Below are 72,089 nucleotides of genomic sequence, written 5' to 3'. Positions count from 1 at the left end.
AGGCGTCTGGGTCTGCGAATGAACCCACGACCTCCTGTATACCAGGCAAGGTAGTTAACATCTCCTAGCCACCGTGATGATGATGAGAGAGAGAGACACGCAGACTCCAAATACACAGCAGGCGTCAGGGTCGGGATCGAATCCACGACCTCCTGTACACCAGGCGAGGTAGTTAACATCTTCTAGCCTTCGTGATGATGATGTGATAGAGAGACGCAGACTCCAAATACACAGCAGGCGTCAGGCTCGGGATCGAACCCACCACCTCCTGTACACCAGGCGAGGTAGTTAACATCTCAAAGCTACAGCTCTCCTAAATCGGGCAGATGCGAGCAACGTGCATCCATCATCCTTCCACTGTTACTAAAAGCGCCGCTCGTAATTATTTCGTGCGAGTAAAAACAAGAATAATTTTCCGAAACACATTTTTTGTTATTGGTAATGATTTAATTCAGCCCCGTTCAATTATATAAATTTGTTTTTTTCTTTACAGAGGGTCCCCCCGGCTTTAATTCCAACCCCCCCCCCCCCCCCAATGCTTTCCCACCTCCATCAGAGTACTGCGGGATAAGCTGGCGAGAGCTGTTTTCTTTCCCGACGTGTTTCGCCGCGGTGGCTACGCGTGTGGCCTCGTTACGAACAGCGGCGGGCCACAATCCTCCATCTCCTCGGGTTTCACTCGTTTAGAAAAGCCCCGTCAAGACGCCGCCAAGGTCATTCGCCGACGGTCCGACTATAAATAAACACACACGTGGAAGAAAATGGAAGAAAGTGAGAGAAATCACGCTTTGTCTTCTTGGTTCTTTCGGTAAAGTCACATAGAATGGAAACAAAAAAAAAACATAATAAAATAATTCTCACGACGTTTCGGCCACAACGTAAGCAGCCGTCATCAGGTGAAGAACAGGTCTGTCGGAAAGACAGCGTCTGAATTCTCCCCGACAGACCTGTTCTTCACCTGAGGACGGCTGCTTGCGTTGTGGCCGAAACGTCGTGAGAATTATTTTATTATGTTTTATTTTATTATTTTTATTGTTTCCATTCTACGCGACTTTACCGAAAGAACCAAGAAGATGAATCCGTGCAGTCACGAAAGCTTTGAATCGAAAAATCACGCTTTGCCAAGTTTGCAAGGCGAGTCTCGGGCTTTGTTGCGTCGTGCACGAGGAAACAGCGGCTTCTTCGAACGCTGGGGAGCCGGACAAGCCCCTCTCTCTCTCTGCACCAGCGTGGACGGCACCCTCCTCGTGGTGTTCACCTGCTGAAGCGCTCGCTCGTCACCGTGGCGTGCGCGATGACCACCACAACCACCACCACCACCACGTGACTTTTCTTTCGTGTTGTGCGTGGTGCTTTCAGCACCACAGCACGTGGATTTGTAACGATATGTAACGTTTGTTTTCTTTCGTTTGATGGTGACTGGTTTTCATATTGAAATCGCCTCCGGTGCTTTTGCTGCTGGCGGCAATAAAAGTTGTTTAAAAGTCAAAGTCTCCTCTCTCTCCTCTCTCGTTGTCTGTTTGTCTCTCTGAGCGTGATGACCGCGTGAGCCGCTTGCCGTTAGATTATGAGGGTGTCATCGTCATCGACATCGTCGTCGTCATCATCGTCGTCATCATCATCATCATCGTCGTCATCATCGTCGTCATCATCATCATCATCGTCATGATCGTCGTTATTGTCGTTATCGTCATTATCGTCATCATCGTCGTCGTCATCATCGTCATCATCGTCGTCATCATCATCATCGTCATCATCGTCGTCATCATCATCGTCATCATCGTCGTCATGATCGTCGTCATCATCATCATCGTCATGATCATCATCGTCACGATCATCGTTATCGTCATCATCGTCATCGTCGTCATCGTCGTCATCATCGTCATTATCGTCATCATCATCATCGCCATCAACGTCATCGTCGTCACAATCGTGGGGGCCACAACAGACTTCTATCACGTGGTGATGGCAGCGGCGTCTACACGAGGGAAGAAAGTGCGCTAGGAAGCCAGCAGACACAGAGACTGAGCGAGGCGAACTCGTCTAGAGGTGAACTGGTCTGCAGGTGAACTGGTGTACAGGTGAACTGGTGTACAGGTGAACTTATTTACAGGTGAACTGGTGTACAGGTGAACTGGTGTACAGGTGAACTGGTTTCGATTTAAAGCTTTCGTGACTGCAGGGATTCATCTTCTTGGTTCTTTCGGTAAAGTCACGTAGAAGGGAAGTAATAAAATAATAAAAATAAAAATAAAACATAATAATAAACATTGTTTTATTATGTTTTATTTTTATTATTTTATTACTTCCCTTCTACGTGACTTTACCGAAAGAACCAAGAAGAGGTGAACTGGTGTGCAGGTGAATTGGTCTGCAGGTAAACGTCATTTTCCCCGCCTGCTACGTAGGAGGCAGTGGGTTCGATGCCGGACCCTGGCGATGCCCGCTGTGCGGTGTTTGAAGTCCGCGTGTTTCTCTCTTTCCACGAGTCAACATCAACGCGCGTTTCGAGTGCTTAGGCTGCTGCAACGAATTTTCCCCGTGATGACGATGGAGCCACTTGGAGCCTTTGCAATGGCCCGGTCGCTTCTGTGATAAAGAGATTCATAGCAGCCTTACCTGGTAAAAAAAATATATAATAAAATATTTAAAAATAGTAAGGAGTCGTTTCTCTATTCTTAGTTTTTTTTCGGTAAAGTCACGTAGGTAAAACATTTAAATTAATTAAAGTAAAATAAAATAAAAATCACGACATTTCGGAGGCTTGATTTTTATTTTATTTTACTTTTAGTCGCTTCTCTGCCTTCCACGTATCTCGTCTCATTTCGGATACATCCCCCCCGCTCTCCCTCTCCCCCTCCAACACCTCCCCCCCACCCCTCTTCCTCCCCCACAAAGATTCAATTTATTTTAATGATGTGTCCAGAGCTAGGACCGTTTCAATCAACTGGCCAAGTTCCACGACGAAAAGTTAACAGCGCGGTGAATGTTATGAGCTCAGTCGGATCACCGCCCCCCCCCCCCAACCCACCCGTGTCCTCCCGTGCCATGCGCGTTCATGAGCAAACACCGCCGTGGAGCGAATGCATTTATCCATCAGATGAACCATTGTTTCTAGATTTGAAGCTTTCGTGACTGCGAGGATTCATATTCTTAGGTGTTTTCGGTAAAGTCACGTAGGTAAAACATTTAAATTAATAAAAGTAAAATAAAATTAAAATCACGACGTTTTGCCTCCGAAACGTCGTGATTTTTATTTTATTTTACTTTTATTAATTTCAATGTTTTACCTACGTGACTTTACCGAAAAAACCTAAGAATATGAACCATTGTTCCAGTACGTTCATGTGAGTGCACGCGCGTGTGTGTGTTGTGTGTTGAACGTACAGGACCTGGCCACCCGGGTTCGATTCCCGCTCACGGCCAAGACCCATTGACGATTATTTGCAAGCGCCCCTGGGCCTCCTGAACCCCACCCAATTTTCCCTCGGCATCAGGAGGAGTTGGAGGGGGGGGGAGTGATGATGCCAACCCCGGATGATGAGATTCTCGCTTGCCACCTTCATCAGCTACGTGAGACCAGGTCATTGTGGGGCCCAGATGGACACTCACCGCAGCGGTGGATGAACGGCAGCCGATTCCGTGGGGCCATTGATCTGATTTGGTCCACTCCTTATTGTGACAATTCGGTCACAGTTCCTATGACCTGCACTGTTTCATTGCTTTTATGGCTTTATTTTGGTGATTTCGAAAAGTTTTTTGGTTTGGCCATGTTTGTTTGTTGTAGTACAGAGTTAGACTGATGGCCTTAATCTAAGTTGTCTTGTGGTTGTTGTTGTTTGACTTGCATCCCACTGGGATATTTGCACAAGGTTGGTATACGGTGATTTTTCTGCAACATTTTGCTGTCTTTTCTTTGATTTTCTGTTTGCACATAGTCACTATAAGATGTTTTCTTGTTCATGTTTTTGTTTTTGTTTGTTGCGGTTGCACCCGATTCAAGAACCGAATGGCTCACAGGGCTATACCTAATAAATAAACTTTGAACTCCTTCCAATTTGCTCCAGCCCAGATGCCTGGGTCCGTGACTCGATCGGGTCATCGGAGTGACCCGGTGAGATGTCTCTATCCCCAGGGGCCGCTTTAGCCGGAACCTTGGGACAGGAGGTCATCGAGCGCGTCTGACAAATGCAAAGATGTCCCGTGTAGCCTTTAACGGGCTGTTGGGGCAAGTGCTGTTAGCGAGCACCTATGAAGGCCGGCACGGCACACGAGGGGGTGGGTGGCCAGTAACCACGCCCGGCCGCCTTTGTCTCCGCAGTGGCGATGTTTACACACCGCACCGGGTACTCATTTGAGGCTGAGTCGACCGAGGGGAGGCCCAGGAAAGGTTTAGATAATCGTCACTTGGTGTTGGCCGTGCAGCGGGAATCGAACTGGGGTCGCCAGGTTCATTTCGCAGCGCGCTAACCGCTACACTACCGCTCCTACACACAGACACACACACAGACATACACACAGACACATACACACAGAGACATACACACAGACACATACACACATACACACACAGACACATACACACAGACACATACACACACAGACACATACACACACAGACACACACACAGACATATACACACAGACACATACACGCACAGACACATACACACAGACACATACACACACAGACACATACACACAGACACATACACACAGACACATACACTCACAGACACATACACTCAGAGACACATACACACATACACACACACACACTGACACATACACACATACACATACACACACAGACACATACACACACATACACACACAGACACACACATACACACACAGACACATACACACATACACACACAGACACATACACACAAACACACAAACCGCACCGGCAATGCGGTTCCATGAAACCCAAAATCGTTCGCTGCAACAATTACTCCCAATTATGAATAACCCTAATAGGCGCTAGTAGCAGCAATAATAATATTAGTAGTAGTAGTAGTTAGCAGTTCTTGTAATGACTGCATCGGTAAGTGGGCCACTCGGCTAAAGACGGAGGGGTGATGATCGCCTGTGGTGAGTGTGACATTGCCACAAAGTCCTCGCCCCCACGTCCCACCCCTCAACTCCGCGGTTTCGCAGTCAAAAAAATAAAAACGGAGCCCGCGGGTTCTTAAATTGCACCATTAAAACAATTTGGAACAAAAATTTCACGGCAATTAACCCACGTGGCCACGACTCCCACGCAAGTCTGTTGGAAAAAAAAAAGAATTTTTTTAATTAGTTTTTTTTTCTCTCTAACCCACCCCTCCTCCTCCCCCTCCTCCTCCTTTCGCCCCCCCCCCGAACCCCCCTTCACTCAATCTACCCCCCCCCCCCACACACACACACCACCCGCTCAATGCTTTTTAGTTTAATTGCAAGGCTACACGCACAGCAATCCAGCCACTCATAATAGGCTGTCACACACTCCTCAAACTCCAGCGAATGTCAAAAAAATGAAAATGTTCCCATTGAGAGGGAGGGAGGGAGGGATGGGAGGGAGGGAGTTAAATAATTAGACACAGACTGTTGAGTTTATTAATCGATTTATCATCGATTTGCCGCGCAGACAATCAACACCCATTGCTGCCACTGCATTGGATATGTGTTGCTGATGTTGTTGATGATGATGCTGTTGTTTTGTTGATGTTGTTGTTGATGTTGTGTTGATGTGGTTGCTGATGTTGATCCTGTTGCTATTGTTGATGATGATGATTTCAATTTAAAGCTTTCGTGACTGCAGGGATTCATCTTCTTGGTTCTTTCGGTAAAGTCACGTAGAATGGAAATAATTAAATAATAAAAATAAAACATAATAAAATCATTCTCACGACGTTTCGGCCACAACGCAAGACAGCGTCTGAATGCAGACCTGGTCTTCACATGAGGACGGCTGCTTGCGTTGTGGCCGAAACGTCGTGAGAATTATTTTATTATGTTTTATTTTTATAATTTTATTACTTCCCTTCTACGTGACTTTACCGAAAGAACAAATAAGATGATGATGATGTTGTTGATGATGCTGTTGATGTTGTTGCTGTTGTTGATGATGATGCTGTTGATGTTGTTGCTGATGATGATGCTGTTGTTGCTGTTGTTGGTGATGATGCTGTTGTTGTTGTTGATGATGATGCTGTTGATGTTGTTGCTATTGTTGATGATGGATGCCCAGAAGCGGTTCAGAAAATCGTCACCGGTGTTAGCCGTGAGCGGAAATCGAACCCCGGCTGCCGGGTTCGTTGCGTAGCGCAGCGCGCTATCCGCTACACTACCACACCACACGTGTACATACACACGTGTACACATACACACACACGTGTACATACACACGTGTATACATACACGTATATACACACACACAGACACACGTGTACTCACCCACCCACACACGTGTACACACACACACGTGTACACACACACACGCACACGTGTACACACACGTGTACACACACGTGTACACACCCACCCACACACGTGTACACACACACACGTTTACACACCCACCCACGCACGTGTACACACACGTGTACACACCCACCCACGCACGTGTACACACACACACGTGTACACACACACGCACACTCACCACAAGCTGTGGCCGTCTAATTAACGCGGCGAGATTTCGTTGAGAAACGACCTCGAAATTTAATGACCGCACAGACCCAGATGAAACTCCGCTACCTGAGGCCCGCCATTGGGCACTCTGCTCTCAGACACACGAGCACAAAGACAAAGGTCCTCCTCCTGCCCCCTCCCTCGTATAGCCTTCACAGGCTGTCGGGTCAAGTGCTGTTAACGAGTAGCACCCATGAACGAGCAGCACCTAAATTTCGATTTAAAGCTTTCGTGACTGCAGGGATTCATATTCTTGGTTCTTTCGGTAAATTTCGATTTAAAGCTTTCGTGACTGCAGGGATTCACATTCTTGGTTTTTTCGGTAAAGTCACGTAGAATGAAAATAATAAAATAATAAAATAAACGTAATAAAATAAATTCTCACGACGTTTCGGCCACAACACAAGCAGCCGTCCTCAGGTGGAGAACAGGTCTGTCGAGAAGACAGAGTCTTTTGGTAAAGTCACGTTAGAAGGGAAATAATAAATAATAAAAATATAAAACAATAACATGCTCACGACGTTTCGACTGCAACACAAGCAATCATCATCAGGTGTGAAATCCACTGCAAGAATTTTTTTTTAAAAAGTGGCGTTTTATTTTCTTAACGTCAGCACCACGGACAGCGATTTGGCAGTTGGTCGGATGGACGAATCCTTCTATATTCTTAGTTCTTTCGGTAAAGTCACGAAGAAGGGAAATAATAAAATAACAAAAATATAAAACAATAAAATTCTCACGATGTTTCGACTGCAACACAAGCAATCATCATCGGGTGTGAATTTCACAGCAATAATTTTTGAAAAAAAATGGCGTTTTTTTTCTTACCGTCAGCCCCACGGACAGCGATTTGCCAGTTGGTCGGATGAACGAGTCCATCTATGTTCGGAAAAGAGGAGGGGAGAGAGGGAAATGGAATGCGGTAGTAGCACCTACAGTATGAACGAGTAGCACCTATGCACCTATGAAGGTCGGCACGTGGCCAGCACCACGCACGGCTGGACCGCCTCTTGTCTCCATCCGCCAGCCTTGATTTGCTTTTGTTGAACGCACCGCACCGAGCGCTCATTTTAAGGCTGAGCCGACCTAGGAGAGGAGGCCCTAAGGCACGTTCGGATATTCGCCACTGACGGCGGCCCTTATATCCAAGGTCAACACCGATCGCCCTCCTGCCTAATGAAATCAGTGGTTATCCTTTGGATGAAACTCTACTCCGCCATAGAAATGTGGACATTCCACAAGGAAATCACTCCCCGTGCTGATAACCCCACAGCCACCCCCCCCCCCCCACACACACACCAAACACAATATAAACCAGGCAACGTTTCGGGCGATGATGCTTCTGCAGAGCACACGAATAGCGAGGCCAGGAGGGAGAGAGAGACCGAGTGGACGCCGTTTAGCGTTTGGAGCGCGGTGAGAATGAACATTTTGACAACAGCGTTTTGTGATGAACAGTCTTTTGGAATCGGCACTCGAATAGTTAGTTCCACGATAGACACGGCGGTCGTTTTGGTTCAACACGCAGCCTTTCAGCGACCAATAATCATCCACAACGGAGGCGCTGATGCCGATGCTGGTCATAAATGATCGGCGAAGCGTCACGGATTCTCGAATTTGTTAGATTTTGTCGTGGGTTTTACCCTCCCAACACACCACCGCTGTGTGTGTGCTGTGTGCTGTGCCAGTAACGAATTGGTGCGCACGTGTTTTGTGCACGTGACGAACCCCTTACTAATTGGCTGTGTCGGGTGGCGGCGGGTTTAACGACACATTTATACATCTTGATTTGAAGTTTTCGTGACTGCAGGAGTTCATACTAGTTTTTTTCTATATTTATATATGTACGCGATCTAACCCAAAAACGCTCCATTATGGACATGAATAGCTATTTCGTAACAGATCAAAAACTTCAGTAACAATTGTACAAATGTATGAAGACTAAATCAATTCATTTGTGTTATTATTAAAAGTGTCACCTTTTTATAAATGTTGCTGGCACTGCGTTCTGGGATTACATTTTGTGAGCTAACACGAAAAAAACAATCATATGTATCAACCACAATACAGGTCTTTGTTTGGGTTAGATCGCGTAAAAAATATGAATGTGTCGTTAAACCCGCCACCACCCGGCACAGCCAATTAGTAAGGTTTGAATGTGGAAATCCCACCGGGAATTTCATGTTGTAAATGTTGTGGCGTTGATCTCCATCACAGCGGTGTTGCTCTACCGGTAACGAATTGGCACGTTCTGTTTACGTGACAACCGTTTGAAAATTGGCTGTGGTGGGTGGTGTGGCTGGTTGAACGACGCGTTTATATTTTTACGCGATCTAACCCAAACAAAAACTGTATCATGGATGATATTGGTCGCGAAAGCCTAGGCGTTAAACTGACATGTATCAACAATAACCCTCTGTGTGTGGCCTTAAAAGAGAACAAAAATAAAACAGGCAACGTTTCGGATAACGGCCCTTCTTTGTAGCACACGAATATGTTTGAATTTGGATTATTTAAAATTGTTCATTGTGCTCAAACACAGGGGCGTCATCATCAGCATCATCACCGCCACAATCACGTTCTTCATCTCACGATAATTACCCATTCCACCGCTCGCTCTGAGCATTACTGAAACTAAAATATTCTTTTAAATCGGTACCAGGTAAGGCCCCATTGAACTACACAGCTCTTTGTTGGAAGCTAGCTGACCCTAAACAAATAAATTATCAGAGCTGTCACTCCCTTATCAGTGCCCTTACCTTGTTAGAGACCAATTCACACCCTATTGGTCACCCCGTGTCCCTTATAAATCTCAACGTTCATCCTACGAAGTACAATCACAAGGGAGAAACGCAATTAGAGTTGTATTTTTTTTGCCCGTATAGAAACGTCTGTACGCTGCATTGACCTGAACACTTAATTTCCTTGTACAAGAATACGGGTACACCGTACGGGGTTGACAGGCATGAATGATAGCTCAACGAAGTGGCTTATAAATGGAACATTTATAGCAGCCGAATAACTGTAACAGCGTGAGATATCGAATCTAAATGTGGAGAGGAAAAAACGAGAGGACCCGGAGAAAAATCCACGCGACTACGGGGAGAGGGAGAGAGACACGCGAACTGCAAATATACAGCAGCAGGCGTCAGGGTCGGGATCGAACCAACGACCTCCTGGATACCAGGCGAGGTAGTTAACATCTCCTAGCCACCGTGATGATGATGAGAGAGAAACACACGCAGACTCCAAATATACAGCAGCAGGCGTCAGGGTCGGGATCGAACCCACGACCTCCTGTATACCAGGCGAGGTAGTTAACATCTCCTAGCCACCGTGATGATTGATGGAAGAGAGACACGCAAACTCCAAATATACAGCAGCAGGCGTTAGGGTCGGGATCGAACCCACGACCTCCTGTATACCAGGCGAGGTAGTTAACATCTCCTAGCCACCGTGATGATGATGAGAGAGAAACACACGCAGACTCCAAATATACAGAAGGCGGTCAGGCTTGGCATCGAACCCACGACCTCCTGTATACCAGGCGAGGTAGTTAACATCTCCTAGCCACCGTGATGATGATGAGAGAGAGAGAGACACGCAAACTCCAAATACACAGCAGTAGGCGTCAGGGTCGGGATCGAACCCACGTCCTCCTGTACACCAGGCGAGGTAGTTAACAATTTCACCACGGCCTATTCCACTCACGAACGAAAGCCCTCCCATCCCACCCCCCGCTGGGTCTATCCCCTCTCCCCACTCACCACCCCCCACCACCACCACCCCCCCCACCATACTTCTTCCTCTACGCTCCAACTCCACCGGCAGTGTCGCCGCCGTTTCGTCTGTCACTTTCTTCCCGCTCGCTCCCTCGAGAGCGAGCGAGCGAGACTTCCTGCATTTTTGGCCTCGGCTTGGTCGGATCGATAGGCAGTTACAATTACTCGGTGTGTCCCGTGCACCACCCACCCCTCCTCGCTTAGCTCGCTCGGCAGAGATCAATACGTGGCCCCCGTAACCCCCCCCCCCGCCCCCCACAGGGCCGTCAGTTACTCCTTGGAGAACCTCCCAGAACGATAGCTACAGAGGGGCGCAGAGGGAGGCTATCAGAGTCATAACTCAACCTGGGTCACCCGCGGATAGCCCCCACCCCTCCCCCCCCGCTCCTCCCCCCACCCCCCGCCCCTCCGCCCATCTACCCCCCCGCCCCGCACCTTCCCCCTGCCCCCCCCCGACCCCCGCCCCTCCACCCCCCGCCCTCCGCCCCCACCACCATTGTCAGCACGATTCTCAAGCAATTCGCGTCCAACGCAACCGGTTGCACGCAACTCTGTCGTCTCTCCAACTTGGGAGCGGTGGCGCAGCGGTTAGCGCGCTGGAGCGACGGACACCCCGGAGGAACCCCCCCCCCCCCCCTCCGCCTCCGAGGAACCGATCCCGGGTCTTAAACCCCTAGGTCGACTCGGCCTCAAATGAGTCGCATTGCGCGGTGCGTGAAAATTGACGGGCGTGTTGTTGGCCAGCCACCCACCTCTTTCTCGCGTGCCGTGCCGGCCTTCATAGGTGCCACTCGCTGGCAGTCTGTTAGCAACTAAATGGAGACGAGTTGCGTGCAACTCGGTCGCACACGTGGACGTCTCCGCCGCAACCGGTTGCTCGCAGTGGATTTGTAGCGACGCGTTTCATCGCCGCACGTGACAATCGCACACAAAGACAAAGATCCCCCTCCCCTCCCCCCAACGCGTATAGCCTTAACAGACTGTTGGGGCAAGTGCTTGTGAGTGGCGAGCAGCACTTACGAAGGCCGGAAAGGCACACGAAGGTGGGGGGGGGGGTTGTGTGGTCAGCACCACGTCCAGTCGCCTTTATCTCCCGAGAGGTGATGATTATTACACCACGCAACAGCTATTAATATGGAGGCTGAGTGGACCTAGGGGAAGCCCACGACCGGTTCAGATGTTCATAACCAATGTTGGTGGTCGGATCGCCGGATTAAGTAGAGCGGCGCGCTAATCATTGCGCCACCGCTCCTCATTGTATAGATGTAGTGGGTTCGAATTAGGTGCACACACAAACAGCTTGGAGGCAACACTATTTATTAGGGCCGACACAGTAGTGACGTCCTATGTCACTACATAGACACATAGACACACCAGGAAAATAGCATGTATTTATTTGGGTGGCATACATATTTATTGTTTACAGACACACGCGCACACACACGCGCGTAAACACGCGTGCACTGCGGGCTATGTCATCATTGCAATCCTCATAACAGAATTATCTAAAGGGGGAAGGTCTTTGAAGCTGTCTCTTTGAAAGAAAAAAAAACCCCAACGCATTAAAGTTCCTTCCCATCGCCCCACAGCCACTGCTCTGCGTGCCAATTGCAACGCTTGTCCAATCCACAAAGCTCTCGACTCATTAGCATGCATGGATCACGAGCAATATGCAGCAGCAGCAGCATCTTCATCATCATGATCGCGCGATTGCAAATTGAGGGCAGCACCCGTGGTGCATCATGGGATTGTTAAACAGGGCAGCACCAGTGGTGCATCATGGGATTGTTAAACAGGGCAGCACCAGTGGTGCATCATGGGATTGTTAAACAGGGCAGCACCAGTGGTGCATCATGGGATTGTTAAACAGGGCAGCACCAGTGGTGCATCATGGGATTGTTAAACAGGGCAGCACCAGTGGTGCATCATGGGATTGTTAAACAGGGCAGCACCAGTGGTGCATCATGGGATTGTTAAACAGGGCAGCACCAGTGGTGCATCATGGGATTGTTAAACAGGGCAGCACCAGTGATGCATCATGGGATTGCTAAACAGGGCAGCACTAGTGATGCATCATGGGATTGTTAAACAGGGCAGCACTAGTGATGCATCATGGGATTGTTAAACAGCGCAGCTGCAGTGATGCATCATGGGACTTTGAAACAGGGCAGCACCAGTGATGCATCATGGGATTGTTAAACAGGGCAGCTGCAGTGATGCATCATGGGATTGTTAAACAGGGCAGCACCAGTGATGCATCATGGGATTGTTAAACAGGGCAGCACCAGTGATGCATCATGGGATTGTTAAACAGGGCAGCACCAGTGGTGCATCATGGGATTGTTAAACAGGGCAGCAGCAGTGATGCATCATGGGATTGTTGAACAGGGCAGCACTAGTGATGCATCATGGGATTGTTGAGCAGGGCACACACAAAGGGACACACAGACACTCACACACTCCTACTCCCCCCCCTCTCCATCTCTCACTCATTCTCTCACTTCTCTCACTCCATCCCTCACTCATTCCTTCCCTCCATATCTCACTAATTGCCTCACTCATTCCCTCATTCATTCTCTCACTCATTCCCTTACTGCCTAACTCCCTCCCCTCCCCTCCTTCGAATGGCACGCTCGATTCTGACTTGTAACGGGTCCCTGGGGGTCATCAGCCCGTGGTGTCTGGACCCTTCACCCCACCCACACACACACAACCCCCCACAGCCCCTCCCCTCCCGCACCCCGCCCCCCCTCGTCTCAATTCATCATCTCCGCTGAACGCCGCCTGATACCGGGAAATCCATCGCGACAACTCCCCAGAGGGGCGCGACTTCGTTTGACATCAAAAGTTGTATGGGAGGGGTGGGGGTGGGGGGAGGGGTGGGGGGAGGGGGAGGGGTGGGGGGAGGGGGGGCAACAACGGCGGTGGGTAAGGGGTGTGTGTGTGTGCTATACGTGAGTAAGGGGGTAGTGGTGGTGGAGGTGGTAGTGATGGCCAAGTCACCGCATGCCCAGCCACTTAAACAGCTTTTGTTAGTCTGGATCTAGGGGGCTAAACGGGCGCGGCACGGGCTAGAGAAGAGATGGAGTGATGTGGTACAGGAGGACGTGGAGCTGAGTGGACTTGCCGATGACTGGTACCAGCGGTGTCAAGATTCGGCTGTGTGGAGGAGGAGGCTCGTGAAGGACGCTACTGGGCAGTTGGAGGCAGTCGCCCTCCACAACAACGGAGGTCGGAGGAGCGACGCTCACAACAACGAGCGGAACGCCGGGTGGATTAAGCACAGCAAGTTGGCACAGTAGGGGGCACAGGTGGTGCATCAGCCAGTCATCTCGGTCATCTCGGTCAGTCGACCCGTGGCACCTGCTGGGTCTGCCCCGTGACCTCCTGCAAAGCGGGCGTTCGACACTTCACGTGGCCTCAAGGTGCACATGGCCTGGCACAAGCGTCGTGGTGACGTGGTAGTTGTGGTGGTGACGGTGGTGGTGGCGGTGGGCTCGCTGATGATGAGCTTCAAGTCCACGTGCGTGACGCACGCCGTGGGGTCAACGCGGACGCTCCGGGGAGACCCAGAGCCCCAATTAGCGCACTAATTGCGGTAATTAGCACGGTGGGTGGGGAAAGTGTGCGTGGTGGTGCAGCGCTTAGCGCTTAGCGCTAGGAACCCAGCGATTCCCGCTCACGGACAACACCAAGTGACGATTTATCTGAACCGGTCATGGGCCTCCCCAAGGTCGACTCAGCCTCAAATGAGTAACCTGGTGCGGTGTGTGGTAAACATCGCTACTAGAGAGACAAAGGCGGACGGGCGTGGTGCTGGCCACCCACCCCCTCGTGTGCCGTGCCGGCCTTCATAGGTGCTTGCTAACAGCACTTGCCCCTACAGTCTGTTGAGGCTACACAATTAATAAATATGTCAGTCATGGGGGGAGGGAAAGAGGGAGGGTGTAGGGGCTGTCAGACCATACTTCACCACGCCGGTCATTGCGAGATTGTTACGAACAACAACAACAACAACTTTGTCGTTTATTGATTGACTCGGCAGAGCAGGGAAATGAATGGGTGGGATGGAAGTCTGAAATGGTGACACACATTTTTTAAATAAAAGTAAAAGAAAAAAAGAAAAATAACGTCGTGATTTTTTATTTTATTTTACTTTCATTAATTTTAATGTTTTACCTACGTGACTTTACCGAAAAAAACTTAACAATATGAATCCTTGCAGTCACGAAAGCTTCAAATCTAGAACACATTTTTTTTTCTTTCACAATTTTGGCCAAATTCCACAAAGCGTCTTTGCTTGGGCATCGCAGCAGTTTTAAGCGAGCTGAGTGGCAACGCCTGCGTTTTGTAATTGTGGTGGAATAATTGAGGTTGTTTGTCATTGTTGTTGTTGTTGTTGTTCTCTGTGTGCGCGCGTGCGTGCAGACTCTGCGGTCGTTCCAGAAGGTAGCGCTACGCGGTGGAGGTCCACACTTCCCGGACGCATGAACGAGAGAGAGAGGGAGAGAGAGAGAGCGGTCAAGATTAATTGCGTGGTGGGGGAGGGTGGCGATCGGGAATTTTTTTCGCCAGCGCATTTCCCAATATTTTTAGAGAAACGTCAATATTCATCTTCTTGGTTCTTTCGGTAAAGTCACGTAGAATGGAAATAATAAAATAATAAAAATAAAACATAATAAAATTATTATTTCTATTCTACGTGACTTTACCGAAAGAACCAAGAAGATGAATCCCTGCAGTCACGAAAGCTTTAAATCGAAATTTAAACGTCATATTCTTTGGAACGGTTTCCATTTTCCAATAAGATGCTCGGAATCGCGAGATCTGTTTGAGCGCGTCTTCAAAACTCGCAACTCTTTTTCTGCAGCTGGCCGTGACCGCATCCCGTTTTAACCCCCCTCTGCAAGGTTCTGTTCATACTCTTTGGTGCTTTCGGTAAAGTCACGTAGTTGGAGGAACCACAGAGCATGGATTCCTGCAGTCACGAAAGCTTAAAATCAAGGTTACGTTCACTTCACGATGTCCCGTGGCGCTGTGGGTGGCGTCTACCGATGATAATGCGGCACTCTGTAAATAATGTTTCGTTTCATCTTCTTGGTTCTTTCGGTAAAGTCACGTAGAACGGTAATAATAAAATAATAAAAATAAAACATAATAAAATTACAATTCTCACGACGTTTCGGCCACAACGCAAGCAGCCGCCCTCAGGTGAAGAACGGGTCTGTCGGAAAGACAGCGTCTGAATGAACACCACCAGGCTTGGCAGCGTATATTTAAGCTGGGTTGGAGGGGGAAGGGCTCCTTTCCGACAGACCTGTTCTTCACCTGAGGACGGCTGCTTGCGTTGTGGCCGAAACGTCGTGAGAATTGTATCTTATTATGTTTGATTTTTATTATTTTATTATTTCCCTTCTACGTGACTTTACCGACAGAACCAAGAAGATGGTAAAATTTATAAATAAATAAATTTTCTTCGCTTTAAAATACAGCCTGAATTAATTAAGGATGCATGCATCAGAATAAAATAATTAAAATAAAACATAATAAAATACATGTAAATACATGATGCATGCATCCTTAATTAATTCAGGCTGTATTTTAAAGCAAAGAAAATGTATATTTTTTAGAATAAAACATGATAAAATACATGTATTTACATGTATTGTATTATGTTTTATTTTAATTATTGTATTATTTACCTTCTACGTGACTTTACCGAAAGAACCAAGAAGATGAATCCCTGCAGTCACGAAAGTTTCAAATCGAAATTTAGCGTTTCGTTCGTTTAAGAAAGCGTCACGTGCGTTCTTGCGCGTTTAGTTGGGCGAGCGAAGGGTTAGCGAGCGAACGTGATGAAAGACGGGCCGAGCCTTTTACAACAACAACAGCAACAACAACCCAACGGCCCAGCAGCTACACACCACCTACCAACCCGCAACCCGCCTACTCACACGCCGAACAGATGGAGGCACTGGGGGTATTGGCCGTGTCTCCTGCAGTGGTTCAAGGTCGCTTTCCCTACAATTTGCACCCTGCGATTTGCCTGCTTCCACAGTCTGTGAACGTCACCCCCCCCCATCTCTCTCCAGCCCCCTCCATCCACCCCCTTCACCCAAATCTCGCTCGTGTTGCTGAATTAAATCCACCCACCTCCTCACCCCCCCCCTCCCCATAGCCCACACCCCCGCACCCCAACAACAACGCACACGCACACGCGGACCGCAAGCTTTTCTTGCCCACGCTTAAAATGAACGAAAGACAAAGATCCCCAACACCCTCCGTGTAGCCTCTAACAGACTGCTGGGGCAAGTGCTGTTAGCGAGCACCTATGAAGGCCGGCACGGCACACGAGGGGGTGGGTGGCCAGCACCACGCCCGGCCGCCTTTGTCTCCCCAGTGGCGAGGTTTAAACACCGCACCAGGTACTCATTTGAGGCTGAGTCGACCTCACACATACACACACACATACACACACATACACACATACACATACATACACACATACCCACACAAACATACACACATACACACACACACATACCCACACACATATACACACATACACACACACATACACACATACACACACAAACCCACACACATACCCATACACATATACACACATACACACACATACACATATACACACACATACACACACACATACACACACATACACACACATACACACACATACACACACACATACACACACATACACACATACACACACACATACACACATATACACACATACACACACATACGCACACACATATAAACACATACATACACACACATACACACATATACACACATACACACACATACACACACACATACACACACATACACACATACATACACACACATACCCATACACATACACACACATACACACACACATACACACACATACATACACACACATACACACATATACACACATACACACACACATACACACACATACACACACACATACACACATTCACACACACATACACACACATACACACACACATACACACACATACACACATACATACACACACATACCCATACACATACACACACATACACACACACATACACACACACACATACACACACACTCCAATCGCACGAGTCCCGGCTTCACACCGCGGAATATTAACCCCTTCATGAGCACTGACCACCCTTCGCTGTTTTCTCTACACTGCCGCCACCCACCCACCCCACCCACCAGCACCCACCCCACCCACCCACCCACCCCACTCCCACCCTCCCCGCCTACCCGCACCCACCCTACCCCCCCCACCTACCCCCACCCACCCCACCCACCCCCACCACCAACCCCCACCCCACCCACCCACCCCACCCCACCCTACACCCCAACCCACCCCCACCTACCCCCACCCACCCCACCCACCCCCACCCACCCCACCTACCCCCACCTACCCACACCTACCCTACACCCCAACCCACCCCCACCTACCCCCACTCAACCTACCCACCCCACCCACCTCACCCACGCCACCCACCCCACCCACCCCACCTACCCCCACCCACCCCACCCACCCACCCCACCCCCACCCCACTCACCCCACCCACCCACCCCACCCACCCCCACCTACCCTACCCCCCCCACCCCACTCCCACCCACCCCACCCACCCCCACCCAACCTACCCACCCCCACCCACCCCACCTACCCCCACCGACCCCACTCCGACCCCCACCCCACCTACCCCCACCTACCCCACCCACCCTACCCCCCCCACCCACCCCACCCACCCCCACCTACCCCCACCCAACCTACCCACCCCCACCCACCCCACCTACCCCCAACCCACCCACCCACCCCACCCACCCCCACCCACCCTACCCCCCCACCCTACCCCCCCACCCACACACCCCCCGCCTCATCCCAATTCCATTCACACAGCCTCTGCTTTTGTCACAAAGACAAAGATCCGCCTTCACAGACTGTTGGGGCAAGCGCTGTTAGTTGCGAGGGGTGGGTGACCAGCAACCACGCCCGGCCGCCTTTGTCTCCCCAGTGGCGAGGTTTACACACCCGCACCAGGTACTCATTTGAGGCTGAGTCGACCTAGGGGAGGCCCAAGACCGCTTCTGATAATCGCCACCTGGTGTTGGCCCGCGAGCGGGAATCGAACTCGGGTCACGCCGGGTTCGTAGCGCTAAGTGCTGCGCCACACGTGTGTATGTGCACACACATGTGTATGTATGTGCACACACATGTGTATGTATGTGCACACACATGTGTATGTATGTGCACACACATGTGTATGTATGTGCACACACATGTGTATGTATGTGCACACACATGTGTATGTATGCACACACACATACGTATGTATGCACACACATGTGTATGTATGTGCACACACATGTGTATGTATGTGCACACACACATGTGTATGTATGTGCACACATGTGTATATATGTGCACACATGTGTATGTATGTGCACACACATGTGTATGTATACACACATACACACCTAAACACGTGTGTATGTATACACACATACACACGTGTGTGTATGTATACATACACACACGTGTGTATGTATACATACACACGTGTGTGCATGTATACATACACACGTGTGTGTGTATGTGTGTGTGGAACACTGTAATGGTTGATACATTAGGCTCGCAAGGCAGAAGTCGCCGGTTCGATCCGATCTCCGGGCTCGGCAGGTTGAGAAGACGCTTGAAGTTTTTGTTGCTGTCCGAATGTCGACCTCCCTCCAATCACGCCTCTACCCACCCAGCAAAGTGACATCGTAGCGATTTAATGGGGGGGTCAGGTGTGGGTAGCCCCCCCCCCCTCCCACCCACGTCTTTCCAACGCGTCTGGTCAACTTGGAAGAGTAGGCCAAAAGCTGCCCAGCGCTCGCTGTCGTAGTGCAGGTGCCTTCTGCGCGCAGCCGCGTGCGCAGGCACTTGCAGGCCTGCGCCTTTGACATCGTTTATTCCCTTTCTACGCCAGAATTCTGGCTGGAACTCGCGTCTCCACGCTTGCTCCCTCCATCCCATCGCTCTCACTCGCTCTGCCGCGATCTCTCTTTCTTTTGCACACTCGCTCTCACTCGGGATCTCTCTCACACTCTCACCCTCACTATCTTCCCCACACTCTCTCTCTCTCTCTACCCCACACTCTCTCCCACTCTCTCTCTCTCTCTCCATCTCTACCCCACACTCTCTCCCACACACACACACACTCTCTCCCACTCTCTCTCTTTCTAGCCCACACTCTCTCCCACTCTCTACCCCACACTCTCTCCCGCATTCTCTCCCACACTCTTTCCCACACACTCTCTCCCGCACACACACACACTCTCTCTCTCTCTCCATCTCTACCCCACACTCTCTCCCACACACACACTCTCTCCCAAACACTCTCTCCCACACACTCTCTCCCACTTTCTCCCACACACACACACTCTCTCCCACACACTCTCTCTCTCTCCCACTCTCCCCACTCTCTCGCTCTCTCTCTCCCACTCTCTCTCCATCTCTCTCCCGCACTCTCTCGCTCTACACATTAATACTTCATAACGCGCGCGCGGAATGCCAACGCGCCATCTGTACCCTGGCCGCTTGTGGGTCTCCAAAGGCAGATCGCGAGACGTGACGGTGGCTGGTGATGAGAACCCCACGCAAGCGTCAGCGTCGCCCTCGTTTATACCGCAGCTCTGTCGGTGTGCGTGTGTGGCTGTGTGTGTGTCTGTGTGTCTGTGTGTGTCTGTGTGTGTGTGTGTGTCTGTGTCTGTGTGTGTCTGTGTGTGTGTCTGTGTGTGTGTCTGTGTGTGTGTCTGTGTGTGTGTGTCTGTGTGTCCCTGTGCGTGTGTCTGTGTGTCCCTGTGTCTGTGTATCCCGCGTGTGTGTGTCTGTGTGTGTCTGTTTACGTCTCTATGTGTCCCTGTGTGTCTCTTTGTGTGCCTGTGTGTGTCTGTGTGTGTCTGTGTGTGTGTCTGTGTGCGTGTCTGTGTGTCCGTGTGTGTGTCTATGTGTGTGTTTTGTATGTCCCTGTGTTTGTGTCTCTGTTTGTGTGTGTATGTATATGTGTCCCTGTGTTTGTGTGTCTGTATGTCCCTGTGTTTCTGTTTCTGTTTGTGTCTGTGTGTGGGGGGGGGGGGACGGTAGTATAGCGGTTAGCACGCTGCACTACGAACCTGGCAGTCCGAGTTTGATTCCCGCTCGCGTCCAAGACCAGTGACGATTATCTGAACCGGTTCGGGGCCTCCCCTAGGTTGACTCAGCCTCAAATGAGTACGTCATGCAATGTATAAACATTTCTACGAGGAAGACAAAGGCGGCCGGGCGTGGTTCTGGCCACCCACCCCCTCATGTGCCGTGCCGGCCTTCATAGGTGCTCGCTAATAGCAATTCCTCCTGCAGTTTGTTAAGGCTATACGGGGGACATTTGCCTTTTTGTCTGTGTGTTGAGAGAGAGAGAAAGACGGGGGTGATTGTGGAGTTGGTGGTGCCCGCGTGTGTATGTCTGCATGTGTGTCTGCATGTGTGTCTGTGTGTGTTTGCATGTGTCCGTGTGTTTCTGTGTTTGTCTGTATGTGTCTGTGTGTCTGCATGTGTGTCTGTGTGTGTGTCTGTGTGTGTCTGCATGTGTGTCTGTGTGTTCCTGTGTGTCTGTGTGTGTCTGTGTGTGTCTGTGTGTCTGCATGCGTGTCTGCGTGTGTGTCTGTGTGTTTCTGCGTGTGTCTGCATGTGTGTCTGCGTATAGATGGCGAAAGAGAGACACAAGCGGCCGGGCGTGGTGCTGGCCTCTTCACCACCCGGTGTGCTGTGACGACCTTAATAGGTGCTCGCTAACAGCACTTGACCCAATAATCTGATTGGCTGCCGAAATACATTTTGTACCTTTACCTGCAAGCGTGGTGTCATCTTTTTTCCTACCACATTAATTAAACCTCAGGGTTCGGAAAATATATTAGTTCCAAAATAATTATTAAAAACGTTCAGTTTTTTTCAATTGTGCGTGTTCTTTTGTGTGCGTCTGTCTTGCGACAATGCCGTGCGGGAGGATGTGGAGCTGCGTGGACTTGCCGATAATCCGTACCAGCGGTGTCAAGATCGACCTCTGTTCGAGGAGGGGTCTGAACCGTGTGAGGAGCTCACAAATTATTGAAAGTTGTGGACATTGGCAGTGGCGGCTCCTGCAAAATCTCTCAGGGGGGGCAAATGTCTGGATGATTGATAAGGATAAGGTCCACCCATGCAATGGATAAATTAACAGCTTAAGCATGTAAAGGCAACTTCACTTCTTTAATATTAATGAAAAATAAAGTGACTCTTACAATACATCTTGTTTGTTTCTATACTCACTATTATTACAATCCACTCAGTTTCTTTTATTAAAGATTCCACTAGGTGGCGACAATTAATATTGTTGACTGAAACGTGCTTATGTGTGATGACGTAAGCACGTTAGTGCGAGCCCTCCCGGAAGCCATAGATAATGCATTGCAGCGCCCGCCGTTCAAAAAAAAACATCTTTGAATGTAACTCTATGGGAACACTCGGGGCGATTCTCAGCCAGAGTGAAATCGCCCAAAAAGAGGCGGTACTCCACAGAACGTGACATGACGCTGATTGGACTATATCCAGAGGCACAGTGACGGCTAGCGTGACTCTGTGGTTGAATGAGATTGGTGGTGCGTCGCCCAATCGCCCTAATGAAGAAACCGCCCCTGGACATTGGTGAACTCCTCCAGCAGGCAGGGCTGCGTTGGCTGGGGTATGCACCCCGCATCCCCAGCCACGGCAAACCCAAACAGCTTTTGGTCGGCCTGATAGACAGGGCAGTAAAGGGGCGCTCACGGGTTAGAGAAGAGACGCACTGATGTGATATGAGAGAATATGGAGCTGAGTGGACTTTCCGATGACCGTTATCAGTTGTGTCAAGATCGGTCTCTGTGGAGGAGGCTCGTGAAGGACGCTAATGCACAGTTGGAGGCACTCGCCCTCTAGGGGCATGACGGTGGCTAGGAGATGTTAACTACCTCGCCTGGTGTACAGGAGGTCGTGGGTTCGATCCAGACCCTGACGCCTGCTGTATATTTGGAGTATTTTTATCTCATCATCATCATCATCATCACAGTGGCTAGGAGATGTTAACTACCTCGCCTGATATGCAGGAGGTCGTGGGTTTGATCCCGACCTTGACACCTGCTGTATATTTGGAGTCTGTGTTTCTCTATCTCATCATCATCACGGTTGCTAGGATATGTTAACGACCTCGCCTGGTATACAGGAGGTTGTGGGTTCTATCCTGACTCTAACGCCTGCTGTATATTTGGAGTTTACGTCTCTCTATATTATCATCACCACGGTTGCTAGGAGATGTGAACTACCTCGCCTGGTATACAGGAGGTCGTGATTTCGATCCCGACCCTGTCGCCTTCAGTATAGGTGCTGTTCACCACACCTCAGGTCACCAACGCTTTTTCTATGTCTCTGTTTCTTCCTTCGCACTGCTCAACTTCACAATTACTCCAATTCCAGAAACGCGTCAACCCCTATCTATCACAACTTTGACAGTGCTGTTTGTTGCTGGCTGCTCAGCAACTGCTACGTATAGACCAAGCACTCGGTGCAGTCGCAATAGCGCTATTTGTATGCAGATACTGGCTTCCGCCATCTGAACGTGGTTTGTCCACAAATGGCACGCGTCTAGGGAGGTCGAAAATCAATTGTTGCTGAACGTGTACCGTATTTTACTTCAGAGGCATGCAGCGCTGTCCGTGGTGCTGATCTCATGTGAGTGTCACTAGGCCTCGGCAAGGTAAGGTAATTGTACCCTTTTTACCGGGTAAAAGGGTTAAGGTAACGGGTAAAGGTGTCGACATGCCAATGGGTAAGTGTACAGGGTAGGGTAAAAGGTAGGCTCGTTGCTGTTTACCGTTTACCTTATCTGCTAAAGGGTTAAAGGTAGCGGAGAGTGATTGTATTGTGGTAAGGTAAAAGGTAGGGTGAAGGTAGGCTCGTCGTTTTTAGACTTTTACCTTGCCTTGCCGAGGCCGTAAGTGTCACAGCAGCGCTGTTCGTGGTGCTGATTTCTTGTGAGTGGCACGGCAGCGCTGTGCGTGGTGCTATTAATAGTTGCACATTCCACCGTCACCTAACATTAGGGCACTGCATTAGGCGTGCAACGGTCACGCTCGGCACGTGATTTGATGGATTGCTACGATTCGTGATCACAGTTCTCCCGAGAAATCCATTCGTGTGCCTTAATTGAGTCAATGGCATTGTCTACTAGGCTCCGTCTCGTTCGTTATATCGACCGCAGCGCAACAATTTGCGTATTCTGTAATTGGTACCCATAATAAATAATCGATTCACACAAGAGGCATTACTCGTTAGCACGAGCTATGCGCCTGAGAATAACGAAGAAGGATCAATGCACCGATTGGAACACCTCCACGGACATCTCTCTACACATTGTTAGACCGGCAAAGGTCCTGGCAAGAATTATTTAACATCACCCCCTTTGCCAACAAACCGTTGCAGGTCAAAACTCACGCACATTTGGCAATAATACTTCCCTGCTTGCCAAGGCCCGACCTTCTGAAGCAAACGAAGTGAAAGTGCTCTGTTGCCGCTCCATTCATCTGGAATGCATTCCCTTCATATACTAATACCCATAGACTCACACAGAGAACAATATACACGCACACAAACCCACAGACTCACGTAGAGACGCGTGGACTCGCATAGAGACCCATAGATTCACATAGAGACCCATAGATTCCCACAAAGATCCAGATACTCACATAGAGACCCATATATGCACACGAAGACCCATAGACTAACACATAGATCTAAACTCAAAAAGAGACCCATCGATTCACAGAGACCCACAGACTCACGTAGAGACCCGTGGACTCACATAGAGACCCATAGATTCACATAGAGACCTATAGACTCCCACAGAGATTCATATACTCACATAGAGACCCATATATGCACAGACGCACACAGACACCCATGGACACCCATGGACTCGAACTCGATTCGCCGGGTTCGTAGCGTGGTGCGCTATCCGCTGCACCACCACTCCACATACAAAGACAAAGATCCCCCGTATAGCCTTAACAGACTGTAGGGGTAAGTGCTGTTAGTGAGCACCTATGAAGGCCGGAACGGTACACGAGGGGGTGGGTGGCCAGCACCACGCCCGACCGCCTTTGTCTCCCCAGTGGCGATGTTTACCACACACCGCACCAGGTACTCATTTAAGGCTGAGTCGACCTAGGGCAGGCCCAGGACCGGTTCAGATAATCGTCACTGGTGTTAGCCGTGAGCGGGAATCGAACCCGGGTCACCAGGTTCATAGCGCGGCGCGCTAACCGCTGCACCACCGCTCCCCACATACACACACACATATACATACACACATATACACACACATACATACACACTGACACATATACGAGTACATGTATATTTTTCCATCATTATAAGCGAGCCCCCACGTTAATTAGAGCTCTCACCTGCGGCAGATGGTGGCTCCGCACATTCGCCCTCCCCCACGGCCCCCCACGGCACCCCCCACCCCCACATCCCGTGCTCCCCTTCTACATCCCACTCGCACCCTCCCCCACCTCCCCCACCCCCCCACCCCCCACAACCCCCACACCCCCCACTCTCCCTTCTCCCCACGCACTGCCAGGGCCACACATCACCAGAACCCCGACCGCCGCTTTTCAAAGGTGTCATTTTCAGAGAACGGAGGCGGTGAGGAGGGAGAAATGAGACGGTGGTGATGGTCGTTATGGTGGTGGTGGTGATGTGGGGAGCGGTGGCGCATCTGTTAGCGCAATGCGGTTGCTGTTTTTGGTGTGTGTGTGTCGTGTGTTGGCACAGTCGGGGGCACAGGTGGTGCATCGGCCAGTCATCTCAGTTAGTCGACCCACGCCACCTGCTGGGTCTGTACCTTGACCTCCTGCCCGCGGGCGTTCGACGCTTCACGTGGTCTCAACGTGCACCTAGCCTGGCACAAGCGTCGTGGTGACGTCGCCGCCGCGTAGTGGCGAATGACGGTTGTTGTTGTTGTGTTTGCGTCTGTCTGGGCAGTACGACCAGCTCCGGTTTGGAGGCAGAGGTCTCATTGCTGTTCGGGGAGCGGTGGCGATCGTCTTGAGCGATTGTCTTGAACCGGATCCTGAGCCTCGCAGGAAGTGTGCGGTGTGAAGAGATCACGCCGTTTTCGTGGCAGAGTGACACACCTACGATGGCGCGCATTTTGGCGATGAAATTGTGCTGGGGTGGCTAAAAACGAAAAAAAAATGCCGGGGAAATATTCTTGGTTCTTTCGGTAAAGTCACGTAGAAGGGAAGTAATACAATAATAAAAATAAAACATAATAAAAATAAAACATAATAAAATATATTATATTATTTTATTATGTTTTATTATTTATTATTTAATAAATAAAACATAACAAATCTAAAACATAATAAAATATATTATTTTATTTTATTATGTTTTATTTTTATTATTTTATTACTTCCCTTCTACGTGACTTTACCGAAAGAACCAAGAAGATGAATCCCTGCAGTCACGAAAGCTTTAAATCGAAAATTCCGGGGAAAACATTACGTACTCACGCGTAAAGTTTTCCGCCAAGAAACGACGCGTCGATCAGTTAATGTTGATCTTTAATTGATGTGAGTGCTCCGGAAGGAATTAAATAATGATTGGATGGATCTTCCGTGTAATTCGTTGGCCCCGTTGCCTCGTCCCTGAGCGATGTGAATTCGGAGCGAGCGGAACACATCCGCTTGTTCCCGTATGAATAATGCAACGTCCTGCCGATGGGCGTTGTGGATGGTGGTGTAAGTAAGTGGTTAGAGCGTCTCTCACCCCCGGTGAGCAGAGTTCAGTTGCCTGGCCACGGCTAACAGAGAGGTTTGCGAATTCTAGATTTTAAGTTTTCGTGACTGCAAGGATTCATATTCGTGGCTTTTTCGGTAAAGTCACGTAGGTAGAAAATTAAAATGAATAAAAGTAAAATAAAAATAAAATAAAAATCACGACGTTTCGGAGGCAACACAAGCTTCCGTCTTCAGGTGGAACCGTCACAGCACGATAGCTGTATCACTTGATACAACAAGCGTATCATTTACTTGATACAGATATCGTGCTGTGACGGTTCCACCTGAAGACGGAAGCTTGTGTTGCCTCCGAAACGTCGTGATTTTTATTTTATTTTTATTTTACTTTTATTAATTACATTTTTTTTACCTACGTGACTTTACCGAAAAAACCTAAGAATAGGTTTGCGAATGATATCTCAACCAGTATTGGGCCCTCTTTGCCCCCCCCCCCTACACCCCACACCGCATTCGCCAGCCTGGTTGCAGTGTGGTCAAACCACCACACCAATGACGCAGAGGTCCTTCATCCAGCGGTGGATATCGCTTGACTGCGTATTTCAACCATTGCTCTATTGCATGCGCGCGCAGCCTATTTGTCAATCCGCAACGTGGCGGCGAGGAACAATTGAGCTGCCGCGGATTTCTACTCTCTGTCGGCGAGGAACAATTGAGCTTCCGCGGATTTCTACTCTCTGTCGGCGAGGAATAATTCAGCTTCCGCGGATTTCTACTTCTCAGCGTCGTTGCCACGGGCGGTGCCGTTGGGAACGAATGCGGCGGCGGGGGCGAGCGAGGGAGGGCGGTCACTTCCGCGGATTTTTACTCTCTGCCGGGCGAGCAACGATTGCACTTCCGCGGATTTCCTCCACTCTAATCGGCGGGCGAGGGGTACAACATTGAACTTCCGCGGATGTTTGCTGTCTACTCGGGCCCGTTGCCACGGGCGGTGCTTCGTGATGAATGCGGCGGCGATGAGGGAGGGAGACAGTCCTGAGCCTCGCAATTAACCCGCGCGGGTCTCAACCGAGTGACCTCGTTCAGGATGGATGGCTTGTTGTATGTGTGGGGGGGAGGGGGGGGGGGGCACGTGTTTGTTTGTTGTAGTATAGAGTTAGCCTCGTAACTTTTAATCCACGTTGTCTTGTGGATGTTATTATTTTATTATGTTTTATTTTTATCATTGTATTATTTCCATTCTACGTGACTTTACCGAAAGAACCAAGAAGATGAATCCCTGCAGTCACGAAAGCTTTAAATCGGAAAATGTCTTATGGTTGTTATTATTATTGGATCTTTCGGTAAAGTCACGGAGAAGGGAAACAATGCAATAATAAAAATATAAAACAATAAAATTAAACTAATAGGGGTTTTCCCTTTTTTCTGGCAACAAAACTGACGCATTTTGCAAGGAATCATGCTTACATTAACCACAATACTTGCAGTCAAATGCAAACCCCGAGCTCTCATTACTCTGATAGTGCGCTGTCTTTGAACTGTGTGCGCCTTTTGGCGTCATCTGGTCGAACGCCATATGAGACTAGGCTCTAAAGAAAGCTGTCTCTGGTGTGGACCAATCAGTTTCAAAGACAATGCATAAATTATCAGAGTATTGTTTTTTGTTTGCATTTGACTGCAAGTATTGTGGTTAATGTAAGCATGATTCCTTGCAAAAGGTGTTAGTTTTGTTGCCAGAAAAAAGGGGAAAAACCCTATTAGTATATTTTGGTACTGGCAAAGGAGGTCCCGTGATGTAACAAAAACATTTTCACGACGTTAAGAAAAAAACCGCCACGTTTTTCAACATTTTTTGCCGTGATTTTCACAGCTGATGATGATGATCGCTTGTGTTGCAATCGAACGCTGCCTTTCCGACAGTCTCTGTTCTTCACATGAGGACGGCTGCTTGCGTTGTGGCCGAAACGTCGTGAGAATTTTATTTTGTTTTATTTTTATTATTTTATTATTTCCCTTCTATGTGACTTTACCGAAAGATCCAAGAATATGAATCCCTGCAGTCACGAAAGCTTTAAATCGAAAAATGGTTGTTGTTGTTGTTGTTTGACTTGCATCCCACTGATATTTTTAGCACACAGCGTAGAAATTGGGTGTTTTTTGGCTGCTTATAAATGTCCCCTTTGTTGCTGCTGATGATGATGATACCAGCTACTTGGTTGAGTTATCATTTGTAATAGCCAAGTCACTTCTGAAAAAAGAGTTGTGTAGTGTAATGGGTCCTTACCTGGGAGAATAAAAACACGTTTAGTTTAAGTATGGGTCTCTATAGTTTGCTGTGGGTCTATGTGTCTCTATGAGAATGGGCCTCTGTGGGTCTTTCTGAGTCTCTATGATTCTGGAGAAACATGCATTTAACGCATTTGGCTGTTTATTATAATTGTCCCGTCGATGATGATGATGATGACCGGTCAATTTTTTGAGCGGTAATTTGTGATGGCTTCTTGGAAAATAGCTACACGTGGCAGCTGAGTGGGCACTTGCCTGGTGAAATAAAACAACAATTGGCTGTGTCGGGTGGCGGTGACGACGCATTAAGTATTTACATTTTATTTTATTTCATTATTTGCACCAACAAAAAAGATGACAAGCGAAATACAAACAGTGAACATTTGAAAATAAAAAAATTAAACGCGGTCAAAATATGCTCAGGTGAGGTTGGAAACCACACAATGTCAATAGAAAACAAATTGTTCAATCACTCAAACGAAAAAAAACACGCACCTGTGTTTGCGTGCGCAAGTGTGCGTGAGTGAGAGCGTGAGTGTGTGTGGGAGTTAGTGTGTGCGTGTGTGTGCGTGAGTGTGTGCGTGAGTGTGTGCGTGAGTGTGTGCGTGAGTGTTTGTGGGAGTGTGTGTGGGAGTGTGTGCGTGAGTGAGAGCGTGAGTGTGTGCGTGAGTGTGTGCGTGAGTGTATGCGTGAGCGTGTGTGTGAGTTAGTGAGCGTGAGTGTGTGTGTGAGTTAGTGTGTGGGAGTGAGAGCGTGAGTGTGTGCGTGAGTGTTTGTGGGAGTGTGTGTGGGAGTGTGTGCGTGAGTGAGAGCGTGAGTGTGTGGGTGAGTGTGTGCGTGAGTGTGTGGGTGAGTGTGTGTGTGAGTGTGTGCGTGAGCGTGTGCGTGAGTATGTGCGTGAGTGTGTGCGTGAGTGTGTGTGGGAGTGTGTGTGGGAGTTAGTGTGCGTGAGTGTCTGCGTGAGTGTGTGCGTGAGTGTGTGCGTGAGTGTGTGTGTGAGTTAGTGTGTGGGAGTGTGTGCGTTAGTGTGTGCGTGAGTTAGTGTGCGTGAGTGTGTGCGTGAGTGTCTGCGTGAGTGTGTGCGTGAGTTAGTCTGCGTGAGTGTGTGCGTGAGTTAGTGTGCGTGAGTGTGTGTGCTTGAAGTTACTGAAGGATGATGAAATGTCCATCCAACCACTCAAAGTCACAAACCCCACCCCCTGTATTATACACACCACCCACGCTACATACGGTGAGATGGGGGAGGGGGGGGGGAGGTCTCTGGGTATTATCGCTCATTGGGTGGCAAGGCAAGTCGTCTCAGCACCGCACGCGGCACCGACCGATTGTGGCAAAAAAATCAAAACAAGATCGTGAATAAACGGTCTGGAATATCCCCCCCCCACACACTCTCCACACCTCACCCGAGAAGAATACGGATTACCCCACGCATCCTTAGGGAGATACGGGTCAGCTTGCTGTGTGAGTCTCTCGATATAATACACACACACAGGGCCATGCATGGATGGTGATGGTGGTGGAAGGAGGAGGGGGGGGGGGTCGCGTTTCGGTGGCTGCTTCTGTTACCGAGTGTCAAACAAAAGACAAAGAACCCCCGTGTGGATTTACATTCATCACGCTTTACAGACTGTTGGGACAAGTGCTGTTAGCGAGTAGCACGCTAATGGGCTGGGTTTGCCAGCAGCACCACGCCCGGCCGCCTTTGTCTCCCCAGTGGCGATGTTGAAACATCGCAACAGGTACTCATTTTGAGGCTGAGTCGACCTAGGGGAGGGATGCCCAGGACCGGTTCAGATAAATCGTCACTGGTGTTGGCCGTGTGTGGGAATCGAACCCGGGTAGCCAGGTTCGTAATGCAGCGTGATAACTGGTACACTACCGCTCCACACACACACACACACTGACACACACACAGACACACTGACACACACACTCACACTGACACACACACATACAGACACACACATACACACACACTCATACACACACACTCACACACATACACACACACTCACACACATACACACACACTCACACACACATATGGCCAAGGCATCCCCTCTGGGCGTCACGCCAGCATCACGGCTGTGTAGGCATTTGTCAAAGCGCAGCGAGTGGATCGCAAGTGGCTGCGACGGGGCTCAGGGCACCCGATCCCCCGAGTCCCAGAGGCCTCGTGATCCCCGATTGGAAGGGGGGTGGGAGGGGAGGGGAGGGGAGGGGTGGGGGGGAGGGGGGGAGGGGAGGAGGGTGGGAGGGGAGGGTGGGAGGGGGGGAGGGGAGGGATGGCAGGGGGGTGGGAGGGGAGGGGAGGGGGTGGGGGGGAGGGGAAGGGGAGGAGAGGGGAGGGGTGAAAGGGGAGGGGGTGGGAGGGGAGGGGGAGGGGAGTGGGAGGGGAGGGGTGGGAGGGGAGGGTGGGAGGGGAGGGTGGGAGGAGAGGGGAGGGAAGGGGGTGGGGGTGGGAGGGGAGGGGGTGGGGAGGGGAGGGGGGAGGGGTGGGAGAGGAGGGGTAGGAAGGGAGGGCGGGAGGGGAGGGTGGGAGGGGAGGGGAGGGGTGGGGGTGGGAGGGGAGGGGGAGGAGAGGGGAGGGAGAGGGAGGGGAGGGGGAGGGGTGGGAGGGGAGGGGGGGTCGGCGGGAGGGGGAGGGGGGGTTTAGGGGTTAGCGTGTCACGCTACGAACTCGGCCACCAGAGTTCGATCCCCGCTCGTGACCAATATCAGCGACGATAATTATCTGAATCGGTCATGGGCATCCCCCAAGGCCGACTCGGCCTCAAGCGAGTGCCTGGTGCGGTGCTCATGAATCCCATCGGCACTGGGGGAGACAAAGGCGACCGGGCGTGGTGCTGGCCACCAACCTCCCTCACTCACAGCACTTGCCCCAACAGTCCGTAGAGGCTAGAGGGGGTATCTTTATCTTTGGGGCGAGGGGGGAGAGCACGCGACTGGGACCCCATCAGAACGTTTGAAGACAGTCCCATCAATTGCCGCAGCCCCCGAACGATATCCCAGAGCTCATTACGATTCGACCCGATCATCCCGCTGGGGGGTCGATAAAACGACTACACATCCTGGTATGGTGGCTACATGGATCTTATTGGAGGGACAGAGAGAGGGAGAGGGACAGAGAGAGGGAGGGGAAGTCGACAGCGGATGGACTTGACTCTGCCACAGCACTGTGCAATGTCCACCGTTGGCCCGATATAGACAACACGTTCTACTTAATTAAATATACTTTTTAATAAACGTTTTCTCTTACAACATCAGAGTGCAGCGCCACATTAAATACGCACTACAATGACAATAGTTTCAAGCGATTTGAAAAACATGTTTTTTTTTTGGGGTGGGGGTAAGGAGGGCAGAGCTTTGTGACGTCATATTTTAGGGGGGGGGGGGTCTGACTTTTTGTGACGCCGTGTGACGATGGGGGGAGGGGGGGGGTGTAAAAAATCCTCCAAAATCTCGTGACGTCATTTATGGACGGCCCCCCAATGGCACGTCTGCACCGCTCGCTACGAATGCGCTCCGTGTTTATCTGCCAGCAAGGTAGAGCAAACATCGCTTTCACTTAATATCCAATTTCCCTTCGCACCCCATATAACACCTTGATCCTCAGAAGAGGAGTCTTGAACCGAGACAGCCCTGCCACACGCTTAGAGCCACACGTGTTTTCGCCGCTTTGTGGCAGTTCCAACATTATTAATGTATTAGGTTGCGTGGGTGTTACAGGCAAGCCCCTTGCAAGAGTAGATATTGCACATTTTTTTTGTGGAACACTTGTCCAAAGCGTGTGGGTTTGGGTGCTGGACTTTCATGAATTATAGCAGAAGCCTATTAGAGATTTGAAGCTTTCGTGACTGCAATGATTCATACTCTGTTTTTTTTTCCGTAAAGTCACGTAGGTAAAAAATCTAATCAAATAAATGAAAACAACTCAGTTAAATCACGACGTTTCGGGCGTGACACAAGCGTCCTTCTTCAGGTGGGGACAACGGAGCGAAAGCACAACCGCTTAAGTGTGTCTAACCCTTGTGTTGCGCCCGAAACGTCGTAACTTAATTTAGTTGTTTTCATTTATTTGATTACATTTTTTTGCCTACCTGACTTTACCGAAAAAAACCTCAAAGAGTATGAAGCCTATACGAGTTTAGGATAGCATTCAAAATATAAATATACTTGGTCATGAAGCCCATCTTTGGCAGGCAAAAGCTTTCAACAAAAAATTATTAAACTGAAATTATTTTTAACAACAAAAGTTAATCTACGATCGGACCACTAACAACGACTCCAAACATTTGTATTTTACCACAAAAAGAAAAACTCAAATTGTTGACGACTTGATGTTAACAACTTCTTACATTTCGATTTAAAGCTTTCGTGACTGCAGGGATTCATATTCTTGGTTCTTTCGGTAAAGTGACGTAGAAGGGAAATAATAAAATAATAAAAACATAAAACAATACAATTCTCACGACGTTTCGATTGCATAAAAAGCAATCATCATCAGGTGGGAAAACCACAGCAAGAACATTTGAAAAAATTAACCCGTAAAAACACAGTTTTTCACTATAAATCTTTTATATGCGTGGCGGCTAGAGTCCTCTCGTCCTCTGGCCTGCCATCATTAAGCAATTGGTAATTAAATATCATTTTTTTCCCTAAAAAGTGTAACATTTTGGAAAAAAAAATTTCACGAAAATTAATTGTCACGCACAACGATTCTGTGTGGAAAATGTCAGCTCGATTGGATCACGGGAAGTGGGTTAAAAAACAACCGAAAGATTTACACGGTCATAAGCGCGCAAGCAAGCAAGCGCGCAAGCAAGCAAGCAAGTGAACTTAATATAAAGGATTAAAAAAAAGTGGCGTGTTTTTCTTAACGTCAGCACCTCGGACAGCGACTGGAACGGAGGAGGGGGGAGAGAATGAGAATGGAATGTGGTCTGAAAGTCACCGTAAGCGTGAACACAATTAAATAAGACCCGAAATGGTTGATCAAATCCTTCCAATGATTGCTAAGCCAGAATCCATCTTCTCGGTTGAAAGTGTCTCTGTGTTTGTATGTGTGGATAGCCTCATGAACGAATCTCTCATGGTAGCCAGATGGCTTGCAGAGAACTTCTGTCTTGGAGAAGTCAATGTCATGTGAGCCTACTGAATTATAACAGTGATCTGCATCGGTTGATGTGTTGGTTCTACCGTGTTTTAGGTCTGCTTTGTGTTCACGGATGCGGTCCGAGACATGTCGTTTGGTTTCTCCAATGTAACTGCTACGTGACTTTACCGAAAGAACCAAGAATAACTTCTTATATTTAAAGACGTACCCATCGGACACCGCTCAATTTAAAGATTCCATTCTTTTTTCATGAGAAATAAGAACAATATATTAACGTAATACTCTATAAAGGGAAGATCTCCTATCGTTAACCGTTTTCGAATTACTCGGATTTAAACATCGTAAAATGCACATTTTTTTTCGTTCAGAACCGTTTGACTCCGAAATATCTCAAAAACAATAAAATCTACAACAATGCTTCTTGCTTTAATTTGATTTGCTGTGTCACACTCGGTCAAGCAAAAAATAACCGCAATGTCGTGAGAATTTTATTGTTGTATTTTTATTATTTTATTGTTTCCCTTCTACGTGACTTTACCAAAAGAACCAATAATATGAACCCCTGCAGTCACGAAAGCTTTAAATCAAAATCTCAACACCTGTTTTATTGCCAGAAAGGGTAAAAGCCCATTCTTATTTTTCATCGTTTTTGATTCTGGCATAAACGCAAATTGCGTTTTTTTTTTTATAACAGTTTCAAGCAATACACTCAACGACTCACTGCAAATATGCCGTCAAATTTCCCATGCTCAGGGCAATCAGATTACATATATACACACACACACCTCTAAAGCATATGCTATATATATTACAGTGTCTTTCAGAATGGACAATTCACGTCAATTACCGATGCAGCGTCGCTGCTGCTATTGTCTGGGAATACAAATGATCTGATCTGTGCAGTTAATCAAGCGTTCGGGCTGCATGCAAATTAACGAACCATCCACCACCGCGCAGCTTTCATGGATTCTCCATGGCGAGGTTGCCCCTTGCCATGTGCTTGTTCATCGGCGCTCCTTCGCAAGAGGTTCCGCGTTTCTAAAACCTCGGCGGCGGTCGCCCTGGTAAATACTGCCGTTGTGTACGTGTTGGTGTGTGTGTCATCTCAGTCAGTCGACCCATGGCACTTGGGTCTGCCCTATGACCGCTTTTCAAAGGTGTCGTTTTCAGAGAACGGAGGCGGTGAGGAGGGAGAAATGAGACGGTGGTGATGGTCGTTATGGTGGTGGTGGTGATGTGGGGAGCGGTGGCGCATCTGTTAGCGCAATGCGGTTGCTGTTTTTGGTGTGTGTGTGTGTGTGTCGTGTGTTGGCACAGTCGGGGGCACAGGTGGTGCATCGGCCAGTCATCTCAGTTAGTCGACCCACGCCACCTGCTGGGTCTGTACCTTGACCTCCTGCCAGCGGGCGTTCGACACTTCACGTGGCCTCAAGGTGCACGTGGCCTGGCACAAGCGTCGTGGAGACGTCACCGCCACTTAGTGGCGAATGGCTGTTGTTGTTGTGTCTGTGTGTGTGTCTGTGTGTGTGTGTGTCTGTGTGTCAGTGTGTGTATAATGGGGAGCGGTAGTGTAGCGGTTAGCGCACTGCGCTATGAACCCGGCGACACGGGTTCGATTCCCGCTCACGGCCAACACCAGTGACGATTATCTGAACCGGTCCTGGGCCTCCCCTAGGTCGACTCGGCCTCAAATGAGTACCTGATGCGGTGTGTAAACATCGCCACCGGGGAGACAAAGACAATCGGGCGTGGTTGCTGGCCACCCACCCCCTCGTGTACCGTTCCGGGCTTCATAGGTGCTCGCTAACAGCACTGGGGGATCTTTGTCTTTTATTTCTGCGTAATGAGCGCGGCGGATCTTAATGATGCAGTGGTGTCCGTCGCTTGTGGGCAGCGGAGGCGATGGGTTTTTTAAAAGTCTCGCCCGCGGACAAACGTCAAATAATTGCGACTGGCAGCGCTTGATGGTTTTGCAACGGCAGTGAGGTGGGCTGAGTGAGTTACGTGGGGTGGGGGGGGGGGGTTGTGGGTGAGTGGTGGGAGTTCATTGTCATCACGTTGTGAATTACCTACGTGGCGATTTTATCTATATATATGGAATAAAGGACTCTTAGGCGATGTTGGTCTCCGTCTGTCGTTTATTGGGTTCTTGTCTCGCACCCCACGATGTCCCCGGTCGGACCCGCACCTCTTCCGTGGCGTGCCCTCCGCACGCCGTTCGAGTCCTCTGCTCTCTCTGCAGCCACCCCGCTGCTCCGTGTGCCCCGCACACTCTGCAGCCACACCACTACCCGTGTGCCCCGCACACTCTGCAGCCACCCCGCTGCCCGTGTGCCCCGCATACTCTGCAGCCACCCCGCTGCGCCGTGTGCCCCGCAAACTCTGCAGCCACTCCGCTGCTCCGTGTGCCCCGCACACTCTGCAGCCACCCCGCTGCTCCGTGTGCCCCGCACACTCTGCAGCCACCCCGCTGCTCCGTGTGCCCCGCACACTCTGCAGCCACCCCGCTGCTCCGTGTGCCCCGCACACTCTGCAGCCACCCCGCTGCTCCGTGTGCCCCGCACACTCTGCAGCCACACCACTACCCGTGTGCCCCGCACACTCTGCAGCCACTCCGCTGCCCGTGTGCCCCGCATACTCTGCAGCCACCCCGCTGCGCCGTGTGCCCCGCACACTCTGCAGCCACTCCGCTGCTCCGTGTGCCCCGCACACTCTGCAGCCACCCCGCTGCTCCGTGTGCCCCGCACACTCTGCAGCCACCCCGCTGCGCCGTGTGCCCCGCACACTCAGCAGCCACACCGCTGCTCCGTGTGCCCCGCACACTCTGCAGCCACACCGCTGCTCCGTGTGCCCCGCACACTCTGCAGCCACACCGCTGCGCCGTGTGCCCCGCACACTCTGCAGCCACCCCGCTGCTCCGTGTGCCCCGCACACTCTGCAGCCACCCCGCTGCTCCGTGTGCCCCGCACACTCTGCAGCCACCCCGCTGCGCCGTGTGCCCCGCACACTCAGCAGCCACACCGCTGCTCCGTGTGCCCCGCACACTCAGCAGCCACACCGCTGCTCCGTGTGACTCTGCACACTCTGCAGCCACACCGCTGCTCCGTGTGACTCTGCACACTCTGCAGCCACACCACTACCCGTGTGCCCCGCACACTCTGCAGCCACTCCGCTGCTCCGTGTGACTCTGCACACTCTGCAGCCACCCCGCTGCTCCGTGTGCCCCGCACACTCTGCAGCCACACCGCTGCGCCGTGTGCCCCGCACACTCTGCAGCCACACCACTACCCGTGTGCCCCGCACACTCTGCAGCCACCCCGCTGCTCCGTGTGCCCCGCACACTCTGCAGCCACCCCGCTGCTCCGTGTGCCCCGCACACTCTGCAGCCACCCCGCTGCTCCACGTACACCGCTGGCCGACGGTGCCATGACTCCGACCACGTGGCAATTCGTGCCACTCCTCCGCCAGCACCCCGCGTGACCACTCCTTTATCAACTCTCTCTCGACTCCCGATCCCCTTCCGGTTCTCACCCTATATCCTCCTCCTCACGTGACCCTGACTCCTCCTCCTCCTCCTCACGTGACCCTGACTCCGCCCCCACTCACCCCGACGACCAGGCTCCACCTCCCCTAATACTCCGGCCCGCGTGAGTGGTGCAGCGCCCACTCTGTCCTTGCTCGCAATACATATGTACAGGGTGCTTAAAAACTAAAAATGTGAACACTTACATTGGACTATCGTTCTCGAATGGGAAATTAACGGATAATAGTATGGATTCCTGCATGCAGTCACGAAAGCTTCAAATCAAGATTGAACGGGTGATAACACTGGAACACGATGAACACATTGTCCTGCGGAGGGAGCTGGTAGGAACGTCGGGTTGCTCGGTCAATGGCCTGCAGGGTCAACAGCGGCGTGGTGTATTCCGCAAATATGGCCGACTGTGAGGGCGGGCACAAGCCGGCGTGAGTAGGTTAAACGTTGAGTTTTATAAGGGCACCACGGGGTGACCAGCCCCTCCCCACCCAGCCCCACCCCTCCCAACCCCACCCAGGCCCACCCTCCCCACCCAGCCCCATGTGAGTGAGTGGGTGAGTGAGTAGGTGAGTGAGTAGGTATGTGAGTAGGTGAGTGAGTAGGTGAGTGAGTAGGTGATTATGTGAGTGGGTGAATGAGTAGGTGAGTGAGTAGGTGAGTGAATGAGTAGGTGAGTAGGTGGGTATGTGAGTGAGTATGTGAGTGAGTAGGTGAGAGAGTGAGTAGGTGAGTGAGTAGGTATGTGAGTGAATAGGTATGTGAGTATGTGAGTGAGTAGGTGAGTGAGTATGTGAGTGAGTAGGTGAGTGGGTATGTGAGTGAGTAGGTGAGTGAGTGAATGGGTGAGTGAGTAGGTGAGTGAGTAGGTGAGTATGTGAGTGAGTATGTGAGTGAGTAGGTAAGTGAGTAGGTGAGTGAGTAGGTGAGTGAGTGAGTAGGTGAGTGAGTAGGTGAGTGAGTAGGTATGTGAGTGAATAGGTATGTGAGTATGTGAGTGAGTGAGTAGGTGAGTGAGTAGGTGAGTATGTGAGTCAGTGAGTAGGTGAGTGAGTAGGTGAGTGAGTGAGTATGTGAGTGAGTAGGTGAGTGAGTGAATGGGTGAGTGAGTAGGTGAGTGAGTAGGTGAGTATGTGAGTGAGTATGTGAGTGAGTAGGTAAGTGAGTAGGTGAGTGAGTAGGTGAGTGAGTGAGTAGGTGAGTGAGTAGGTGAGTGAGTAGGTATGTGAGTGAATAGGTATGTGAGTATGTGAGTGAGTGAGTAGGTGAGTGAGTAGGTGAGTATGTGAGTCAGTGAGTAGGTGAGTGAGTAGGTGAGTGAGTGAGTATGTGAGTGAGTAGGTGAGTGAGTAGGTGAGTATGTGAGTGAGTATGTGAGTGAGTAGGTGAGTGAGTAGGTGAGTGAGTAGGTATGTGAGTGAATAGGTATGTGAGTATGTGAGTGAGTAGGTGAGTGAGTAGGTGAGTATGTGAGTCAGTGAGTAGGTGAGTGAGTAGGTGAGTGAGTGAGTATGTGAGTGAGTAGGTGAGTGAGTGAATGGGTGAGTGAGTAGGTGAGTATGTGAGTGAGTATGTGAGTGAGTAGGTAAGTGAGTAGGTGAGTGAGTAGGTGAGTGAGTGAGTAGGTGAGTGAGTAGGTGAGTGAGTAGGTATGTGAGTGAATAGGTATGTGAGTATGTGAGTGAGTGAGTAGGTGAGTGAGTAGGTGAGTATGTGAGTCAGTGAGTAGGTGAGTGAGTAGGTGAGTGAGTATGTGAGTGAGTATGTGAGTGAGTAGGTGAGTGAGTAGGTGAGTGAGTAGGTATGTGAGTGAATAGGTATGTGAGTATGTGAGTGAGTGAGTAGGTGAGTGAGTAGGTGAGTATGTGAGTAAGTGAGTAGGTGAGTGAGTAAGTATGTGAGTGAGTATGTGAGTGAGTAGGTGAGTGAGTAGGTGAGTGAGTAGGTATGTGAGTGAATAGGTATGTGAGTATGTGAGTGAGTGAGTAGGTGAGTGAGTAGGTGAGTATGTGAGTCAGTGAGTAGGTGAGTGAGTAGGTGAGTGAGTGAGTATGTGAGTGAGTAGGTGAGTGAGTAGGTGTTTTGTTTAGTTTTAGAAAGATGGGGGCGAAGGGAGAGAGAGAGGTGGGGGTGGAGGAGGTAAACCCTCTAAAATCTGACAACTACATCCGAGTCAAGGAGGGGCTTCAACTCAACGTCACGGAAACAGTCGCTCAAGCCGCCGGCGTGCCCTTGCCCTCCCCGCGTGTGTGGTGGGCCTCCCCTAGGTCGACTCAGCCTCGACACGAGTACCTGCCGGGGAGACAAAGGCGGTCGGGCGTGGTGCTGCTGGGTCACCCACATCTACACATCTTCGTGGTGGTACGGGTTGCCGGCCTTCACTAACAGCACTTGCCCCGGCAGTCTTGCAGGCTACACGGGTGATCTTTGCCTGTATCTTCGTAGGTGCTGCACGCTACTAACAGCACTTGCCCCGGCAGTCTGTTGCAGGCTACACGGGTGATCTTTGCCTGTATCTTCGTAGGTGCTGCACGCTACTAACAGCACTTGCCCCGGCGGTCTGTTGCAGGCTACACGGGGGATCTTTGTTTGTTGAACACGTGCCGGCCTTCGTAGGTGCTGCTCGCTATGAACAGCACTTGCCCCGGCAGTCTGTTGAAGGCTACACGGGGGATCTTTGTTGAACATGTGCCGGCCTTCGTAGGTGCTGCTCGCTATGAACAGCACTTGCCCCGGCGGTCTGTTGAAGGCTACACGGGGGATCTTTGCCTGTATCGTGGATTGCGTGATCTCCCACCCCCCACAAAGGCCACCCCAAGGTGACTAGTCACGTGTTCCCGTTTGTCGTGAGCACGTGGGTAGATTTCAACAGTGGAATCCCCCTCTGAACGATGGTAAAGCCACGTGGTTTAGCACGTGATGTTGCTTGAACCGGATAATTGATCTTTTACGGGTTTCATACGGCGAAAATACGTTTCAATAACAACACAAATGTTTGTCTGTTAGAGTTTCTACCCTGTGACGGGGCTTTTTTAGGATGAACGTTGAGATTTCTAAGGGACACGGGGTGACCAATACGGTCTGGAGTTGGTCCGTGATAATGCAGGGCACTGGTTAGGGGTTGACAGGTATGAAAAAGTGTTTTTGTGGAATGAGGAGTGGTGGGATGAGTGGTTGCGTAAGAGTGATGAGGTGAGCGTCTTTGTGGGAGGAGTGGTGGGATGAGTGGTTGCGTGAGAGTGATTAGGTGAGCGTCTTTGTGGGAGGAGTGGTGGGATGAGTGGTTGCGTGAGAGTGATGATGTGAGCGTCTTTGTGGGAGGAGTGGTGGGATGAGTAGTTGCGTGAGAGTGATGATGTGAGCGTCTTTGTGGGAGGAATGGTGGGATGAGTGGTTGCGTGAGAGTGATGAGGTGAGCGTCTTTGTGGGAGGAGTGGTGGGATGAGTGGTTGCGTGAGAGTGATGAAGTGAGCGTCTTTGTAGGAGGAGTGGTGGGATGAGTGGTTGCGTGAGAGTGAGGTGAGTGTCTTTGTGGGAGGAGTGGTGGGATGAGTGGTTGCGTGAGAGTGATGAGGTCGGGGGGGGGGGGTGAGAAAATCATCCCCTTTTTCACCCCAAAATCCTACATTGTGATATTTAAACAATTGATATTAAATTTCGATTTGAAGCTTTCGTGACTGCAGGGATTCATATTCTTGGCTCTTTCGGTAAAGTCACGTAGAAGGGAAATAATACAATAATAAAAATAATAAAACATAATAATATTAATACATAAAGAGACTAACAACATTGTAAATACATAATAATGAAAGAAACGTGGATGATTATCCACTACGCCAATTAATATTTACTGCACCTACAACAGGCTTTATTTTGGTGATTTCGAAAAGTGTATTGGTTTAGCCATGTTTGTGTTGTTGTAGTACAGAGTTAGACTGATGGCCTTAATCTAAGTTGTCTTGTGGTTGTTGTTGTTGTTTGACTTGCATCCCACTGGGATTTTTGCACACAGCGTTGGTGTACGGTGTTTTTTCTGCAATATTTTTTGCTGTCTTTTCTTGGATTTTCTGTTTGCACTTAGTCACATATTCACTTTAAGATGTTTTTTTGTTCATGTTTTTGTTTTTTGTTTGTTGCGGTTGCACCCGATTCAAGAGCTGAATGGCTCACAGGGCTATACCTAATAAATGAACTTGAACTTGAACAGGGGAATGGTCTGTTAAGCGAACACATTGGGCTCTATGGAGGCACTACTCAACACTATACACTACACTATACACTACTATACACTACACTACTATACACTACACTATACACTACACTATACACTACTATACACTACACTACTATACACTACACTACTATACACTACACTATACACTACACTATACACTACTATACACTACACTATACACTACATTGCTATACATTACACTATACACTACACTACTATACACTATACTACTATATACTACACTATACACTACTATACACTACACTATACACTACACTATACACTACTATACACTACACTATACACTACTATACACTACACTATACACTACTATACACTACTGTATACCACACTACTATACACTACACTATACACTACACTATACACTACACTATACACTACACTATACACTACTATACACTACACTATACACTACACTATACACTACACTATACACTACTATACACTACACTATACACTACACTATACACTACACTATACACTACTATACACTACACTATACACTACACTATACACTACTATACACTACACTATACACTACACTATACACTACTATACACTACACTATACACTACACTATACACTACACTATACACTACACTATACACTACTATACACTACACTATACACTACACTATACACTACACTATACACTACTATACACTACACTATACACTACACTATACACTACACTATACACTACTATACACTACTATACACTACACTATACACTACTATACACTACACTATACACTACACTATACACTACACTATACACTACTATACACTACACTATACCTACTATACACTACACTATACACTACACTATACACTACACTATACACTACTATACACTACACTATACACTACTATACACTACACTATACACTACACTATACACTACACTATACACTACTATACACTACACTATACACTACTATACACTACACTATACACTACACTATACACTACACTATACACTACTATACACTACACTATACACTACACTATACACTACTATACACTACACTACTATATACCCCAGACCCAAATGATTTCGTGGGCCTCATACGGCCCGCGGGCAGTACATTCCTCACCCCCTGCTGTAGTTAATAGTCGTGAAGAATCAATAATACGTCTCGGTATTTCTATTGTTTACGTTGTGCGTACGTAGTGTATAATGTACCGCATGCAATGTTGGACACTGAGATCACTCACACGGTGCCGATCGCCTTTGGAGTGGTTTCGCCGGTTTCGCCGGATCGGCCCGAGAACGCCGTGTAATGCTGCAAGCAGCCGGATAACCGCGCACGGTGCCGGATAATCGATGATCGACTGCAGTGTTGTTGTACGGCCCTCGCTTTACGCGCGGCGTTCACACTACGCGGTTTCCGTCAGGAGACGCGTTTTGTGTAACGCTGAACATGCCCCGTTAGAACGCGGTCAGCGAGACATGGGGGGAGGGAGCCTCTGGCCAACTGAGTTCCGTACCGGAGCGCTCACCGATCCTCCCCAGAGGTCGCAACCGGGTACCCGATACCCGTACCCTACCCGATACCCGGCTACCCGGCCGGGTACGGGTAGCCGGGTAGCCGGTTGTGACCCTGGTGCGGCCGGGTACGGGTAGACCGTGAGTCACTGGTGAGTCACCGTTTGTCACTCATTTCCCAACGTCTTGTCTCTTCTCACAATTCAAGTTCCTAGAATCAACCCACCCGCGCCTGCAACATGGCTTCATGCCAGAGGTCGCAATCGGGTACCCGATACCCGTACCCTACCCGTACCCGGCCGGGTACGGGTAGGGTACGGGTACGGCCGGGTACGGGTATGGGTACCCGTTTGCGACCCTGGTGCCGCCGGGTACGGGTAAGGAATCAAAACCCGTTTGCGCTCACCGATCCTCCCCCCCCCGTCTCACCAGCGCCGCGACGCCGTCATGCTGACATCGGCGCTCGCCCGCGCCAGCCGGGCGCTACCGCCGGGCGCCGTCGCCGCCTCTCCCGCCGGCGCCGGGGCCTTCGTTCACCGCCGGGCCTTCCGTCCGTCGGCCACCACCTGCTCCTCCACCTCATCTGCCTCTGGGTGTCTGTCCCCCGTGTCGTCGCGCGCCGCCGCGTTTGGAGAGCGCCTGGCCATCTCGGACCGGCACGGCACGGCGACGTATGGGGCCCTGCTGCGGGCAGCGGGGCGCGTCGCGCGGCGCATCCAGCGGGCACTCGGGGGAGATGACAGCGGTAAGTGGAGGGGCGAAGTGAGTCGTTGTTGTTGTGAGTTGTTGTTTTGTTGTTGTGAGTTGTTGTTGTGAGTTGTTGTTATTGTTGTGAGTTGTTGTGAGTTGTTGTGAGTTGTTGTTGTGAGTTGTTGTTGTTGTGAGTTGTTATTGTTGTGAGTTGTTGTTGTGAGTCGTTGTTGTTGTGAGTCGTTGTTGTTGTGAGTCGTTGTTGTGAGTTGTTGTGAGTTGTTGTTGTGAGTTGTTGTGAATCATTGTTGTGAGTTGTTGTTGTTGTTGTGAGTTGTTGTTAGTTGTTGTTGTGAGTTGTTGTGAGTCGTTGTTGTGAGTCGTTGTTGTGAGTTGCTGTTGTGAGTTGTTTTGAGTCGTTGTTGTTGTGAGTTGTTGTTGTGAGTCGTGAGTTGTTGTTGTGAGTTGTTGTGAGTCGTTGTTGTGAGTTATTGTTGTTGTGAGTTGTTGTGAGTCGTTGTTGTTGTTGTTGTAAGTCGTTGTTGTGATTTGTTGTTGTTGTCGTAGTCGTCGTGAGTCATCATCTCTCTGCGTCTTCCGTCCGCGTTGTTCACAGATCGCAGGCGCCAGGTCCCCACACCCCCCATGCTCCACGCTTCGCTCCCTTTCCTCAACGTTTGTGTGTCGGACTTCTTTCGCGCCACCATACATCGCCAACCGCGCTAATCGGAGGTGCGGTGGCAAGGCCAGCAGTCTAAACACGACAACGAGCAGTTCTCAACCTCACCAGACTTAAAAGTGCGTCGCTCCGATGGCTTCCTAACATCGTGAAGGAAGAGCGTTCCAGACGGCCGCAGAAGCGCATCCGAAAGCGCCGCGCAACGCGGTGACGACCACCGTCTCTTCGCTGGCGAGCGAGCGGTGTATTCGCTCGCCCTGGTAGACTTTCTGTCTGCTGGCCCCCTCCCTCACCCCCCCCCCACCCCCCACCTCGCCTCCCCGTCCGCCAGAGGTCGCAACCAGGTACCCGATACCCGTACCCTACCCGATACCCAGCTACCCGTACCCAGCTGGGTACGGGTAGCCGTTTGCGACCCTGGTGCGGCCGGGTACGGGTAGGCCGTGAGTCACTGGTGAGTAACCGTTTGTCACTCATTTCGGGTAGGGTACGGGTACGGGTAGGGAACGGCTACCCGTACCCGGCCAGGTACTGGTACGGGTACCAGAGGTGGGACAAAGTCATTGTTATGCAAGTCCAAGTCGAGTCTGAAGTCATCAAATTCATGACTCGAGTCTGACTCGAGTCCAAGTCACATGACTCGAGTCCACACCTCAGAGGTGGGACAAAGTCATTGTTATGCAAGTCCAAGTCGAGTCTGAAGTCATCAAATTCATGACTCGAGTCTGACTCGAGTCCAAGTCACATGACTCGAGTCCACACCTCTGACGGGTACCCATTTGCGACCCTGGTGCGGCTGGGTATGGGTACGGGTAGGCCGTGAGTCACTGGTGAGTAGCCGTTTGTCACTCATTTCAGGTAGGGTACGGGTACGGGTACCCATTTGTGACCCTGGTGCGGCCGCGTACGGGTACCGGTACGGAATCAAAACCCGTTTGCGACCTCTGCCGTGCGCCTCCCAGGGAATCCGGCGTCGCAGGCGGTGGCGTTCCTGTGCCCCAACGACGCGCGCTACGTGGCGGCCCAGTGGGCCACGTGGCTACGCGGCTCGGTGGCCGTGCCGCTCTACCACCGTCACCCGCGGCGCGAGCTCCACTACGTGGCGGGCGACTGCGGCGCCCGCGTCGTCCTCTCGACGGAGGAGTTCGCCGAGGCGGCCGCGGGTGTCGCCCGCGAGATTGGCGTGCCGCACGTCACGGTGATGCACAGCGACGTGTATGGTGGGGGGGGTGGCGGCGACGACGACGACGGGGCGGGGGGGGGCGGGGCGGCCGCCGGCGGCGACTGGCGAGACCACCCGGCGATGATCGTCTACACCAGCGGCACGACCGGGAGGCCCAAGGGAGTCCTGAGCACGCACGGCAATCTCCACGCGCAGGTACATGAAGCGGGTGCGGGGCCTGTAGCATGACGCTGTGAATGGGTGCTAAAAAATAAAAAAAACACGCAAATATTTAAACGCAAATTTGTAACTTGCATAGGAAGTAATTGTATTTTTTCGTTTGCTGTACAGCCAGATAATATGGCGAATCGATAACCTTAAACACGCAGTCGTTCATAAAAGTCGAAGGCGGTAGAGTACTATAGAATAGAGCAAGTGCAGAATCACTGAAACCGGAATAAAAAAAAACACGCAAATATTAAAACACTAATTTGTAAAATTTCGATTTAAAGCTTTTGTGACTGCAGGGATTCATCTTCTTGGTTCTTTCGGTAAAGTCACGTAGAAGGGAAATACATTTTTTATTACGTTTTATAAAAAATAATAATAAAAAACATAAAAAAATAATAAAAAACATAATAAAAGAATTCTCACGACGGTTCGGCCACAACGCAAGCAGCTGCCGTCAGGTGAAGACCAGGTCTGTCGGGGAGACAGCGTCTGAATGAAACAGCACCACGCTTAGAGCGTATATTTTTATTATTTTATTATTTCCCTTCTACGTGACTTTACCGAAAGAACCAAGAAGATGTATACCACTTATTTAAGTTTTAAGATTCCTACACGTTGAATGCACGCACCTTCCTGCCATAGTAAATGCCTTATCCGTGCAAACTTTCATGGCGAATAAAACCCTTTCCGATTCTGATTTGCATTTTTAAACGCCCGGCACGCGCCCGTTCCCGTGCCCGGCCTACAGGTCTCCTGCCTGCTGGAGGCTTGGGAGTGGAGCTGCGATGACGTCATCCTCCACACGCTGCCCCTGCACCACACGCACGGCATCATCAACAAGCTTCTGTGCCCGCTCGCCGTGGGGGCCTCGTGTGTCATGCTCCCCGAGTTCGATGCCCGGCAGGTTGGCGGTGGCGGGGAATGAGGAGTCGCCACGCCTGTCAGCTCACTCGTCCACTCGCTCGTTCACTCGCCCACTCACCCGTTCGCTCACCCACTCATTCGTTAATTCTCTCGCCAGCTCACTCGCCCACCCGCTCGTTCATTCGCCCACTCACCCGTTCACTCACACACTCATTCGTTAAGTCTCTTGCCCACTCACTCACCCACTCACCCGTTCACTCACCCACTCATTCATTAAGTCTCTCGCCCACTCACTCACCCACTCGCTCATTCACTCGCCCACTCATTAATTAAGTATCTCGCCCACTCACTCATCCACTCATTCATTAAGTCTCTCGCCCACTCACTCACCCACCCACTCATTCACTCGCCCACTCACCCGTTCACTCACCCACTCATTCATTAAGTCTCTCGCCCGCTCACTCGCCCACTCGCTCATTCACTCGCCCACTCACCCGTTCACTCGCCCATTCATTCATTAAGTCTCTCGCCCACTCACTCGTCCACCCGCTCTTTCACTCGCCCACTCACCCGTTCACTCACCCACTCACCCGTTCACTCACCCACTCATTCATTAAGTCTCTCACCCACTCACTCGCCCACCCGCTCGTTCACTCGCCCACTCACCCGTTCGCTCACCCACTCATTCATTAAGTCTCTCGCCCGCTCACTCGCCCACCCGCTCGTTCACTCGCCCACTCACCCGTTCGCTCACCCACTCATTCGTTAAGTCTCTCGCCCACTCACTCGCCCACTCACCCGTTCACTCACCCACTCGTTTGCTCATTCGCTAATTCGCCCACTGACTCACCCGCTCACTCGTTCACGGGATCAATCGCTAATTCTCGCTGGCTCGTTCGCTCGCCGCTGTGTTCACCCACCGTACGGAGGGTCACTGGAAAAAAAAGCACACGCTCACTCACCCACTCACTCACCCACTCACTAATTCACTCTTTCACTCACCCACTCACCCACCCAATCACTCATTCACTCACCCATTCACTCACCCACTCAATCGCTCACTCACCCACCCACACACCTGCTCACTCACTCACCGACTCACTAATTCACTCATTCACTCACCCACTCAATCACCCACTCACCCACCCACTCACTCACTGACCCACTCGCCCATTCACTCACCTGCTCACTAACCTACCCACTAGCCCATTCACTCACCCACCCACCCACTCACTCACTGACCCAGTCGCCCACTCACTCATCCACCCACCCACTCACCCACTCACCCACTCACCGGTTCCGTTCCGTCTACACGTACGTCATCAGAACTGGAAAGGGGTAACGACCGCGAGCATTTTTACTGACACGAAACGTGTCGAGTTGCTGCTGCTGCTGCTGCCGCCGTTGACCCTGCTCGTGCATCACCACTGCCAACGCATCGCCGTCGCTGTCCCACCCCCCCCCCCCCCCCCAGGTGTGGGAGCACCTGCTGAGCGGCGATGCGTCGCCGCGGGTGAACGTGTTCATGGCGGTGCCCACGGTGTACGCGCGGCTCATCGACTACTACGACGAGCACTACACGCGGCCTCGCGTCCGCGACTTCGTGCGCGGCATGTGCAAGGAGCACATCCGGTGCGTGTGTGTGTGTACGTGTGTGTGTGTGTGTGTACGTGTGTGTGTGTGTGTGTACGTGAATGTGTGTGTGCGTGTGTGCGTGTGCGTGCGTGTGTGTGCGTGTGTGTGTACATGTGTGTGTCTGTGTACGTGTGTGTGTGTGTGTTTGCGTGCGTGTGTGCATGCGTGTGTGTGCGCGCGCCCCTTGTGCACCATTCTAGCCTTCATTGGTGCTCGCTAACAGCACTTGCCTCAACAGTCTGTTAAGGCTATACAGGGGATCTTTGTCTTTGTGTGTGCGTGCGTGTCGCGGGGAGTGGTAGCTTACCGGTTTAGCGCTGCGCTCCGAACCTGGCGACCCGGGTTCAATTCCCACTCACGGCCAACATTGACGATTATCTGAACCGGCCCTGAGCCTCCCCTAGGTCGACTCAGCCTCAAATCAGTACCAGTTGCGGTGTGAAAACCTCGCCACCCGAGAGACAAAGCCGGCCGGGCGTGGTGCCGCCCACCCACCCCCTCGTGTGCCGCCGTGCCGGCCTTCACAGGCGCTCGCTAACAGCACTTGCCCCAACAGTTTGTTCAGGCTATAGGGGGGATCTTTGTCTATTGTGTAAGTGGAGAGAAGTGTTGAGAATGTTGCCCTATGAACCCGTCGATCTGAGTTTGACCTGAACCGGTTTTGGGCCGCTCCTCCGTCGACTCAGCCTTAAATGAGTACCTGGTGCGGTGTGCAAATCATCGCCACTGGGGAGACAAAGGCGGCCGGGCGTGGTGGTTGGCCACCCACCCCCTCGTGTGCCGCGCCGGCCTTCGTAGATGCCCGCTAACAGCCCCAACGGCCTGTTACAGGTCATACGGGGGAATCTTTGTCTTTGTACGGGTAGTGAACGCCACTCTCCCCTTTCGCGCCGTGGCAGCCTCATGGTGTCGGGCTCTGCGGCGCTGCCAACGCCGGTGCTGGAACGCTGGGAGGAGATCACGGGCCACCGCCTCCTGGAGCGCTACGGCATGACCGAGCTGGGCATGGTGCTCTCAAACCCACTGCGCGGGGATAGGATTCCCGGTGAGGATTCGGCGCGTACCAGCCGCGGCGCTGGGAGGTGTTAATTGTCTCGCCGGGTACGCGGGAGGTCGTGGGTTCGATCCCTGACCCTGACCGACGTCACGCGTTTGGAGCATCTGGCTGTTATAAATGTCCACGTGATTTCGATGTAAAGCTTTCGTGACTGCAGGGATTCATCTTCTTGGTTCTTTCGGTAAAGTCACGTAGAAGGGAAATAATAAAATAATGAAAATAAAGCATAATAAAATACTATGTATAATTTTTATTATTTGGAGCGCTGGAAGGAGATCACGGGCCATAATAAATATTATGTTACATTTATTTTATTTTATTATTTCCCTTCTACGTGATAAAATAATAAAAATAAAACATAATAAAATATTATGTTTAATTTTTATTATTTTATTATTACGTAAAGTCACGTAAAAGGGAAATAATAAACGAATAAAAATAAAGCAATATTTTATTATGTTTTATTTTTATTATTTTATTACTTCCCTTCTACGTGACTTTACCGAAAGAACCAAGAAGATGTCCACATGATGATAAGCCGATTTGTTGAGCTATCATTTATGACAGCCAGGATGCTTCTGAAATAGAGCTATATAGCTTAGTGATACCTGGTAGAATAAAAAAATGTTTGTTTCCGTATGGGTCTCTATAGGTTGCTATGGGTCTCTGTGGATCTCTATGAGTCTCTATGAGTCTCTAAAACATGCATTTAACGTATTTTGCTGCGTATTTGAAGCTTGTGGTGTCTCCCTTTCTCTCCTGTGGTGGTCGCGTAGAATTTTCTCCGGGGCCTCCGGGTTTTTGCCCTCCTCGTTTAGAATCGACGGCTCGCGTTTAACGGCGATTTGTGCTGCGAATAAATTCGCACATTGCGAAGAGCCCCCCCCCCCCCCTTTTTTTGGGCCATCGTTTGCGAGCTACATAGCTACGGTGGGCCTGACCTGGTCATAAGAAAATAACAAGAATAGATTCACGATTCGGAACAACGCTCCCCACCCCCAGTAACGCACGGCCGCCCTGGTTAGTACTGCGGCGATGATATTAGCCGAGGGAGGCGTTATAAATAAATAACCCCCGCGATGTCGTTTAAACGAAACAAGAAAACTGCTCAAGCCGGGTTCGATTCCCCGCTCATGGGCCGACACCTGTGACGGCTACCCGAACCGAAGCTGGGCCTCCCCTAGGTCGACTCGGCCTCAAATGAGTACCTGGTGCGGTGTGTAAACGTCGCCGGTTGGGAGACAAAGGGCGGGTCGGGCGTGGTGCCGGCCTTCATCGGTGCTACTCGCCAACAGCTCTTGCCCCTGCGGCCTGTTCGAGGCTATACGGCGGGGGAGGGACCTTTGTCTTTGTGGTGCCACCGTGGTTGTTGTTGTTGCCGTAGGCACGGTGGGGTCACCGCTGCCGGGCGTGGAAGTGAGGATCGTCATGGAGGCGGTGAGTGGGGGGGGCGAGTCGTGCAAGGCGATCGTCCAGGCAGACAGCAAGTCCACGAGGGTGAGTGACTCCGCCGCTCGCTCGCTCGCTCGCTCACCATGCGCTCGCTCGCTCGCTCATCCATGGTGGCTAGAAGATGTTAACTACCTCGCCTGGTATGCAGGAGGTCGTGGGTTCGATCGCGACCCTGACGCCTGCTGTATATTTGGAGTTTGCGTGTCTCTCTCACTCTCATCGTCGTCATCACGGTAACTAGGAGATGTTAACTACCTCGCCTGGTACGCAGGAGGTCGTAGGTTCGATCCCGACCCTGATGCCTGCTGCTGTATATTTGGAGTTTGCGTCTCTCTCTCTCTCTCACATCATCACGGTGGCTAGGAGATGTTAACTACCTCGCCTGGTACGCAGGAGGTCGTGGGTTCGATCCCGACCCTGACGCCTGCTGCTGTATATTTGGAGTTTGCGTCTCTCTCTCTCTCCCCGTGGTCGCCTGGATTTTATCCCCGGGTCCTCCGGGTTTTCCCCCTCCGCGTTTAGAATCAACGTCACGCGTCTAGATGATTTCTCTGCTATAAATTTCTACGTGATGATAACGACGACGACGATGATGATGATGATGATGAGCCACTTCGCTGGGCCGTCATTTGTGCTGGCCAGGTCGCTTCTGAGATGCCTAGCAGCTCAGTGGGACCTTACCTGGTAGATATAACATAAATAGTTTCAGTCGTAGTTTCACCCTTCCTATAAATTTCCCACAAAATCCCACGGCTGCCCACATGACCGGCCATGAAGGGGGGGCGGGGTGTCCTGGTCCTGGGGAAAATCACAAAAATGCGACACTCGCCATAGGAATGTGGAATTTCGATTTAAAGCTTTCGTGACTGCAGGGATTCATCTTCTTGGTTATTTCGGTAAAGTCACGTAGAATGGAAATAACAAAATAATAAAAATAAAACATAATAAAATAAATTCTCACGACGTTTCGGCCACAGCGCAAGCAGCCATCCTCAGGTGGAGAACAGGTCTGTCGAGAAGACAGCGTCTGAATGACAAGCCCCAGGCTTGGAGCGACTATTTAAGCTGGGATGGAGGGGCGAAGAGCGCCTTGACAAAATAATTTGCATATCAAGAGGAATTTAGCATATTTATGTGAAATGCAGAAATGTGCAATGTCCACCTGGATATGCAGGGTTGTTTTTAATGACGTAAAAAAAAAACTCAGCATGGACTGATCGTGCTTACGCGCAGTGAATAAAAGGGACCATTGCCTAAAACGTCGCCTGTTACACATTTGTTTCGTACAAACGGCGCGAGCGTTGTTACTCGCAAGCGACGCTTGTCGGCTTTGCTTCTTCTCGGTTGTGCCGATGCACCGCCGCCGACCCTGGGGTCCCTCCCCTAGGTCGACTCGGCCTCAAGTCAGCGCCTGTTGCAGTGCGCATGGAATGCATTGGCACTCGGGGAGACAAAGGCGACCGGGCGTGGTGCTGGCCACGCACCTCCCTCGTGTTGCCTGTGTTGCCCTTCATAGGTGCTGCTCGCTAACAGCACTTGCCCCGACAGTCTGTTAAGGCTATAGGGGGGATCTTTGGGGGGGGGGAGGGGGGGAGAGCACGTGCCTGGGACCCCATCAGAATATTTCGAGGCAGGAATCTGTGGAGACAAAGGTGGCAGTGCACGCCTCTTGACCACCCCCACCCCCCCGCCCGAGCGCCCTTGCCCCCCACGGTCTGCCAGAGTTCCACACGGGGGGGGTGGGGGGGCGCGTCTTTGTTTGCCCACACTCATCCCCGTCTCGACTCACTAGCTTGTCTCCGTGCTCTCAACTGACTGGCTACCCATCGCCAGTAGGGTCACACACAAGATCGCCTGCCTCTACCACAACGCCTTCATATCCGCCTGCCCGCCGTACCTCTCTTCATTATTGACAACTTGCAGCTCAGCACACGGCAGATGCCTGCGCAGCGCGACTCACGGCCTCCTCTTGATACCGAGATCCAGGATGGTCATCGTGTCTATGCGCCGTTTCTCGGTGGCAGCCCCAACAGTCTGGAACGATATCATCCCTCTGCACATTCGCAGCATCACCTCAATCGCCTCCTTCAAGAGACACTTAAAAACTCACCTCTACAATCACGTGCTTTTGAGCGACTCTGAGCTTGGCTCCGCGCCTCTGAGTTGCGGCCACTACGTCTGCAAATTTGCGCGCGTTACAAATTGTCGCCGGTTCGCAGGTGACGCCGGGCTTCGAGGGCAAGGAGGGCGAGCTGCAGGTGTCAGGACCCTCCGTCTTCAAGGAGTACTGGCGGCGGCCTCTTGAGACCAAGGAGGCGTTCACGTCGGACGGCTGGTTCAAGACGGGTACGTGCGGTTGTGGTGGTGGCGGTGGTGCGGTGGTTGGCGGTGGTGCTGTGGTGGCAGCCCTCGTTTGCGTGGCCTCGCAGCGGGCAGGAGCCGGGGTTCGATTCCCGACTCGGGCGTATTTCTGTGTGTGGAGTTTGTGCATTCTCTCTTCCCCGTGTTCTGTAGAGTGTGAGTGAGTGTGTGTGTAAGTGAGGTTTGACAGCAGAGGTCTCAATCCAAAAAGTCGGGTCTTCTCGGCCACGGGCATGCCCTCCTTTCTCTACGCTTGCGAAACGTGGACCCCCCACTAATGGAACATCTTCGCCGATTATAAACATTTAGGCTGGCCTGTCTACGATCCGTCCTGGGTTTAACCAGGCTGGATTGTGTGAGAAGCTCACATATCCTTGAAAGATCTGGACAAAGTCTCATCGGTGAGCTCCTCCGGCAGGCAAGGCTGCTTTGGCTGGGACATGTAGCCCACATGCCCAGCCACCGCATACCTAAACAGCCGGATTGAGGGGGCTAAACGGGCGCGACACTGGCTAGAGAAGAGATGGAGTGATGTGGTACAGGAGGCTGAGTGGACTTGCCGATGACTGGTACCAGCGGTGTCAAGATCGGCCTCTGTGGAGGAGGCTGCTGCTGCGATGACCAATCATCTGCAACTCGATAAAAAAAAAATGCCACAGTCTCCTCCCGGCCATCCCCCCCACGCCCGCCTCGCTTTCCCGTTCACGTCACCATCGCCGCGTTAATTAAAACATCGCATGTAGCGCAATCCCACGCCGGCGGCAAACAACCGTTGTCCCCGTCGCGATAATTAGGCCCGCATCGTTAGTACACCGGCCTAGCGATTCGACGCTAACGAGGGCATCGGCACCATCATCATCATTATTTGAACGAAAATTTTGGCGCGTGGGAGGGAGTTAATTTGTTTCAGGTAGTCGCGGCGGTGTTGGCGTCGAGCGGCGTTGCATTTAGATTGGAGCCCCCCCCCCCCCTTTAGTAAAAGTTTTTGCATTCGCGTGACGCGAGACATGAAAATCAAAGCAAATTTTTTTGCAAATTTTTTTTTCTTTTTTTTTACTAAAAATAACAGCCAGGATCTCTTCACCGTTCAATTCCGCCGAGCGGGAAACCGTTTTTCGCGCCCGAAAAAAATCCCAAGAGACCCGCCCGCTCCCTCTGGAATGGAATCAACCCTTTTGCCGTTGCAGTTTTTCTTCCGGTTCCGATTCCCACGACGTCCACGTGCTGACAGGTACCCGTGGCCTTTCGCGGGCCTGCCCCGTGACATACACCAACGGAACCGGAAGAAAAAAAAACTAAATCAGACAACTTCTTGGTTCTTTCGGTAAAGTCACGTAGAAGGTAAATAATAAAATAATAATAATAAAACATAATAAAATACAATTCTCACGACGTTTTGGCCACAACGCAAGCAGCCGTCCTCAGGTGAAGAACAGGTCTGTCGGAAAGACAGCGTCTGAATGAACACCACCAAGCTTGGCAGCGTAGATTTAAGCTGGGTTGGAGGGGGAAGGGCGCCTTTCCGACAGACCTGTTCTTCACCTGAGGACGGCTGCTTGCGTTGTGGCCGAAACGTCGTGAGAATTGTATTTGAGAATGTTTTATTTTAATTATTTTATCATTTACCTTCTACGTTACTTTACCGAAAGAACCAAGAAGATGAATCCCTGCAGTCACGAAAGCTTTAAATCGAAATCAGACAACTTTATCGGTGCCGAGGCTCCCACAAGGCCACGCGGGAGGGCGTGTGGCACAGCTTGGCGCCTGCTAATCGTAGGGCGCGGCCTCTGTCACGACAGGTTCTCTGCGCTATGGCGTCAAATTATCGGCGCAAATGCACCACGCGTTGACGCCCGTTGTACCCTTGGAGTTTGCGTGTCTCTCTCTGTGGTCGCGTGGATTTTTCTCCCCTCCACATTCAGAATGGACGTCGGGCGTTTCGAGCATTTTCTGCTGTATTCTTAGGTTTTTTTCGGTAAAGTCACGTAGGAAAAAAATAAAAATTAATAAAATAAAATAAAAATCACGACGTTTCGGAGGCAACACAAGCTTCCGTCTTCAGGTGGAACCGTCACAGCACGAGTATGGAAGCTTGTGTTGCCTCCGAAACGTCGTGATTTTTATTTTATTTTTATTTAAATTTTATTAATTTTTAACCTACGTGACTTTACCGAAAAAACCTAAGAATATGAATCCTTGCAGTCACGAAAGCTTCATTTTCTGCTGCTCTGCATTTCCACGCGATGTCTAGAAGCCTCTTCATTTCACTTTCATTCGTGATAGCCAGGTGCCCACAGTGGGCCTTACCTGGCAAGACAAAGGATAGTTTGCGCCTGGTACGATGCGTGAAACACCAGCTCCGTGCCGGCCTTCACAGGAGGTGCTCGCTAAACAGCACTTGCCCCTGCAGCCTGCGTAGGCTACGGCGGGGGGGGATCTTTACCTTTGTTTCTGTGCACCCCCCCCCCCCCTTCCCGCGGGACGCAGGCGACACGGCCGTGTACCGTGACGGCGCGTTCCGCCTGCTGGGGCGCACGTCAGCTGACATCATCAAGAGCGGCGGGTACAAGATCAGCGCGCTGGAGGTGGAGTGGAATCTCCTGTCTCACCCCGACATCACCGGTAGTTCCGCTATACCCCCCCCCACCGCGCCCCCCCCCCCCCCACCGCGCCCCCCTCCCCTCCCCGCCACAGGCTAACACCGCGTGAGAAATTCACATGGTCCAAAAGTCAAACAAATCGAGTTCCTGTTCCAACGAGCATTGAGGCGCGGCACCCGTGCCACCCAGCGGCCCCGTGCGTCGTGCCCGCTGTTCCTTCGTAGGGTCTTCGCCAAAAAACGGCACTTGCCCCCACGTGTTCCTGCTCCACCCACCCGCCCACACACCCACCCACACACCCACCCACCCACCCACCCACCCGCCCGCCTGCCGACCCATTCACCCACCCGCTCGCCCACCCGCCCAACCGCCGACCCGCCCACACACCCACCCACCCACCCACCCACCCGCCCACCCGCCCACCCGCCCACCCGCCTACCCGCCTACCGACCCATCCACTAACCCGCTCGCCCACCCGCCCAACCGCCGACCCACCAACCCACCCGCCCACCCATCCGCCCACCCAAACACTCACCCACCCAACCGCCCAACCGCCGACCCACCCGCCCACCCACCCACCCACCCACCCGCCTGCCCACCCATCCATAAACCCACCCGCCCGCCCACCCGCCCACCAACCCACCCACCCACTTACCCACCCACCCGCCCACCCGCCCTCCTACCCTCCCACCCCCCGCGCAGACGTGGCGGTGATCGGGTCCCCCGACTCGCTGTGGGGCCAGCGAGTGACGGCGCTGGTGGTGCTGCGGCGGGGAGCGACGCTCACCCTCAAGCAGATCAAGGAGTGGGCAAGGTAAGCCTGAGCCACCGCCTCCTCTGTGCGGGGCCCTGCAAGTTTCGCTGGCTGGCCTTCCTGCTTGGATTCGTGCCCGCCTGGCCAGTTAGGTGGGCCGGGCCGGCCGGCCCACCGAGCAGCCAGATAAACACATTTTTTTTTTACTTTTTTGATATTTTTGTTACTTTATTTTACTTTTTTACTACACCCCAGGTAAGGCCCATTGAGCTATAACGAAGCACTTTTTCAGAAGCGGGGCTGGCCATCGTAAGTGGTGGGCTCGGCGCCGGCAGGCCTAGCATCGTCGCCTGGAAATTCGCGGCAGCGGTCAACGAAATACTCCCAAAATGCGCGACGGTGATTCTAAATGCGAAGGGGGAAAAAGCGGAGGACCCCGGAGGAAAGAAATCCACGTGACCACGTGGAGAAAGACACCGCAAACTCCACATATACAGCAGCAGGCGCCAGGGTCGGGATCGTACCCACGACCTCCTGCACACCAGGCGAGGTAGTTAACATCTCCTAGCCACCATGATGATGATGATGAGAGAGACACGCAAACTACAAATATACAGCAGCAGGCGTCAGGGCCGGGATCGTATCCACGACCTCCTGTATACCAGGCGAGGTAGTTAACATTTCCTAGCCACCGTGATGATGATGATGTGAGAGAGAGACACGCAAACTCCAAATACACAGCAGGCGTCAGGGTCGGGATCGTACCCACGATCTCCTGCATACCAGGCGAGGTAATTAACATCTCCTAGCCACCGTGATGATGATGAGAGAGAGAGAGAGACACGCAAACTCCAAATCTACAGCAGCAGGCATCAGGGTCGGGATCGTACCCACGACCTCCTGCATACCAGGCGAGGTAGTTAACATCTCCTAGCCACCGTGATGATGATGATGATGAGAGAGATGCAAACTCCAAATATACAGCAGCAGGCGTCAGGGTCGGGATCGTACCCACGATCTCCTGCATACCAGGCGAGGTAGTTAATATCTCCTAGCCACCGTGATGATGATGAGAGAGTGAGACACCGCAAACTCCAAATATACAGCAGCAGGCGTCAGGTTTGGGATCGAACCCACGACCTCCTGTATACCAGGCGAGGTAGTTAACATCTCCTAGCCACCGTGATGATGATGAGAGAGTGAGACACGGCAAACTCCAAATATACAGCAGGCGTCAGGTTTGGGATCGAACCCACGACCTCCTGCATACCAGACGAGGTAGTTAACATCTCCTAGCCACCGTGATGATGATGAGAGAGAGAGAGACACGCAAACTCCAAATACACAGCAGGCGTCAGGGTCGGGATCGTACCCACGACTTCCTGCATACCAGGAAAGGTAGTTAACATCTCCTAGCCACCGTGATGATGATGAGAGAGAGAGAGACACGCAAACTCCAAAAACACAGCAGGCGTCAGGGTCGGGATCGTACCCACGACCTCCTGTACACCAGGCGAGGTAGTTAACATCTTCTAGCCACTGTGGCGCCCCAATCATCGGCATTAGGGAGACAAAGGCGGCTGGGCGGGGGCGGGTGGGGGGTGGGGGGAGCGGTGACGTGCGGAGGCGGGCCGACGAAAGTGAGAGCCCTAATGAAATAATGAATGAAACGTTTAAAATCCGCGAGGATGCCTATCGCTCTCTCGTAGCGGCGTTGCGCAAATTAACGCGCGACTTTGCGAGCGGGCGGTGGTGGTAGTGGTGCTAAAATTTAAATTATCACCTTGCTGCAGTAGGGGGGGCGGCGGGGGGGGGGGGGGGGTAACCGGCGGCGGGCGTATAATTTCACGACGATGACGGATTATAAATTTAAGCAACAAAAAAAAACTCGGCCACCGTATTGCATCGTGGACAACAAACGGGGAGAGTGGGGTGTGTGAACGGCCGGGCGTCTACGTTAATGACTTGGCGTGCGTTTTTTGGGGGTTTTTTTTTTTCGCTGCGGTGCCAAAATGCCATTTTAATTGTCAATTATTTTTTTAATTGTCGCGGCAAAATTTTAGTTTTTTTTAAACGCGCTGCGAAACACGCTCCCGGGTTACTGAAAAAAATTGAATGTCTTTTATGTATTACATTTATTTATATAATAATATTATTTTATATTTCGATTTTATAATCTTATTTTTTTTGCGGCGTCAGTCGGCTCACGTCGCGTTTTACGGCAGCGAGCGTCACGCCGGGAGGGGGGCGTCTTGACAATATTGCCGCGTTTGGTGAGGAACTTTAAAAAAATAAGTCTAACGCCCTCACCGAGAGCTCCGATGCAAACCGCGGCCGGTCCTCACCAGGGATTTTGGCGGACGTTGTCGTCCGTGCGTCCATACCGGTGGTCTGAGCGTGTGCGTGTGCGCATTCTGCTGAACTTCTTTCGGGCCGCCGTTTGTACCCAACCGCGGTGGGAAGGACAGGAGACTCGGCACGACAACGAGCGGTTCTAGAGGAATCCGTTAGCCAATCTGGGCGATTTAAAAGCGCACAGTCGCAACCGGGTACCCAATACCCGTACCCTACCCGATACCTGGCTACCCGTACCCGGCTAGGTACGGGTACGGGTACCCGTTTGCGACCCTGGTGCGGCCGGGTACGGATACGGGTAGGCCGTGAGTCACTGGTGAGTCACCGTTTGTCACTCATTTTGGGTAGGGTACGGGTAGGGAACGGGTACCCGTACCCGGCCAGGTACGGGTACGGGTACCCGTTTGCGACCCTGGTGCGGCCGGGTACGTGTACGGGTAAGGAATCAAAACCCGTTTGCGACCTCTGATTCCAGGGGCTTACTTGGATTGTAAGTACAGCCGCGGCTGGATCCACGGGCAGGTCACGTGCAGCAGCAGCAGCAGCGTAGCTACCACCACCACCCTGACCCTTTCACTCCGCTGCGTCTTCCCCCACCGCCCCCCTCCCCTCGCCACGACAGCTCACCGCCCCCAGCGAAATGTGCAGCCTACGCGATCACCGCAGCCACCGAAACCCAAACCTCGTCCTCTCCATCGACCCCCCACCACCACCCTTGTCCACTTCCCAGCGACCTCGTGGTCACCACGGCGGTTTGTGGTTGTGGATGTGGTTGTGGATGGGATGTGGTTGTGGATGTGGTTGTGGATGTGGTTGTGGTGTGGTTGTGGATGTGGTTGTGGTTGTGGATGGTGGTTGTGGATGTGGTTTGTGGATGTGGTTGTGGATGTGGTTGTGGATGTGGTTGTGGATGTGATTGTGGATTGTGGTTGTGGATGTGGTTGTGGTTGTGGAGTGTGGTTGTGGTTGTGGAGTGGTTGTGGTTGCTGTTGTGTGGTGTGGTTGTGGATGTGGTTGTGGATGTGGTTGTGGTTGTGGTGTGGTTGTGGTTGTGGAGTGTGGTTGTGGTTGTGGTTGTGGATGTGGGTGTGGTTGTGGTTGTGGATGTGGTTGTGGTTGTGGATGTGGTTGTGGTTGTGGATGTGGTTGTGGTTGTGGAGTGTGGTTGTGGATGTGGTTGTGGATGTGGTTGTGGATGTGGTTGTGGATGTGGTTGTGGATGTGGTTGTGGTGTGGATGTGGATGTGGTTGTGGTTGTGGATGTGGATGTGGTTGTGGATGTGGTTGTGGATGTGGTTGTGGATGTGGTTGTGGATGTGGTTGTGGATGTGGTTGTGGATGTGGTTGTGGATGTGGTTGTGGTTGTGGATGTGGTTGTGGATGTGGTTGTGGATGGGTTGTGGATGTGGTTGTGGTTGTGGATGTGGTTGTGGTTGTGGATGTGGTTGTGGTTGTGGATGTGGTTGTGGATGTGGTTGTGGTTGCGGTTGTGGGTTGTGGTTGTGGATGTGGTTGTGGATGTGGTTGTGGATTTGTGGTTGTGGTTGTGGATGTGGTTGTGGTTGTGGATGTGGTTGTGGATGTGGTTGTGGTTGTGGATGTGGTTGTGGATGTGGTTGTGGATGTGGTTGTGGATGTGGTTGTGGTTGTGGATGTGGTTGTGGTTGTGGATGTGGTTGTGGATGTGGTTGTGGATGTGGTTGTGGATGTGGTTGCGGTTGCGGTTGTGGATGTGGTTGTGGTTGTGGATGTGGTTGTGATGTGGTTGTGGATGTGGTTGTGGATGTGGTTGTGGGTTGTGGTTGTGGATGTGGTTGTGGATGTGGTTGTGGATGTGGTTGTGGTTGTGGATTGTGGTTGCGGTTGCGGTTGCGGTTGCGGATGCGGTTGTGGATGTGGTTGTGGATGTGGTTGTGGTTGTGGATGTGGTTGTGGTTGTGGATGTGGTTGTGGTTGTGGTTGGTTGTGGATGTGGTTGTGGATGTGGTTGTGGTTGTGGATGTGGTTGTGGATGTGGTTGTGGTTGTGGATGTGGTTGTGGATGTGGTTGTGGATGTGGTTGTGGATGTGGTTGTGGTTGTGGATGTGGATGTGGTTGTGGATGTGGTTGTGGTTGTGGATGTGGTTGTGGTTGTGGATGTGGTTGTGGATGTGGTTGTGGATGCGGTTGTGGATGTGGTTGTGGTTGTGGTTGTGGATGTGGTTGTGGATGTGGTTGTGGTTGTGGTTGTGGTTGTGGATGTGGTTGTGGTTGTGGATGTGGTTGTGGATGTGGTTGTGGATGTGGTTGTGGATGTGGATGTGGTTGTGGTTGTGGTTGTGGATGTGGTTGTGGTTGTGGATGTGGTTGTGGTTGTGGATGTGGTTGTGGTTGTGGATGTGGTTGTGGTTGTGGTTGTGGATGTGGTTGTGGTTGTGGATGTGGTTGTGGTTGCGGTTGCGGTTGTGGATTTGGTTGTGGATGTGGATGTGGTTGTGGATGTGGTTGTGGATGTGGTTGTGGTTGTGGATGTGGTTGTGGTTGTGGTTGTGGATGTGGTTGTGGTTGTGGATGCGGTTGTGGTTGCGGTTGTGGGTTGTGGTTGTGGATGTGGTTGTGGTTGTGGATGTGGTTGTGGATGTGGTTGTGGTTGTGGATGTGGTTGTGGATGTGGTTGTGGATGTGGTTGTGGTTGTGGTTGTGGATGTGGTTGTGGTTGTGGTTGTGGATGTGGTTGTGGATGTGGATGTGGTTGTGGATGTGGTTGTGGTTGTGGATGTGGTTGTGGTTGTGGATGTGGTTGTGGTTGTGGATGTGGTTGTGGATGTGGTTGTGGATGTGGTTGTGGGTTGTGGTTGTGGATGTGGTTGTGGTTGTGGTTGTGGATGTGGTTGTGGTTGTGGATGTGGTTGTGGTTGTGGTTGTGGATGTGGTTGTGGATGTGGTTGTGGTTGTGGATGTGGTTGTGGATGTGGTTGTGGTTGTGGTTGTGGATGTGGTTGTGGATGTGGTTGTGGTTGTGGTTGTGGATGTGGTGTGGATGTGGATGTGGTTGTGGATGTGGTTGTGGATGTGGTTGTGGTTGTGGATGTGGTTGTGGTTGTGGATGCGGTTGTGGATGCGGTTGCGGTTGCGGATGCGGATGCGGTTGCGGTTGCGGTTGTGGATGTGGTTGTGGATGTGGTTGTGGTTGTGGATGTGGTTGTGGATGTGGTTGTGGTTGTGGTTGTGGATGTGGTTGTGGTTGTGGATGTGGTTGTGGTTGTGGTTGTGGTTGTGGATGTGGTTGTGGATGTGGTTGTGGATGTGGTTGTGGTTGTGGATGTGGTTGTGGATGTGGTTGTGGTTGTGGTTGTGGATGTGGTTGTGGTTGTGGTTGTGGATGTGGTTGTGGTTGTGGATGTGGTTGTGGATGTGGTTGTGGTTGTGGATGTGGTTGTGGCTGTGGATGTGGTTGTGGATGTGGTTGTGGTTGTTGTGGTTGTGCACGTGGGATAAATTTCGGCGCTCTCCGCCGGAGTGGCGCTCAGTGCGGGCATGGCCCACGCGCTCCGTGAGCCGTGGGTCACCAGCTGTGACGACTTCCAGCGGGGCCTCCCCTAGGTCGACTCGGCCTCAAATGATAACCTGGTGCGGCGTGTAAACATTGGGGAGACAAAGGCGGCCGGGCGTGGTGCTGGCCCACCCGCATCGTCGTGTGCCGTGCCGGCCTTCACAGGTGCTCGCTAACAGCACTTGCCCCGACAGTGTTGAGGCTATACGGGGGGGGAACTGGTAAAATAAATAGTCAAAAATGTTTAGTTTAATAATTGTTTTTTTACCCTTCTATCTGGCAACAAAACTGACACCTTTTTTACAAGGAGTCATGTTTGCATAGACCACAATACCTGCGGTCATAATGCAAAAAAAACATAACTCTGATAATGTATGCACTGTCCTTGAAGTTGATTTCCTTAGAGCCTATTCTGACATGGGTTGGACCAGATGACGCCAAAGGCGTCTCGGGTGTGGACCAATCAACTTCAAGGACAGTGCACATTATCAGAGTTATGTTTTTTGTTTGCATTATGAACGCAGGTATTGTGGTCTATGTAAACATGACTCCTTGTAAAAAAGGTGTCAGTTTTGTTGCCAGATAGAAGGGTAAAAAACCAATTATCATATTTTTTACTGGCAAATGAGGTTCCAATGATGTTTAGTTTTTGTTTTGTTATGCTACGTGGTGGCATAGTCTTGAAAAACAGTTGGTTATTATCATGCCCCGACACGCGTGAAAAAACAGCCTCCGTAAGTCATTGGATTTCCCCGCATGATGGGTAAAGTTCGCGATCGCCGTGCGTGCACAGGGAGAGGATGGTGGCCTACACGATCCCGTCGGAGATGATCCTCATGGATGAGCTGCCCAGGAACGCCATGGGCAAGGTGAACAAGAAGGACCTGCTGAAGAAGTTCTTCCCGTGACGGCGGAGGGGCGCTGTTGACGGCTCCAGGTTTTTGGTGGGGGGCTGGTTGTGGTGGTGGTGGGTGGGTGGGGGGATTAGAAGCAAGGATGTTATTAATGGATGGGCAGAGAGAGAGAGAAAGATGGGAAGAGGGGAAAGAGCTTCATGGCTCATCGGATTCTTCTTCCGGTAGGAATCAATGTTCCGACTATACTCTTAGGTTTTTTCGGTAAAGTCACGTAGGTAAGAAAATACAATTATAATTAATAATAGAAATAAAATAAAATAATAAATTACGACGTTTCGGAGGCAACACAAGTCTCCGTCATCAGGTGGTACCGTCACAGCTAGATTTACTGTATCAACCTAAGAGTATGAATCCTTGCAGTCACGAAAGCTTCAAATCTAGAATCAATGTTCTGATTTTGAGAAGGCTAGGAAGAATGGGGAATGGGAGGAAAATGATGGAAATGGAAAGATGGGAGGGAGGGAGGTTGGTTGCATTAGGGCCTCAACACTGCTGCTGCTGAATGGAGGAAAAGCGGCGTCTGTTTTCAGAGTGGGCGGGGAGAGGGGAGGGGTTCAGAGTGGGATGACGATCGCTTGTGTTGTAATCCAAACGTCGTGTTTTTTTTTCAACCTAACTCCGTGACTTTACACCGAAAGACGAAAATAATTTGAATTCCTGCAGTCACGAAAGCTTTAAGTCAAGAAATAATACATTTGTAAACGCGACACTCTTGATGGGCAGGTGAAGAAGGATCTAAAACGGCAAGAATTTAGTTTGTAAAACTCCAACCACGTGGCACAACCCAGAAACAAATTAAATTGAACTATGAACTAAACTATTTATTTTTCAGAAGCGATTATTATAAATGATAGTTCATCGAAGCGGCTTATCCCGTGGACATTTTTTCGCGGGCAAATACTCTAAACGGCGTGATGATGTTGATTCTAATTGTGCAGGGAAAAACCTGGAAGAAGCGGAGAAAAATCCACGCGACCACAGAGGGAGAGAGAGAGAGAGACACGCAAACTCCAAATATACAGCAGCAGCAGGCGTCAGGGTCGGGATCGAACCCACGACCTCCTGTATACCAGGCGAGGTAGTTAACATCTCCTAGCCACCGTGATGAAGATGAGAGAGAGGCAGAAAGACACGCAAACTCCAAATATACAGCAGCAGGCGTCAGGGTCGGGATCGAACCCACGACCTCCTGCGTAGCAGGCGAGGTAGTTGACATCTGCAAGCTAGCGGTCTTCTCTGTTGGTTGCCGGGCTCAAAAATACCATTTATCCCCCTCCCCTAAGTTAGTGACAAGCACGGCGCAGGGTTTGCGTTCCCGTGAACACCCAAGCACTTACCGCGCAGAGACCGGGGCATTCAAATGAAGGCCCTTTGTGACGTCGTCGTTGGCGCGGCCAATCGTAGTTTGTCCGACGAATTGCCCTCTAAGGTCTTGAATGTTGCACTATATAAAGTTTTTATTTTTTTACAAACTCCAGGACTCTCGACCACCACCACGCTCAGTGTGTCTCTCTCTCTCTGTCTCTGCCGCGTTTGCCAAGTTGCTCCTCCCCACACTCGAATGCAAATTAACTCGTTCCACGCTGCACGCGCGCGATTATTGTCAAACGCGTTTCCTCGTCGTGAAGCGGTCAGCGCTGCCTTCGTCACGTGGAACGCGTGCACACACACACGTGCACACACACACACGTGCACACACACACACAGAACACGTGACACACACGGAATGTGTGCACACACACAGAACACGTGCACACACGCACAAGGAACACGCGCACACACACGGAACACGTGACACACACACGGGACACGTGACACACACACGGGACACGTGACACACGGAACACGTGACACACACACGGGACGCGCACACACAAGGTACACGTGCACACACACACCGATATCTCAATCTTAATATGAATCGGCTGTACGAACGTAATTGCTCGGCGCGTCACGTGGGGCGTGTTTAACAATCATCGAGCGCGTGCGGCGTGGAACCTGTGCACGTGAATGGGGAGGAGGAGATTGGCACATTAGGGGGCACAGGTGGTGCATCAGCCAGTCGTCTCAGTCATCTCAGTCAGTCGACCCGTGGCACCTGCTGGGTCTGCCCCGTGACCTCCTGCCAGCGGGCGTTCGACACTTCACGTGGTAGCCTCAAGGTGCACGTGGCCTGGCACAAGCGTCGTGGTGACGTCAACGCCACTTAGTGGTGAACGAGGACAGACGGAGCGTGGTGGTGGTGGTGGTGGGATTCGCGAATTGTGAAGTTGGGAAACCCCCCCCACTCTGCACTTGCTTGTGCCAGCTGCCAAAACTGGCACCGTGCCTGGCACAGGTGTTCGTGATGATGATGATGACGGTGCCTCCAACTGTTAGCGTTGAGTGGTTTCTGCTGTTGCATATTTATTGGTGGGCGTGTGTGTGTGTGGTGGTGTGTGTGTCGTGGGGTCATTGTGGTGGTCAGCGGCACTGCGCTACGAAACCCGAGTTCGATTAATTCTAGATTTGAAGTTTTCGTGACTGCGAGGACCCATGCTCTTTCGCTAAAGTCACGCAGATGAAAAATAAAATAATAAAAATAACTAAATTAAATCACTTAATTTAGTTAATTTCATTTTATTATTTACATTTTTATTTTTCATCTACGTGACTTTACCGAAAGAACCAAAGAGTACCGAGTTCGATTTCAGCACACGACCAATTGCAGCACTTGCCCCGACAGTCTGTCAAAGGCTATACCGGGTGTGGGGGATATTTGTCTTTGGAAGGTTGTAGCGCAGTGGTTAGCGTGCCGCACTACGAATCCTGTTCGATTCCCTCGGCCATAGCTCACCCAACATCGGTGGCGATTTATCTGAACTTGGACGTCCCCTAGGTCAACTCGGCCTTAAATGGAACGCGCCTCGATACGCTGGTGTGGGACTGCACTGGTGCAGGCATTAGGATGTAGGCCACACCACGGAATCGCCCGACGTTCCGGCCTCGATGCGAGGCCTTTCGCAGCACTCGCCCCCGATAGATGGAGGGGGGGGGGGGGTTACTTAGATCGTTTGATAAAAACGAGAGTAGTTTTTAAACCTGTACAGTAGTGTAGTGTATAGTAGTGTATAGTGTATTGTATACTATGAGATCTCTTTTACCAGTGGCAACATATAGTAGTAGGTTTTTACCCTTTTCAACTGGTACAAAACTGACACCTTTATTCAAGGCATCATGTTTGCAATAACCACAACACAAGTAGTCAAAAAAGCAAACAAAGAAACAACTCTGATAATGATAATAATATGCATTGTCCTTGAAGTTGATTGGTCCATCTCGGGTGTGGACCAATCAACTTCAAGGACAGTGCATATTATTATCATTATCAGAGTTGCTTCTTTTTGTTTGCTTTGACTACTTGTGTTGTGGTCATTGCAAACATGATGCCTTGAATAAAGGTGTCAGTTTTGTACCAGTTTAAAAGGGTAAAATACTATATTGTATTGTATAGTTTAGTGTAGTAGTGTCGTGTATAGTGTAGTGTATACACTACACTACACACTGATATACACTACACTATACACTACTATACACTACAATACACTACACTATACACTACACACTAATATACACTACACTATACACTACATTACACACTAATATACAACACACTGTACACTAAACTTAATACTACTATACACTATACTATACACTACACTACTGTACACGACACTATACACTACTGTACACTACACTATACACTACTATACACTACTCTACACTATACTAGTAACTAATTGGCGTTTTGTTTACGTGACAAATCCCTTACTAATTGGCTGTGTCGGGTGGTGGAGGGTTACGACACAACACTTACGCGATCTAACCCAAAATCTGTATTACGAGTTACAATTATGAAAAGATGATTAAGCGGATAAGTAATTACAAAACGTTCGGGGGGGGGGGGGGGGTTGGAATTGTATCGATGACGATTTTACAGAGAGGGGTGGGGAGGGAGACATTTTACGTGACGTTGCACAAGAAGAAGTGTTGGCATTCCAATTGTTAATTTTCGAACATCTTCCATCAGTGGAAGACGATGTGCATTTATTTATTGAATAAATCTCTTGCACGAGATTGACCGTGATCGTTCGAATCGTGGCGAAATTGTTCGCGAAGGAAAAAAAAGCTTGAATCGAAGGAATACAATGGACGTGATTCGAATAAACATTTTTAATTGAACGCACTCGCCGTTGGTTGTGGAACTACTTTTTGTGTCTCCTCACTTACAACCTCATCACCAGCCTTGGTCTATCCACTGCTGGATGAACATCTCCCCAAGGCCTCTCCACCATCCTCATCACCAACCTTGGTCAATCCACTGCTGGATGAACGTCTCCCCAAGGCGTCTCCACCATCTCCATCACCAGCCTTGGTCTATCCACTGCTCGATGAACGTCTCCCCAAGGCGTCTCCTCCATCACCAGCCTTGGTCAATCCACTGCTGGATGAACGTCTCCCCAAGGCGTCTCCACCATCTCCATCTACAGCCTTGGTCAATCCACTGCTGGATGAACGTCTCCCCAAGGCGTCTCCACCATCTCCATCACCAGCCTTGGTCTATCCACTGCTCGATGAACGTCTCCCCAAGGCGTCTCCACCATCTCCATCACCAGCCTTGGTCTATCCACTGCTGGATGAACGTCTCCCCAAGGCGTCTCCACCATCTCCATCACCAGCCTTGGCCTATCCACTGCTGGATGAACATCTCCCCAAGGTGTCTCCACCAACCTCATCACCAGCCTTGGTCAATCCACTGCTGGATGAACGTCTCCCCAAGGCGTCTCCACCATCTCCATCACCAGCCTTGGTCAATCCACTGCTGGATGAACGTCTCCCCAAGGCGTCTCCACCATCTCCATCACCAGCCTTGGTCTATCCACTGCTCGATGAACGTCTCCCCAAGGCGTCTCCACCATCTCCATCACCAGCCTTGGTCTATCCACTGCTGGATGAACGTCTCCCCAAGGCGTCTCCACCATCTCCATCACCAGCCTTGGCCTATCCACTGCTGGATGAACATCTCCCCAAGGTGTCTCCACCAACCTCATCACCAGCCTTGGTCTATCCACTGCTGGATGAACGTCTCCCCAAGGCGTCTCCACCATCTCCATCACCAGCCTTGGTCAATCCACTGCTGGATGAACATCTCCCCAAGGTGTCTCCACCAACCTCATCACCAGCCTTGGTCTATCCACTGCTGGATGAACGTCTCCCCAAGGCGTCTCCACCATCTCCATCACCAGCCTTGGTCTATCCACTGCTGGATGAACGTCTCCCCAAGGCGTCTCCACCATCTCCATCACCAGCCTTGGTCTATCCACTGCTCGATGAACGTCTCCCCAAGGCGTCTCCACCATCTCCATCACCAGCCTTGGTCTATCCACTGCTGGATGAACGTCTCCCCAAGGCGTCTCCACCATCTCCATCACCAGCCTTGGTCTATCCACTGCTCGATGAACGTCTCCCCAAAGGCGTCTCCACCATCTCCATCACCAGCCTTGGTCTATCCACTGCTGGATGAACGTCTCCCCAAGGCGTCTCCACCATCTCCATCACCAGCCTTGGTCTATCCACTGCTGGATGAACATCTCCCCAAGGCGTCTCCACCATCTCCATCACCAGCCATTGCCAATTCACTGCTGGATGAAAGCCTCCGCAAGCCACCTACACACCAGGTCATTTCACCTCTGCTCCATCTCCTGGGCGGAGGTCCTCACGGACGCGTTCCATTGCTGGGCTGCCGCTCGGTTCTTAGTCTCGACCATGGGTCATCGTCCTGTCGTCACAATCGCTCCTCTTCGCAGTTCGGATGATGTCGGCATTCAGCCCACGCGTCTTCGAATCCACGCGCTCCACGTTTGTCATCTGTGTGCCCAGTCTTTAATGAATCGTAATAATTATAGATGTAGTATTGGTTCTTTCGGTAAAGTCACGTAGAAGGGAAATCATAAATTAATAAAAATAAAACATAATGTAATACAATTCTCACGACGTTTCGGCCACAACGCAAGCAGCCGTCCTCGGGTGAAGAAACAGGTAGTCGGCACTTTGCTTCGTTTATCATTTCGGTTTTTTTATGCTTTGCTTTATGTAAACCCCCCCCCCCCCCTTTTGAAATTAATTAAATATTTCACGAAAGATTTCTCGCTCTGCTCTCCTTATCCCTTCCCTCTATCTCTACCCCCCTCTCTGCCCCCCCTCTCTCTACCCCCTCTCTTCTTACTCCATGTCGCTCTCTACCCCCCTCTCTCTCTCTACCCCCTCTCTCTCTACCCCCTCTCTCTCTACCCCCCTCTCTCTCTACCCCCTCCCTCTCTACCCCCTCTCTCTCTACCCCCCCCCCTCTACCCCCCCCACCCCCCCTCTCTACCCCTCTCTCTACCCCCTCTCTCTACCCCTTCTCTCCCTACCTCCCTCTCACCCACCCTCTCCCCCACCCTCCCTCCCTCTCACCCTACCTCCCTCTCACCCTACCTCCCTCTCACCCTCCCTCCCCCTCCCTCTCCCTCCCTCCCTCCCCCTCTCTCTCCCACCCGCTCGTCCGTCGCTCACGAGGCTGGAGGCGCCGGGGCTCGGAGCGTGGCTGCCACGTGGCCGTGATCGGGACCGACAGCTGACTCCGTCCAGGCTGCGATTTTCCCGTCCCACCGTACGGCTCGCCGCGGCCCTTCTAATCGCAGTGACACGCACAGATGGCCGTGACACAGACGTCGTCCCGTGGCATCCACTGCGCCTGCCACCCCCCTCCCACTAAAGGCAAAGATCCCCCGTATAGCATTCACAGGCGTTTCGGGGCAAGTGCTGGAATAAAAAAAGGTGTGGTTTTATTACTCGTAGTTCTTTCGGTAAAGTCACGTAGGTAAAAAATGAAATAAAAATAAATAAATAAAATTATATAAAATAAAATCATAATGGAATATTTTATTATTTTATTAATATATTATATTATTATTTTTATTAGAAATGAAATAAAAAGTAATAAAAAATAAAATAATGTAAAAAAAATAATAATAAAATATTTTATTCTTATTTTTTTTATTTAAATTTTTATTAATTTTTATTTCATTTTTTACCTACGTGACTTTACTGCCCTCAAAGTCGGCCATATTTGTGGAATACACCACGCCGCCGTTGACCCTGGCCATTGACCGAGCAACCCAACGTTCCTACCAGCTCCCTCTGCAGGCATGTTAATATTTAACCGAGCACTCTTTGCGTAATACACTCCCTACGCTGGCAAACACTCTTCTCTCGCTCGCTTCTACACAAGTGTACGCGGCTTGATAGCCTCTACACAGCGCTAGCCGTCTTAACACTGGCGGCGCTGAACCGAGACAGTCAACTACCGTCCGGCAGCGCAATGTCGACGGCGACGATGGCGACGATCTTCAACAACACGACGGAGATCCCACTCCAAACGACAGCCCCGAGCTCTCGCTCAGGGCCCCCTTTTATGCTCCCGGCGTGGCCGGGGCGGAGCGAGGCACCTACCAGCGCAGGGGTCGGGAACCTTTTTGACTGGGAGAGCCATAAAAGCCAAATATTTCTAAATATATTTCATTGAGAGCCATATAGTATTTTAACGTATAATAAACTAAATATGTCTTACTTTTTATGCGACTTCTGGTGCCGCGTGGTTTTGCTGATGGCCTTGTAGTCTGGTTCATACGTGGTGAGGTTGAGCTTCATGCAGGCGTGACCCGTGAAATTTATCTTCAAAACTAATTTATGTTTACTTTAAAATGACACAGTATTATTAAGCAATATCACAAGTATTTTAAAATCAGTTCCAAACTGATTTTTTTTTCAACTCAAAATTGTCTGGGAGCCATATGCCGTCACCGGAAGAGCCATATATGGCTCGCGAGCCATAGGTTCCCGACCGCTGTACCAGCGGCTTCCGGGCTTCCTTCCACGTGCCCTTTCTCTAACCTTTCCCCCAGATATCCCCTCTGGTGGGTCACGTGGCCTGATGACGTCAGGGCTGCCATCCCCTCCCCATACTCTTACTTCTTCCGGTAAAGTCACCATGTAGGTAAAAAATGAAATAAAAATTAATAAAAATAAAACAATAAACTCACGACGTTTCGGAGGCAACACAAGTGTCCGTCATCAGGTGGGACCGTCACAGCCAGATTTGCTGCATCAAGTGAGGTAAGGAATCAAGATGCAAGCCCTTAAATACAAGTTGGGTGGGGAGGAGATGGGGGGGGGGAGCTTATCAGAATGTGGTAGCCAATGAATGGAACTTATCGGGAGGGAGGGGGGCGTGACTTTTCCGAAAGAACTAAGAGTATGAATCCTTGCAGTCACGAAAGCTTCAAATCTAGAATTAATATCCCCTCCCCAGCCAGCAGCCAGCGCTATGCTGCTGCACAGCTAATTCGAGATCACTACACTAACAATAAACCTATGTCTCCTGACTTTTGGGGGCGTTTCGCTCCACCCCTGCATCAGAGGCTATTTGGCCTACTCTTCCCATGCTGGCCAAACCCGTTTGCCAGAGCCTCACTATCATTATTATTTGCCCTCGACATATGCATCACTCCCCGCAACGCTCATCAAGCTCGCAAGCAGCGTAGACTTCGCACGGCACTTGTGCGCTCTCTGGCCCATCGCTCAGCGCCGCCGTCGACTTAATTGCCCCGTGCTCTGCATTCGAAATGACGTGGGGGGCCGTGGGTGGTGGTGGCGGAAAGGCGGGGGGGGAGTGGTGGGTATTATGGTAATGAGCCCCTTAATTAATATTCC

General features: G+C 50.8%; 1 protein-coding gene across 1 annotated transcript; it reads left to right on the top strand.

The window, feature by feature from the left end:
* Positions 1-39,468: 39,468 nt before the first annotated feature.
* Positions 39,469-63,335, top strand: LOC133357913 (malonate--CoA ligase ACSF3, mitochondrial-like). Its single transcript, XM_061576094.1, has 11 exons — positions 39,469-39,623; positions 43,439-43,751; positions 45,338-45,753; positions 46,517-46,672; positions 48,107-48,264; positions 49,167-49,312; positions 50,709-50,821; positions 52,996-53,122; positions 55,625-55,759; positions 56,440-56,551; positions 63,173-63,335. The coding sequence occupies exons 2-11, from the start codon at positions 43,454-43,456 to the stop codon at positions 63,285-63,287; spliced, it is 1,776 nt and encodes a 591-aa protein (XP_061432078.1). The 5' UTR covers positions 39,469-39,623; positions 43,439-43,453; the 3' UTR covers positions 63,288-63,335.
* Positions 63,336-72,089: the final 8,754 nt, after the last annotated feature.

This window comes from Lethenteron reissneri, chromosome 60 (genome assembly GCF_015708825.2).
Source record: "Lethenteron reissneri isolate LAM-NWPU_2019-01 chromosome 60, ASM1570882v1, whole genome shotgun sequence".
NCBI classification, from domain to species: Eukaryota; Metazoa; Chordata; class Hyperoartia; order Petromyzontiformes; family Petromyzontidae; genus Lethenteron; species Lethenteron reissneri.
The sequence above is the reverse complement of the archived record's forward strand: the minus strand, read 5'-3'. Positions and strand labels throughout refer to the sequence as shown.

Bases quoted from the DNA above. Each gene is read 5' to 3' on its own strand.
- LOC133357913 (XM_061576094.1), top strand. From the start codon at position 43,454: ATGCTGACATCGGCGCTCGCCCGCGCCAGCCGGGCGCTACCGCCGGGC. The intron at 53,123-55,624 runs GTACGTGCGGTT...CGCGGGACGCAG, and splicing joins GGACGGCTGGTTCAAGACGG to GCGACACGGCCGTGTACCGT. The intron at 55,760-56,439 runs GTAGTTCCGCTA...CCCCCCGCGCAG, and splicing joins GTCTCACCCCGACATCACCG to ACGTGGCGGTGATCGGGTCC.